Source organism: Magallana gigas, chromosome 4 (genome assembly GCF_963853765.1).
Source record: "Magallana gigas chromosome 4, xbMagGiga1.1, whole genome shotgun sequence".
NCBI classification, from domain to species: Eukaryota; Metazoa; Mollusca; class Bivalvia; order Ostreida; family Ostreidae; genus Magallana; species Magallana gigas.
In genome coordinates this window covers 11,997,601-12,069,689 of record NC_088856.1, presented here as the reverse complement: position 1 = coordinate 12,069,689, position 72,089 = coordinate 11,997,601, and the positions used below count along the sequence as shown (strand labels likewise).

The 72,089-nt window shown below is 32.5% G+C and overlaps 2 protein-coding genes and 1 long non-coding RNA gene across 3 annotated transcripts; all 3 read left to right on the top strand.

Annotated features, from left to right (window-relative positions):
- The first annotated feature begins 8,246 nt into the window (after nucleotides 1-8,246).
- Nucleotides 8,247-9,971, top strand: LOC117682484 (uncharacterized). Its single transcript, XR_010713616.1, has 2 exons — nucleotides 8,247-9,267; nucleotides 9,537-9,971. It is a non-coding gene; the product is annotated as an uncharacterized lncRNA (long non-coding RNA).
- A 9,311-nt stretch (nucleotides 9,972-19,282) lies between these two features.
- On the top strand, nucleotides 19,283-38,102 carry LOC105326330 (cytochrome P450 2B10). The gene is made up of 6 exons (XM_011426301.4): nucleotides 19,283-19,346; nucleotides 34,990-35,089; nucleotides 35,188-35,354; nucleotides 35,483-36,007; nucleotides 36,815-37,255; nucleotides 37,355-38,102. Exons 1-6 carry the CDS (start codon nucleotides 19,298-19,300, stop codon nucleotides 37,534-37,536), a joined length of 1,464 nt encoding a protein of 487 aa, XP_011424603.3. The 5' UTR covers nucleotides 19,283-19,297; the 3' UTR covers nucleotides 37,537-38,102.
- Nucleotides 38,103-42,233: 4,131 nt separating this feature from the next.
- On the top strand, nucleotides 42,234-51,719 carry LOC136274459 (deleted in malignant brain tumors 1 protein-like). Its single transcript, XM_066081312.1, has 5 exons — nucleotides 42,234-43,027; nucleotides 43,353-43,509; nucleotides 49,928-50,112; nucleotides 50,643-50,784; nucleotides 51,005-51,719. The coding sequence occupies exons 1-5, from the start codon at nucleotides 42,424-42,426 to the stop codon at nucleotides 51,180-51,182; spliced, it is 1,266 nt and encodes a 421-aa protein (XP_065937384.1). The 5' UTR covers nucleotides 42,234-42,423; the 3' UTR covers nucleotides 51,183-51,719.
- The last annotated feature ends 20,370 nt before the right edge of the window (nucleotides 51,720-72,089 follow it).

Here is a 72,089-nt window from a genome sequence, read left to right as displayed (position 1 = left end):
TAAACAAATTACATAATTATGTTAGAACAATGTATAAGCGTTGTTTGAAAGATGTAACTATTGATTTTTTTACATCTGTTTATTCTTAGGCTCAAACACTCATAAACGGGTGGTCAGTTTTCAAACCTTATCGCAGTCACCCGTTCGTTTGTATAGTTACGTGTTTAAACTTCGGAGGTTTTTCTTAATCCCAGACAGGCAACAGATTTGTATCAGTATATAGACATGCACAAAAAAAGGAAAAAGTACATCATCTTTAATAAAAATCAGTAAGAAGACAATCATTAAACAATGAATTTCAAATTATTTGAATCCATAAACATTATCCTGTAACTTGAAAAAAATACATGTATAATTTTTGGACGCCAATGTACATGTAGCCTCTATCCAATTAACTGCATGTTACCTGTACTAGTTCTTATTTAAATGCTAAAACATTTGTACGAGAGAGAGAGAGAGAGAGAGAGAGAGAGAGAGAGAGAGAGAGAGAGAGATATTTTCTTGTTTTTTATAGTGTTTAGGGAATCAGTATATCAGCAACGTATGTCGATAAACACATTTATATACATGCATGCGTGTATCAATATATGTGAATAAATACTAATCAGTCCTCCTTTTAAGGTCATGTAGAAGACTTACTTAAACGTTGGTGCATTGCTAAATATTGTGTGTGTCATTGAGATGGTGGCATTTCTTTGATGCCGACAAAGCGACCCAGCGTACTGCAGGGGTACCTCGGCGGCATGTCTTTGATGCCTGCGATGCGACGAGCGTTTGAATTTAGCGAACTGCTGATAGAAACAAGCAATCTATTTGTAATGGAAAAAAGCCGCTATTATTTTTATCTATAATAAATATAAAACGGAAAACATTAAAATCCATCATTTTCAAGATAAAATCGTTTAACAAAACAAAATTAAGAAAGAAAAAAACATCCGGCATGTCTTTGATGTCGGCAATGCGACGAGCGTCTAATGTAGAGAGCTGCTGACAGAAAAGAGCTCCATATTTGTACTGAAAAAAGCCGCTATTATTTTTTAATCTGACAAAAATAAAACGGAAAGCATTCAAATCCACCATTTTAAAGACGAAATCATTAATCAAAACACAAATAAGAGAGAAAAACATTCGGCACTCAGGGACTGAACCCGGGTCGCCTGGGCACAAGTCACCACTTTAACGACTGAGCTACGCGGACCCTCGCTTCAGGACTTTGGAGTCCAAAATCTCAAGAATGCATGGATCGATTTTAAAACAAATTTCATATTTAGAAGTTTCGAGAAGGTCTCTATCAAATGAAAAAAAAAATCAAATCCAAAAAATTGAAAAATTAAGGTTTTTCATTTCCGGTGACGACCGGAAATGACGACGGACGTTCGGATGTGCGAAGGGCACTGCGGCCGTTCACTCTCTACCTTCTCTGAAAATTTGAAAGTGCTATCTTGAATACTTTTTGAGAAAAATCGTGAACAAGCAATATCATAAAATCTTTAATATCTCGGTACCGGAAGTGACGACCAAAAAAACCTCGTTAATTTTCTTACAAATTTTGTCATGAATAAGATCCGAAAATTCAATGAAAATCGGATGAAGCATTTTTGAGAAAACGTGGGATAAAAAAAATAATAATAATAGAGGAAAAGAATCAAAGCAATAACAATAAGGTCTTCCGTTGGAAACGGAAGACCTAAATAACACATTTCTACCCATAAGGTCTTAATATTATTCATACAATAATACGTGAAAAAGGTTTTAAAGCTGCTTGGTCCGATTTTACATCGAATTTCTAAACATTCCTATGATGCATTTGGTTTATTTGGTATTTTTGTGTGCACATAAATAAATTATTTTTATTTACTTTGAATATTTCTAACTTTGAAAGGAATCAGATTCTGCTGGTGTAAAAAAGGCGAGAGCTTGAAACTTTCTAATATAATTTGTTTGTATGAAAATATATTTGACATTGAAATAGCCTAAAAATCGGACCATGCAGCATAAGATTAGCTCTTCTAAAAATTTAATATCGGGTATCCCCTATCCAAACCACTTACACCCAAGATTAAGCAAAACATATTCCAAGCCTAGTATTTTCAAAAAAAAATATTTTAAAGGATTTAAATGTATACATTGTACGACCATTAAACGCTGCATTCTCGTAGTGTTCTTAATACTCCAATGGTACCAAAGAATTTACCTAGCGTCTGTCTGGTATGTTGTCGTTTAGGATGTAGGTCATCTCTTGGGTGTCAACAGCAAAGTTTCCCTCTATACCTCGAGTATCAGTGCCATCCCAGAACTATAGTCCTTTATGCTATACTTCCGAAACTTAAAAAACACAAATGTTAATGTTAAATGTTAAATCATTATGGTAATTTACAAACATACACATTCAGACAATGAAATACTGACATCTTTCCTTATATACCGGTATCAGCACAACTACAATGCATTTTGCAATTGTAAGACTGTGTTTAAAGTTTCCACTTCGAGCTTTGCCTGTGATTTTTCTGTGAAAAATTGAGTTTACAGAATTAAAAAAGCTGGATTTTCCCGCTCCATTCTGGCCAACCAGGAGGTTGTTTGCTGTAGATACGCTGCTTCCTTCCGGCTGGTAATTCAAAATGTCCGCCTTTAATTGTTTCAGTTTCTTGGAATTAAGCAAGACAAAAAAAGTAATGCAAAACCCCACAATTTAACAGATTTATCAAAAAAAAATGAATTATTTAACACGTTAACTATCAACGTTATCAATCATTTGTTCGATATAGTCATGGTTTATGTGCGTGATATTCTTCTTACTGTACATTATATTTGTGAAAAAAATCATTATTTTGCATTCACAATATATCTTAACTATCCCTCAACATATGCTTAAAAGAATTGCACTCATTTATTGTTTGTTTGTCTTCCAGACAATACCGTTATATTTAATGGGTTTTTTTCTCAATTGTTTCCATTTTTAACAAGTAACAATGTGTTAACAATAAACTAATGTTTTACGTTTTTAAACATGATATTCAATTCGGTTTTTTTTTCTGAATAGTGCACCCTTTTCAACAAAAAACAATCCATTTACAATTAAGTAATACTTTACTTTTTTAAAACTAATAAAACTGAAAAACTGAAATTTAACTTTTTCCCTGAATTGTGCACCATTTTCAAGTAACAATGTTTTTAGAATTATATTAACTAATGTTTTACTTTTTTTAAACATGACCCAAAAGATAAGATGCAGTCGGCAGAGACAATAAACGTGTCATTGTCCCAATGATCAATCAATTATACCGATTTGTCGGCAATGCATATTTTCTTGATGTATATGAATTGGTTATCGGTTCTTGCTTTTAACATAGGAACTCAGATTACATTACAGGAAACGGAAGACATTCGAATGCCGCCGGTTACTAGTTTCTACGATTAATCACCATTGGCAGATAGCACGGCAACTATTTCGCGGTTAGATAGACTAAAATGTTTTTTTTTGGTAATTTTACGTAGAAAAAAATCTCTGAGGTAAATAAAAAAAAATTGTCCAAGCTAAAATCTATGAACAAAGCTGACCCAAATCTTTTATCAACAGCGGATATTTTTCAAAACAAGCTTTAAAATTCAATTGTATTTATGTGCAGCTCTTTCTTTAAAAAATCCCTTGACTTTTTGCATGTTGACTCAAATGTCGACTACAATAACACGAATCTTTATTAGTCTTTATTGTTTTACATGAATTGAATGTAATTCTATTGGATGTTCATCAAACTGATTTCATTCTTACTTTTTACTTGTAAGGGTGTCGTCAATAATGGCAATGCTGTTTTTGTAACTGAAAGGCTGAACAACCTTTTCCATATGGTGATAGATATATCTTGACTCCAACACAACACTGTGCACTCGGCCAAGAGATATCTAGATGTAATACTGTTAAAATGCACTTGGTTTATGTAGTTAACATATCAAACGAAGATACGTAACAATAAAGATGTGTTTAAATAAAACTTATCATATTTAACAAATTTTACGTGAGAGTTTATACTACATGCATTAGCAAATTGAGGAAATGTCCAACACAGAAACGAGGAGTTCAATATACGTCAATACTGAACCTCTGCATCAAACTCGGGAAACTATCTCCATGGTTTGTCCAAGTACACCGGATCAGACATTTTTGTTATTGTAGTTTCAGTCTAAAAAAAACAAACAGTATTTTATTTTCTACTTTCAACATCATGATATTATATATCATAAATTTTCTGTCTAAAAAACTTTACTGGCTATCATTTATTTTTCCTATGAACACTTTAAGGGACAATCCCTACAAATTTATATTTAAAAATTTATATGAAGAAAAAATTGTACTAAACCCTTTCCTACCGCAATGCAGAAGTTTACTATTGGTCTTGATTCATTTTTTCTTTAAATTCACGATTTTCTAAAAACTAGAATTCTTATGCGGAGAAGAATAGCAGTCTTTGATGCCTGTGTGGTGATTTACAAAGGAAGAATATATTCAGAGGTCTTTCTGATGAACAACTTTTTTGTTTGTGTTTTAAAACGTTTAATATCAAGCCGATAATGTATCTAATTTTTTCATTCTGAGCTATTGATTTTATTTCACCTGAAATCAGGGTTTCATTTACACGAAAGTAAATACTTAGCAATTACGGAAAATCATCTTTCATTTAGACGCGCACAAAACAAGTTATTAAATGTAGCTAAAATGCACGAGGGGGATGGGGGTAATTAGGCTGTGCAGGTGTAACCTAGTTCTTCAATAAGGCTGAATGATCATCAAATTAACCATTAGATCTGCAGATGATTTTAAGATATGCTTTGCTTAGCTTTAAACTATCATTATATTAAGTAAAGAAATATTCTTATCTTAATTTTTTAAATTTGGGCATATTAATGTAGAGCTCTTCTAATCAAGAAGATCGATACAGTCTAAACATGGCCACGACCATTCAGCCTTCTTAATTGATACAATTTTTTGTATCATAAATTTGTTGATATTGTAGTATTATGTGTACTTATAATGAAAGCAATGTCTACTTAATCAATAGGATGGTAATCCGTGATTGAAAGAAAAAAACTAAAACTGAGTCTCAACGAATTCTACTGATTCCACAGTGGTCAGCATTATTCAACGAACAATTGATATTGCATTTTCTTTTTTAAAAATTGATTTAAAACTGCTAATTTGAGGAATAAGGTGAAATCATTTTAAATGGCTTTTGCAATTGATTACCACAATAAGCTCATACATTGTCTAAAATTGTTTTAAAGCAATTTATATATAATGTACATTATCACAACTCGTAAAAGGCATTCTTTTCGTTGCATGTGCATCCGTAAAACCCCTAAAGAAGCTGCAGACCTCTTAAAAGGGGCATAGTCATTATTTTGGTTAATTCGTTTCTGTTTTCAACGTTTACAATGCTCCAGTTAGGCATGTTTAATAGTCAACCAAAATGGGTGTGTCTTCGTGTGATAAGCGGGATACAGAGCTGAATTTCTTTGTTATGTAGATGTTATAGGAAAGGAAGAATGAGCATATACATATACAATGAAAATGTATTGCTGGACCGAGAATCGAACCTTGGAAACTGCAACTCTAGTCAGGAGCCTTACAACTGCCCTACTCAGGCTGAAATCATCGGTCCATATAGCCTAAACTACAGCAATAACACAGCTCAGGTTATGTTTTTGTTTACATTTTAAATGTTGAAAAGAAAACTCCAGGTTTAGATTCAAAATGGATGAGATAATCAAACGCTAGGAACTATTTATTTACGTTCGAAACGAATAAGCAGATTCAAAAATAGAATAAAAAAAGAAATTGTACTGCTACATTAAATCAACGTAAACAGAAATCATGTCCTTTTTTACATATTACAAACAATCGCGAGCTTTGCATTCTGTTTATAACTCTTGCATTGATGACACTCAAATTTTGTTTAATAATAAAAAATACATTGCAAAAGTATTGTAAAATAAAGTTTAATCAAATGGTGACCATGCCCCTTAAACAGATCAAAACATTTTCTTGTAGAAGTCTCACTTGTGTAGACGATCATCTTGCATCGCCATGTTAATCAGTAGCAATGTAAATATCAATTTATTACGCACTTTTCCCAGCCATGTGTAGGAGTTACAGATTAATAATAATAAAATAAATAAATCCATAAAACAAAGTAATGGATTTATTGATAATTTAATTAAAAATCATGTAGTTACTATTTTATGAGTGAATTTAAATAATTATTTTTAAGTAGCTCATAAAATCTGTTATTAAGTTCATACCCTGGTCATGGTCAGTTAAATGGAACAAAAAGCTACATTGTGCATGTATCCTGAACATAACATAAATTGCGTTAGGGTAGAAATAACCGTTACTAAGGTTCTGGTCAAAGCTGTAATGTGTCTTGATGTTCAGTTGGTTTTAGTTTTGTGCATTGTGATTTTATCAATATATTAGATAGTTGAGTTTTCCATCCAATTTCTTGGGAATTTTTTTTTTTAATATTACTTTGTTCCATCAAAGAGAGTGGGGGTTCATTTCTAATTGCTGTTTAGCAGATTTATTGCATACTCTACCTCTTGATAAGTTAATATTTTAGATTCGAATAATTTTAATACTATATAAAGTTTGTCTCAATATCTTTATGCAGCACATTTGGATGACTTTAATGAAAACGCACATACCTGTGAAAGAAGTACAAATAAATTAGGTAAAAGGGAAACAATCCAAGACAACTTTATTGACATATTATCATTTCCCTCGGAAAAATTCACAGAAACGGAAAAAGAAAATATCACAGAAATTTAATCGGAAATATGAACATCATTCTCCATTCGAAAGTCACTTGGAATACCTCGCAACACTTTAATGTTACATCAGGGTTTGTTGCAATGTAAAATCCCCGTAGACGTCTCTAGTTTTAGCGATTATTGAAACCTAAGAAGCTAGATGGGCGTTTCAAAGCAGACATCTTTGAAATTTTTCATACTTTTGAATGAACGTTTTTTGATACATGAGGTATTTATAAATATCAAGTAATTAAGCAAAATGTGAATTGAGGATATCTTTGGACGGAGTATAGTTCAATATATCCGTGACAGCAAATTTTATAAGTTTGCCATATTAAAACAATTATAGCTCATGCACAGAAAGAATGAGTGATATTGATAGACAGAAGCTTTTTGATAGGTAGTAATAAGTGAACATACATATGCTCAATGTTTTTCCCTTTTTGTGAACATAAGTGCTGTAAAAACTTATAAATGTAAACTTTATGATAATTTGTATTTGATACGTAACTATGCTTTACCAAAGATACCATCAAGTACGAACAGTATATACATGTAAACTGTAAATTAAATTATGTACATAGAGCGCATTCTCGTAGAATGGCATTTTAACAATATTTTATTATTTGAAATGATATTGTAATGTCTTTATAGACGCTACTGATGAACGTAATGCACAATGTTGTTACACTTCTTCCAGATATAAATACACAGTAATTCATAAAAGGTGATCGATGTGAAGAGTTACTTCCCTTTAATGCAACGATGTTTTTATGCCGTATGTTATATTGTATGCGAATTGTTTGCCAGACATTTGATACTGTTGGGTTTTATTTGAAGCAACAGCTGATAAACTAAAACAACAGTATTTTTCAAAGTGGGCATTAAACAAAGTCTGTGGTACGTAATCTTCCCCTTTCTATGTTTGAAAGCTAAAAAAACAAGTTGTACCAATTTTCCTGCAAGCAATTAAATATTGTGTATTAAACCGACAAAAACCACGTGTGTCTGTTGAATTGTTAACACGTAGCAGACCGTCATGTTTTGCCACTCATTCATGGATTAGAGAAATATATACTACCTTATATTGAAAACATTATTTAACATGTGACAATATTTACGTCAACAAGATTCTCCAATAACTTATGGTGCGCAGTTAGTGAAATTTTACACTTATATCATTATAAATGTTTAAATTAATTGTTCCGCATAAATTAATGGTTTTATCAAAAATGTCCGATTCTCGTTAAAAATAATAATGGCACGCAATGATATAGAATTTCATTTTAATGTAATTTTTATACGTACTGGGTATAGATTTTGTGTATATATATATATATATATATATATATATATATATATATATATATATATATATATATATATATATATATATATATATATATATATATATATATCATGTCGTTTTTAGGAGGCCGACTTTAGTTTTTATTGCACATGTCTTGGTGCATTCTAGTGAAATACAGTGTATTTATACTTTGTATAATTTTTTCGGGGTCATTATAAGTTGAACATAATAAACAAAATACAGATAAAAATATCAATTTCTCTTGGGAAAGTTTTAGTTTTAACGATTTTTCTGTTGTATGGTAGGTGAGTGTTGCATTTGTGTTTTATGACGCTATGACAAAATGAATCTTTAGAGGAGTACGTTATAAGAAACAAAATAAAATAATAAGTAAAAATTCTTTGAAATTTGATACACATAATAATGCAATCCTCAGAGTTATTTTTTTTTATATTTGAATGAATCCGTTGTAGCCTATCTATCTCATTTGTAATACTCCAAACAAAAATATTATAATAGCAAAATTTAGTGCATATTGAGACGGCCACAACTTAAAACCAAAAGAAAAGATTTAGTGTTTCTTACAAGGTCTCAACGTAGAAAATGATATATTACTAATCACATATTACAATTTGAGAAAAGTAGCTATGCAGTGGTTTTTTAAATGATAAAAAAGCGGGAAATGGCAATTTCCTATAATTTTATTCCTAAGTAAATGTACCTTTATTTTGAGATGTCCCCTAAAAGATCAGATGGTTTGTTTTCTTGAAACTTGACAAATAAAATAGAATTGATGTAAACTACATATGGTTAAAAATAAAGAGTTTTGCTAAAATTGTAGTTTTTCCACCTTTACACCCCCCCCCTAAATCGCCTCCTTAAAACTTGAAATTATCTACCCTGTTCTTAAAATACGTCAATGGAGTTTTTTTTTTTAGATTTCATTCTCCAACACTAACTTGATTTAACGATGGATTCAAAGACAGCAGTCTCCTATGCAGCTATTTTCTGTGTAATCTTGATCAGTTACACAGTTGCTGAACAACAGAACTCAAGTAGAAACTACTTGAGTTTCCTCAGCAGCTATGCAAGCTACCAAGACATCTGCCGAAAAATAGGCTGGGAGCCCAAATGTAGCCCACATACAATAAACGGTAATGCATTTTATTCCTCCGATTACATTATTGTTCAAAAGCGCGAATGATTGTATAAAAAACAACTACTTCATAATGAAGTTTTAAAAATTAGAAAGTTCTTAAATTTTTGTATATTTAATACTTAAATTTTTGTATTAGTTTCATGTTTAAAAAATCTGAACTCAAAAGTATTTACCTGTATTAATGACAAGCATTAATTGCATGTCTGTTAAAATAGAATACATATATTTGTTGTTTCATCCATGCACTAAGCGTCTATTTTGCAGAATGTAAAGGGAAAACCATTGCCTTCCATGCAATTCTTCCTAGTGATGTGAAAAACACGCCCATTAACACTATCATCAAATTTCAAAAGGTTCAAGTAAACGAAGGAGGTGGATATAACCCGGCCACCGGTAAATTCACAGCGCCCGTAGATGGCGTCTACTCGTTTTCATGGACCTATCATACAAACAAAGGTTCTGTCGCCTATCTTGGAGGATATGTAGATGGGACGATTAGAACGTATATAGGCACGTATACACAGGCAAACACATGGCAAAGCCAAACGGGCAACCTTGTCATAAAACTAAAGAAAGGAAGTCAATTCTGGGTACAGACATACCTGCAAACAGTTCAGCATTTAAGCGGAAATTATACCTTTCTGTCTGGACACAAGATATCTGGTTGTTAAAAAGACATAAACTGGCTGCAATAATAAATTTAGTGTTGAGACTCTGATTTTGATCATGCGTTTCTTTAAACAATAAAATGCTTTCTTTGGTGATTCATTCGGGATATAAAGGTAGCGACATTGCAGGAAAAATACATACCCGCGTAAGCGGTTTATGTAAATTTTTCCTGCAATGATCGCTACCTTCATAACCCGCACGAATCATCAAAGAAAGCATTTTATTGTTTGTATTAACATCTTTCTTTAACTAATTAATAGCGAGCGCAGCTCGCCGGCGCGCAGCGCCGGCGCGAAGCGAGCTCTACCGGCAAGGCGTGTGTGAATAGAAAATTCGGACTTAGTTGCACATTCATTCAACGGATTGTTTTGGCGTCAGTAAATCGGACCAGTAATGCATCGTTTTAATCGTCCCAGTAGTTCCCTGTAATCATGGCAATTTTTATCACTTCACACTCTCACGAGAATCAGCAAGACAAATTTAGACAGTAAAAACAATAACGATGTAAGCGACATACAGTCAATGTTACCTCTAAAGTTCACCTCAGTACACTTTCAATCAAAAATAATCGTGTGACGTCACAAACGTTTACACATTGATCCGATATATTTTTTCGGAGTCAGTAAATTTTGACCCACAATTCATAGTACCAATGGTTTCCAACCTCACGTTCCAACCTCACGTTCTCCCGAGAATCAAAGTAAAACCTTTGAAAAGCTTATAAGATGTGTAATTTTAAGAACATCATGCTTTTTAAGTAAATAAAACAGTATACTTCGCATACTTTTATTTCTCAGGGGAGTTTTAAAGAGTAAGACGACACTTAACCAACGTCAGCTTTGACGTCACAATAAGCACTGATAAGGGGAAATTACTCTAATTGAAGTTATTGTAAATCTGCTGAAATGACCAAAATCCTCTTAAAATCTTGCAAAGGCTAAGATAAAGAACAGCTGACGAATAAGGACATTTCTTTAGATACAGGAAACAGTTGTAAATTGCACTAATTTGGATGAATGCTCACAAATATTTTATTCACTATAATTACGGTAATTTCCTGAAACGTAACGTTATACGTAGCAGCGCCTTTTTTTAAAGGGGGTGGGTGGGTGGATGGCAGCCTCATCCAAAAAATCTTTGCAAGCAAAAAGAAATATAAATCATGAAAATTCTAATCCTTCAGCTCTTTAGCAGTTCAATGGTTTCTTTATTTTCACTTCTATTTATTACATGCAGGGGGGGGGGGGGGGGGCAACACCATGTTCTTTTAACATGATAAGCAAATATTTTTAAGCGTAAATTAAAAATAAAATTAAACATTAATTATTTTTTTTTAAGTGGAGGGGCAAATCCATGGTAAGTCGATTTTCTATGTATAAATTGACAAAAATGAAAAAAATTTTAGCATGGGGGGAGCTCTATGATGAGTCAAGTTTTATATGTAAGTTTAAGAAAAAATGTCTACTGCAAAAAAAAAAGGGGGAAATCAATCAATCAATCATAATCACAATCACTTTAAAAGAGGAGATGCAGTGCAATGAATATTTATATATTAAAATCTTTATTATTTAACAACATTGTATCTGAGATTAAACTATTGTTCTACATATAAATAAATAAATTATAACAAATCTTATAAACTATGAATAATGAAAATTTACTGAAAAATAGGTATGTTTTATTTTTTGGCATTCAAATTTCACGTTGTTAATTTTATTTTATTAATTTATTATAATTCATTGTTTGATCAAATGCTGTGCTCGCCCTAACGGTCGCACCGTAAAACATATTAAACTGATTATGAAAAGTTAGTAAAATTCACTAAATTACTGTTGATGTACAAAAGTACGTTAGCTAAAAGAAACAGCGAAATCGTCTTCTGTGAGACTTTGAGTCTGGCATCGTCATGATTATTTCGTGCAGTCTGGATTTTATTAAGGTCGCTGTAGGTTCATAACAATCGATAAACAGGGCGTGTCAATTTCAGTCCTGTCACTTTCAGCCGCTGTTGATTTCGACCAATCGATAAATAGGGCGTGTAGATTATAGTCTGGCTGTTTCTATAGAGCTATGAATTAACTATAAGTTTCCGTAAGAAATAGAGGAAATTATGCTTGTCTGGGTGTTTCTATAGAGCTATGAATTAACTATAAGTTTCCGTAAGAAATAGAGGAAATTATGCTTGTTAGATGTAAATATTATACCTTAAAATGAAATGTGGTTCTTGTATAAATACACGTATAAAAGAAATCTGATACATTTAAAGAAGACCTAAACTGTTTGTTACAACAGTCTATATCTATGTTCAGAGCATGCTCAGAGCAGAACAGTATTTAAGAGGAATTGATCATGAGTATCATACTTATTTTAGATGACGTATGTATAAAACTTTCACGCTCCCGTTTTTGAATTGTAGATTGAATTACGCATCTTAAACGAGCGGTTATATTATACAAGTCAAACTTATTACATTAGGCTTACAAAACTGTCGGAAATTAAAAATGTATACAAATATTAAAACACATTGAACTGAAAAAAATATATAAAAATCCTGTTAACGTTTTATATCTAACGTTTACGATATCTGACGGGAGCTGAGAAGAACACCAGAACTCTAACTAAAATGTAATACCGGCAATACGTTTTCAGTTTATCTTCATGTTTGAAATGAGACATTGAATTTTTTTAATACGCGATGATACCGACAATATAGACCTCCTTTAATTACTTACGTCTTTTAAAGTTTTTTGACAAAATATTCACAGCTAAATTGTCTCTTAATTTTGAAAAACCGTTGTTCGCCTACCACTACAAACTATGCAGGATTTCTTTAGATGAAGTACAAATTGTATTATATACATATTTTTAAAAAACAGTCTGTAATAAAGCCGATCGAGATAAATATTTTTGTAAGAACATTTAGATTATTTTTAAGGAATATGTGTCCCTCAGGTATGCTTTTCGTTGACGAAATGCACAACCTAAAAGTATATAGTGTCGTTATTTTAGTCTTATTAAAAAAAACCTGTGAAAAAAGAATATTACATTACATTGATAACTGGCACTTATCCCTAGTTTGATTATTGTTTAAGAAAAAAGTAGGAATTTTTGTTGATGTTGCAGAATAACCTCCAAGGTCGAGAAATGTTGTTCTGAAATATAAAAGCCAAGGCGTTAGAGGAGGCTTTTATATTTCAAACAAAATTCCGAGACCGAGGAGGTTATCGTGCATTTTCGTGGGGCCAGAGTTTTCGGTCCACTTTGTTCCTCATAAAGCTCCGTTTTATGATTGACTGCAACTGCGAGTAGCTGATCCAATCGCAGTGCTTGTAAATACAAACTTTATAAGAAAACACATTTGTGATCTTTGGTAAAACATTCGGTGCTTTTTACAAGTTGAGACACAAGTTCTCGAGTACAGTGCCTCCCCAACGATGGTCTAACCAGATCGCTTTAAAAACCTATATATTTTACTGGGATTGAACATTGTCCTACAAACTTGTTAAGGCTCGCGTGATAGCATGGGAAGTAAACATGGCGAAATGTTGAAGTTGCCTATCCCGTTAGGAAATATGTTCCTGCGTATGGTTATTGCTTTTAAGGGTTCAATGAGCTGTGTTTTATTTAATATCTTTAGTCTGCAATATTCACGACAACGATACCTGGTTTTATGACATGAAAGCTTTCATTTAAATCGGCAGCTTTTTCATTCGGTAGTCAGCGTGTTAAAGTTGTATTAATGCCATGATGTGTATATAACCCGTTGTTTAATTCGATTAATGTAAATATGCAAGGGGCGCAACTCAAGTTGCTCGCTAGATAGCGCCACCACATCACCGAGTTTTAGTAATGAAATCTGCCAAAGGTTTATGGGGAGCAAAGTTGACCGAACCCCTTGCCTAGCAAAGATGGTTATCCTGCAACATTCACGATATCAAAATCTTTATTTCTATTCTACTAACAGCCCAGGGTATTTCAACAGATCGTTTCTCTTATATAAAGACGATCTAGGTCATTTTGATGGCTGTTCCGTGTAACTCCAACGGTTTTGTTAGTAATGTTTACATGTGGATCGATCAAAGGAATCACATGTAGACGACAGAATTTTTCTTTGGATTTTTAATGCTCTTCACTCTTTTATGAAATATCTTTGAATCATATTCCTAATATTTTAAGGGTAATTTGATACGATTATTACTCCTGCACGTTATATATTTTTGTAAAAACACGCAGTGAACGTGTGCTAGGGAGGTCCTAGGAACAGCAGCACTGATTTCCAAAAAATAAACATTTGAGGCAATACACATCGTTTTGACTGGACCTAACATGTGTAATTGACATGGTTTTAAAACATTTTACGGCTTGAAGTTGTACTTTCATGAACAGTGCGAAACAGATAGGTATTTCTGATATGATAATTTACTGATGACATTCATGGTACTTTGAAACTCGGTTATATCAAAGTTCTAGGGACCTACGGGATTACTTCTTTATAATCGTAATTCGTTATATAACGAATTCGTTATAATATCTAAAACGAATTAACTATATGCATGTTTTCTTTCACCAGACTATAATTTTTGCTAATTGAGGCTAAAAATAAAAATACAGTACTTTGATAATTTAAAGATTGGATTGTGAATTAAACAAATTATATGAAAATATATTCATTTAAACTATTTTGTTAAATGGTACTGCATTTTTTTTTAACTGAAAAGAAATTCGTTATAAAGGTGTTAAATTTTGTTATTATTCATATGTAGGAGGCGCAAAATCAGTTCGCTAGATCCGTAAATTCGTTATATCCGAATTCGTTATAATCGCATAAATTTGCAAATATGTGTTAAGAATTTTACCGGGGACTCAGAAGGTCAACATGTATTCATGAACATCTGTGTTCTTATTCAGCTACCTTCAATAAATTATTTCTGGCTTGACTATTAACAAGTTCCTTTCAATTCTACACAATACACATTTAGTTCCCCACCTTACGTCATCTAATCGCCTGCTGTGTATGGTTTCTTGCCTTGAAACAGGACGCTTATTGCTTATCGGCGATGCAATGTCTTTCCTCGTGGTATTTCCTGTGTTATGTACACACATACTATTATGCGTTTTATTATAAACCACTTCTAAAGGTGCAGTGGAAACCCGGATTTGCAAGCCAAATGAGGGAACGGCAGAATCTTGAAAAAGAGCATGTTTTTTATTACCACACATACATGTGTAACACTATGGACATCTAATGTTCTTGCATGTATTAATATGCATATGGTTGTTGTTTATAATTGCTATTGTGTATTAGAAAAAAGTAAAAGGCAATGTAACTACTAACATTTTGTTTTCAAGAGTTAAAAATATACAATGCATCATCAAAAATTAAAAATTTTCAGATACAAACATCATCATAAGCACTACTAGCCTTATACCTACATTTGAGAATAGACTTGTACCCTTTTCAATTTTTCTTCGAGATTTTTATTAATTAGAAAATTGGTCCCAAGATATTTGAGATTAAGTAAAATCAAGAAAGACAATTCCTAAACAGGATCTTTTAAACCAACATTTTGCAATATTTGACTATTTCTTTTAATTTTTCATTTTCATTCAATCTATTTGTTTGATCTTATTAAGCAACGAATATTGTTTTTATTTTCAGATTTTTGTGGGAGTTCATCAAGCAGTTTGTATTAAAAGAATTTTTAAATATTTTAGTTTCATATCAATTTGGATTCCAATAAAAATCATACAAACTTCAAACTTGATTTTTTTGTTTTTCATTTTCAAACTTTATAACATTTCACTTTCATAAAGAGTTTTTAAACAAAAATGTTTTTTGTGGGTTTTTCAGAAAATGCTATTCAAAACATGGGTAGATGGAAGTCGGATGCTGTCAAGCGTTACATTCGTATAGGTTCATTTTCTGTTAAAAATTATTGAAAATTCTTGATTTGGCTGTTTTATTATGTTATTAAATCCTAGTCATGCTAGAGTATCAGGTAGTTCAGATATATGTCTGCTACCACACCGTTTTTCACATTGAGTTTACTATTCAGGATATGTCTGTTACTACTATGAACCCAAAGTAAGTCAGATTATGTCTGCTGCCACCCTAAACCCAGAATAGTTCAGATTATGTCTGCTACCACCCTCAACCTACATTATGTTCAGATCATGTCTGCTACCGACCCCCCCCCCCTTCGTCTAATTTGGTTAGTTCAGATTATGTCTGCTTCCCCTTCCCCATGTTTTTTTATGTCTTTATCCACCCCACTATTTGGTAACCAATAACTACTGTACATACTAATATGATCATACTAGGATATGTGTTTTACCATTTATTTTTCTTTGTGTTGGTGGCCACCTGACATATTGTTTAATAAAACTAAAAGTTGTATTTAAAACCAAACATGTACTGGCAAATATATATGATTTTTTTTTTATATTTCGAAATGGTCTAATAAGTTACCAGTGGAACTTTTGTCCTTTGGGTGGCGGAATCCAATTGTCATTGGATTTTGTGGCAAAATGTTTTGTATATGCCACCTTAATTTTTACGATGTTTTGGTTTTTCATATGACAGGGAGATCCCCCTGCCATTGTTTGTTGACTAGTTTGGATATATGTTATCTTGGGATCTCCCATCTTCTAAATGTGTATTCATCAATGATAATTATGTCTTATTTAGTCTTTAGGGAGATCCCACTGCCTGTCTGAAATTAGGTGCTTAATAAGTCTCTTTATGTTTATCTGGGATCTCCCTAGTAGTTTGTTGTTTATCTTCGTCATTAATAAATGACAATATTCATCAAATCATGACTTGTAGTGTTTAAAGGAGTAAAAATTAACAAAGCTGCAGGACCAAGATGGAACTGGTTTCCACAAATTTTAGCATAAGATAAATGGAGGACATAAACAACATTATGTGTTTTAGAATTTTTTAGGATTTTTCAGTTAACCTAGCGTACACCATATTCTAATTTTATACATACAGTCTGTCAAATTATTATATCAAATACTTTGCTTTTAAATTTCCCATTGTTTATTTTGGTTCACACCCAATGTGACTTTGATTTGTTTAAATTTTCCAGGGGGAGGGTCGGAAACCCCCGTCGTTCATCGTTTAGTGTATCAGGGCATATATTCCCATTTTATTGTCTTGTATAACTGTAATTGTGTCAAACCATGCCCCCCTGACTGACTGTCAATCTCTTTTTCGCTCTCCCGAAAAGCCAAAAATATCGCAAAAGTCCTCATACTATTATACATGTACATGTAAGACCTGCGCCTCCTCTTAGAGGGTCATCAAGTATATTCCTACATTAAACACCCATTTAATGCATTCATATCATATACTTGGCATTTACACTATTCTTTTCATTTTTCCAAAAGAATAAGCTGGAAGATGAATTTAGAAAAGATAGAAATGCGAAAGATTTTAATATATAACGTTTAAATGCAATTAATATAAATCCTGTTAAAAACTAAGAAAGCATGATACGATTGTGTTTTTAGGACAGACTGTTTTTAAGACTATGAATATGCGGTCCCGCATTCGTTTCGTAACAACGTTTCTTATCACTATTTTTTTGGTTTAGTTTTATTTGATTTAAAGCTTGCCTGAGCTTAAGGCTTAAATGAAAGTGAGTTTTTCTGATCAAAGTTGTTTTCTCTGTTGTCGTCGTTGTCGTAAACTTTTGAAATTTTCATTTTTTTTCTCCAAAACCACTGGCTCCGTTTCAACCAAACTTACTACAAAACATTAATCTTTCAAAATTTCTTGTTGCTTTTTTAAAATTTTCTTTAAACAATCCATTTGGCCAGAAAAGCTTAATAGGACTTGGACACGATTCGAGATCAAAAACTTTACTTTTATTTTTTATGTATAAAATGGTTTACTGATGCAATTTAAATGATTGACCAAAATATGGAAAATCAAAGTCAAGTTACAAGCGAGATACAGAGGTAAGAATTGATTGTTATGTAAACAAAGCTCGATTCAACGAGAAATTTAATGCTGAGAATTACCATTTCTTAGACAAAATGGCATGTAAAAACAACTTAAACAAATTCAATATCTTCATAAATACTATTATCAACAACAGAAAAACAGATTTGATTGAAACTTACACCAATGCAACACATATGTAAACAATGACAATATAAGAGCTTTGTTTACAAAACAAATGTTGACAAAACTTGATGTTTGACTTTCAAATTTTGACATAGCGTTATAAACTTCTATATTTATCAGTATAAACATTGAAAATGGAAAAATAAAATTTGAAAATTTTAAGTCAAATCGTGTCCAAGTCCCTTTAAACTTGCGTAGAAAATCCCCAGGTAGTGTAGAATAAAGTTTTTTTCAAATCATGATGAGTGGGTAGAGTGGGTCCACAATGGGGTGTAGAAATACATACAGAAAAATCTTTCGAAATCTCTTCAAAAACCAATCGACAAGAAACGCTGAAACTTGTGTGTTTGTATTTAAATAGTGTAGATTCATTTTTGTTCGAATCATGATCCCCGGAGGGTAGGATGGAAAAACGATTGGGGAGAGGGTGGGGTCTAATTTTTAAATAGAAATATAATTATTCATATAGAGAAAAATCTTTAAAAATCATCTTCTTTTCATAACATAGATTGACAAGAAAAGTTGTAGCTTGTGTAAGTAAAAGCTTTCTTTTTCAAATTATTATTAAAAACGCAATGGCGGGGTAGAGGTTGAATTTTTATTTAGGAATATATTTAGAAAATCCTTTAAAATATTTTGGAAAACCATTTAGCCAGAAAAGCTAAAGCTCATGTTACAGCACAGTAAAGTTTGTTAAATCATGATTGGCGGGAGAAGGTTAAGCAGAATGGAGAGGAGGGGGCGGGTTACAAAATGAAAATAGAATAAAAATATTCTCACAAATACTGAAACAACAAAAGGGGCTTGAAATCTAAAATTAAATATGTGGAAAACAGCTGGAGATTGTCAAGATATGAAAAATTAGAATTTGGTATTTTTATATTGATTTCATCAGATTTATGGCTATTGTTGCTCATGTGAGCTATGTGGCCCATGAGCATCTTTTTAAAATATATTTAAGAATGCGTCTTTTGTGAAAGAAAAACAAACAAACAAAACAAAAACAAAAAAATCTTATAAAAACAAACAAACAATAAGCCATTAATAATGCTGTTTATTTCATTCAAAAAATGAATTATTCATTATTGAAATTTGTTCAGTTTAGCTCTGCTACTGATGAACATCCGACATATTTAATAAACAGTGATAGCAAACACTGTGTGTATACAGTAACCCACTGCCACCTGGCGGCCTGTAATTAAGACTTTAATACGCGTCACAGATGTTATTTACACTCCAGATTGAGGAAGTCAGTGAGACGGAAAATCGCAGTAAGATATCTTTTACTCATTTTGAAATTTTAAGTGCAATAAGTATCATAAACGGTCATTGTAACTGATCTAAGCATTTGATATGTGAATTTTATGCAGTTAAAGTCTACTGATTTTTAGTTTTACACAGCAAGTTCCGCTTAGAAAATGAAAAACAATTGAATACAAGCTGCGTATTAATAGATTTTGTGTCAAGGTAACTTAAAGAATTTAAATGTTTTATAAAACATATTTGGTATGTTTATATTTGTAAGTCGATAGCTGGGTTTTTATAATCTATGTTTCTTTCATATCACTGACCGTATTTTGTCGATGGTGTTAACAATGATCATTCAAGGTTAAATTCTATTTCTTGTTCCATTTTTTTAAAGATATAACTTTTAATGTTAATTATTTCAATGATTAAATTCTATAATTCATATATAACAGAATAATGTTGCAACATTTTATGCAGCTGTAGATAAAAATATCTTCAGCAAAAAAATTTCAATTGATTATTTAAATTTGTTCAGTGACAAAAACAAAGTGTTGGCTCTTATTGAACACGCATGCTTCATATGCTTTAGGCAACGTAAAACATGGTGCCATTTTTTCTGCTCCATACTATCTAGGTTCTACAAAACAACATATTGTATTTCCCAATTGTAACAAAATTACTGAATGACAGCATATTATAGGTTTTGTAACCATATGTATGCCCATCCCACCCAGTAACAGAAGCAACACTAATATATTTATATTTAAAGTAAATATTAAACTTATATATATAAAACGAGAAAATATTTCATATCTTTTTCAGTTTGGTGATAGAATAATTAATATAGCTTTTCATTGCGTTTTTAGATAATCATTACCTAAGGTTTTAATTTTCCCATGATCTCGATTTGCTTTAGGTTATTTTGACACAAATTTTAAATTTATTTACTGTCAATAAACATCGCTGGACATGGTCCAGAAAACATCATAACAACTAGTCGTTCAAATGGGTAGCGCTGTTTGTCGAAGCGAGAGAACAAGTAGCGCTGCATACAGTGCTTTGATCGTTGATGGAAAATACGTAGATAACTAGTACCTTTCATTCATTCATACTTTATTTCCTCTAAATAGAGATTGAGCATAACACATACATAAATTTTCTAACGAGTCACATCAAAGATATATTCATTTACACAAGTATTTTTTTTTTTTTTTGGGGGGGGGGGGGTAAACAAACAAATAGGAAATATCAAGACTATGTACAAAGTTTTCGTCTTGCTGTAGATATATCATGGAGTGAAATTTGAGTAACTGTTATCTATTCATAAATAGACCTCTTCCTTTGTACAAGACAATAATTCACTTCAGTTATAATTGCTTAATTATTTTATTGTTACACCTCACCTTTGATTTAATTGACTCACTCATATTGAAATTTTACTCTATGACATATGTTACTCGTGCTTAAGTGCTAATTTCTATTGTTTTCAATTCTTATTTATACTGTGTTATACAACATTGTCGGGAGAGAGGAATTAGGTTTCGGATTGTTCGGATTATCATAGTGTCATTTTGACCCTCAAATATATTTTTCTATTTTTGCTCCTTTCAAAATATATTTTATATTTTTAATTATATTGACCAGATTAGATATATTATTTGCAAATCGTGTCAACGCGGATTTAGGTAAAGAAAAGGCCGAAGGCCATTTGACAGTACTTTTCGTAAAAAGTTGTGAAATCAATTAGTGCCATTTTAAGTAATCAAAACTAAGTTATTTAGATTCATCTGTCGAAGGATTCCTGTATTCTTAATTACGTAATAGTCATTGTAATGCAAAGCCCTCGTGTCAATCCGTTTCTTTGATGTCGAGAATGAGTTAAATTTCCCTCACGGCTTTTTGGAACAATTAATGGCAAGAATAATTCAACACCGGGACAGGGGACGCTATAGGGTTTTTGTCCGATCACTTTTGCGACGGACATCAACCAATAAACATATAATTTTACATTGTCTCCTGTCCTGTATTTCAGGTTTAAAGAATTTAGTTATCACCATAACCCCAATCACACGGTGATAGATACACAAAAAATCCACAAGTTCTCACGTGTGGAATACAACAGAAGTTGATCTGTAGTACTCTGCTGCCGCGCTTCGTATTAGTCTGAAGTAAAGAATACGAAATGCTTTATTATCGGATTCATGAATGGTATGGCGCCCAGCGGTACAAGGAATATGTCGTTTACTGATAACCCACACAATTCCGCAGAGAGCCGCACATCGAAACAGTTTACGATCACGTCCCACCAGTTTTCGCGAATCGTCGCCGTGGACGAACAGTAACATGAAGAATGTTAAAAAACGTTGAAGAATGATTTATTACACAGAATACATGTATATAGATCTCCATTTAAACGAGTGGTCGTACAGAGTTTGCAGATAAACTTGCAGAGTTCGATTTCTCGGTAGTTTTCGGGTATCTTCCAAATAGAGGACGGATTTGAGTTTATATAAAGTTCTGTGAAAAGTGTGAAGTCACGGTCGTGAGACATACATGTTCGCCGCTGGGAAACATGTGATGCAGTCACTTTGTCACGTACAATTTTTCTCCAGGAAGGTTTTTCGGGAAAAACTCCATCGTCCAGAAATGTCCGCAATTAAATGATCAGTAAGATCATATGAATGTAGAATACTTATAATATCAGGGATAAGTCCCAACTGGTTTGTCGAGAGATCGTGAAATAAGAAAATAATCTTGTGAGGAAAATGTTCTTTGTTAACATTTTTGGGTTGAGGCGACATAGTCGGCCTAGGAATAGTAGCTTTCGAACGTCTAATTCTGCACATATGGGGAGTACATCGAAATACGATTCACACATATCTGATCTGCTTAATTTGTGTAAGTTTAGTGAGTTTTTGCAAATAAAATGTTGGAATGTATTCAGTTGGTTTCTGTCTCTAAACGACAAATTATTCCAGAGTTCGCACCCATAGAGTACTGATGGTAGCACAATTGTTTTGTACAGATGAGTCAGTGTTCTAGGATTAAGAAATGGTGAACCAAGGTCAGATAGTGCAAAAAATGACTTCCGTCCTTTGTTACAAGCCTCCTGTATTCGGTCAGAGAGTTTACATTTTTCATTTATAATTATACCTAGATGGTTGTAAGACCGGTTGAACGATACAATCGCTGGACCTAGATGCCAGGACATGTTGCATGTGTCTAGTTTAGCACTGCAACACGCACGATTTGGATGCGTTAAACAGTTTTTGAAGCGCAAGTGGAGTGACAGCAATTAAAGACAAGTCGTTGGCTAAGGAGGGGTAGCTGCTGGGTATGTTAAGTATACCTGTGTTTGGGCTACCATACTGTAACGCTTGAATAAGGTCGTCGATGTAAACAAGATAAAGAGAGGTAGACATGACACCACCCTGTCTAACGCCTTGATATGTCGGAAAACATCCTGAACGGGTCTGGTTCACTACTATTGAGCTCACAGTATCCTGGTGACACTGGTTAATTAGCGACCATAATTTTCCAGTTATGCCAAGTTTGTGTAGTTTGACCATGAGTCCAGGTCTCCAGACGGTATCGAAGGCTTTCCTGGTATCGAGGAAACATTCATATACGTTACTTCTTTGCTCTAAATTGTGAAGAATAGTTTCTTGAAGATTAAATGATGCTGTCAAGCAGCCTAATTCTTTCTGAAAACCTTGTTGCTGCGCATGTGGGAAATTTCCAACAAAACGGGATGTAATCATGAACAACAATGGCAGTAAATAGCTTTAAAAGACAACCAACGAGTGTTTTACCGCCGTGTATTATGTGTTCATTAGTGATCAAATCGTCTCCAGGTGCTTTTCTTAACTTTAACGTTTTTATAGCAGAAATAATGTCTATCCCACCCAGTAACAGAAGCAACACTTTAATGCCAGATAATTTGTTCTGTCTGTCTTGCTCTTACACCTTTGTTGGTATTATATATTTATATTTAAAGTAAATATTAAACTTATATAAAACGAGAAAATATTTCATATCTTTTTCAGTTTGGTGATAGAATAATTAATATAGCTTTTCATTGCGTTTTTACATAATTTAGATAATCATTACCTAAGGTTTTAATTTTCCCATTATCTCGATTTGCTTTGGGTTATGTTGACACAAATTTTAAATTTATTTACTGTCAATGAACATCGCTGGACATGGTCCAGAAAACATCATAACAACTAGTCGTTCAAATGGGTAGCGCTGTTTGTCGAAGCGAGAGAGTAAATAACTAGTACCTTGCGGGACAGTATATCGATTTGTATACGGTTACATGTGTACCGTAGTAAACTAGAATATAAGGTTGTACTAGTAATTGCAGTTGTCATTAATCAGGAAACTAAGTTGTTTTCAGTTAAGCACTTATGTACCTATAACAAATGTGTACAAGGATGAGTAAAGCCATTTATATAAAAAAAAACTACTAATTACAAAAGAAAACAATAAATGTTATAAAGATAACAATAAATTAATAGATACAGTCGATCTGGGTTAAATTTTATTCAAAAACACGCATACACGTTTTGACAACCTGTACATTTGAGATTCGAAATAAGAGATTCGAGACTCAATATTTAAATTAAATATTCAAAACATGGATCTGAAAACATGTATACTAACGACATCCACCCGTTCGAAACTATGAAACAAAATTCAATGAATCTTAATCAAAATAGAGGTAATCAAAAAAGCAAAATCAGACACTATGATTTTGAATTAAAAGATTTACAACCTTAACGACTAGAATCAAATACACAAAGAGCTTCATGGTAGTCATCTTTACAATTTTATTTTAAAAAGTTGTTTAAAGGTAATGGCCATGGTCTAGATAGGGTAGGGCAATACTACAAAAAGCCTTTTTTCCTTATCCTTGAGGAGGTTATCGGGATACTCATCAAAGTGTATTCATAGAAAATTGAACGTCGCAGATTTCCGATGCAAACAAGGGGAAATATACACTGAGTGTATATATAATGCATTTAATCATGCAACGATTCAGCATGTGACATAGGCATGAAGCAATACAAAGGGGTTATTGTACAACACAACATCCTTTGACTTTTACTTTGTATGTCCGGTAGGATTTATATAATATAAAGGTAATGCCTGTTATCCCAATCCCATCCGTTTATGTGATTGATGCATAATAAAATACTGCTTAAATACAGTATACATGTAGAGTTTTTACATCCTTATTTTCACCTGCACGGCGAAATATGGAGGGTAATCGTGTTCAAAAATCCAGATATGTAAACCTGTAAATCCGAATATGCAATCGTGTTGGTGTGTTAATCTGAGTATGAATGAGTGTAATTTTTATAGCATAACATTTAAAACTTAGGCATAAACACTTTAGTGTGGAACCCGCAGGCCTTCGTTGTACGGATGAATAATTGCAGCTGTAAAAAGCTGTTTGTTATTTACATGTAACCTGCCACTACAATACACATTTCCCATCCGGAAAAATAAATTATGAGCTTGGTGTACATTTAATTAAGAGAATGTATGAAAGCAGGGACGTATATACTGTTATATGTCTCTGAAGAAAGATGCTGCTCAGATATCTTCCTAGAACTAGAAAAAATTACATAAAATGACATGAACGTAGATATACACTCATTTTTATATATATGTGTACCTCATGTACCGTCATGTTGACGGTTTGAGTGAAAATAAATTGAATTGAATTGAAAACTGTGGGAGGAGTTATCGGTACAATAACTGTACCCTTTCGGCAGCCACTCGCCCGCCCACCATTTTCACTATTTCAATAACCGGAAAACCCGTTTAGAAATTCTCTCTCAAAATTCTTATAATTCAGAAGCAATGGAGCTCCATGGGACCTTAAGGCGGTCTCCGAACCCCAATGCCGCTGAAAATATATTCACCCTCTTAGAAAATTTCTTGATCTGTCTCACTTCTAGAAAAAAGTACTCATTAACTTATATTCCAGTTTAAATTACATGTCAAATCATTTTAGAAAAATAAGATATTAGGCATTTCTGTTTATCCCTTATTGTATAATACCATGAGAATTATATTACAGAAATTAGCGCATTCGTCACATCGGCTATGATTTTTACATACATGAACCTCTTTGGTCCAGTTTCAATCATGATAACTCAATAATTTTTCAAAAAATAATACCTGTATTTTCGATAGAACAAGTGTCGTTCATATAAAGCTTATTGCAAAAGTTTAGCTGAATATTATGGATTTTTTTCATCCATTCCGGCGATAACGGCATGCCTTTTCCCGCAGCAAGGCAGTTGCCATATAAGGTCATGTCAAAATTCAACAAAATTGTCGAGAGATCGTGAAAATAAGAAAATAATCTTGTGAGTAAAATGTTCTTTGTTAACATTTTTGGTTTGAGGCGACATATAGCCGGCCTAGGAATAGTAGCTTTCGAACGTCTAATTCTGCACATATGGGGGGTACATCGAAATACGATTCACACATATCTGATCTGCTTAATTTGTGTAAGTTTAGTGAGTTTTTGCAAATAAAATGTTGGAATGTATTCTGTTGGTTTCTGTCTCTAAACGACAAATTATTCCAGAGTTCGCACCCATAGAGTACTGATGGTAGCACAATTGTTTTGTACAGATGAGTCAGTGTTTTAGGATTTAGAAATGGTGAACCAAGGTCAGATAGTGCAAAATATGACTTCCGTCCTTTGTTACAAGCCTCCTGTATTCGGTCAGAGAGTTTACATTTTTCATTTATAATTATACCTAGATGGTTGTAAGACCGGTTGCACGATACAATCGCTGGACCTAGATGCCAGGACATGTTGCATGTGTCTAGTTTAGCTCCTTGTGCACGGAACTGCAATACGCACGATTTGGATGCGTTAAATGTAAATCGCCATTTGCAAGCGTATCTAAATGCGATGTCTAACAGTTTTTGAAGCGCAAGTGGAGTGACAGCAATTAAAGAATTAAAGACAAGTCGTTGGCTAAGGAGGGGCAGCTGCTGGGTATGTTAAGTATACCTGTGTTTGGGCTACCATACTGTAACGCTTGAATAAGGTCGTCGATGTAAACAAGATAAAGAGAGGTAGACACGACACCACCCTGTCTAACGCCTTGATATGTCGGAAAACATCCTGAACGGGTCTGGTTCACTACTGTTGAGCACACAGTATCCTGGTGACACTGGTTAATTAGCGACCATAATTTTCCAGTTATGCCAAGTTTGTGTAGTTTGACCATGAGTCCAGGTCTCCAGACGGTATCGAAGGCTTTGCTGGTATCACGAGGAAACATACATATACGTTACTTCTTTGCTCTAAATTGTGAAGAATAGTTTCTTGAAGATTAAATGATGCTGTCAAGCAGCCTAATTCTTTCTGAAAACCTTGTTGCTGCGCATGTGGGAAATTTATTTTTTGTAGAATATGGCTATGGATTCGATTGTAAACTACTTTCTCGAAGAGTTTAAAGACACATGGTAGTAATGCAACTGGCCTATAGCTGTTGCAAGAATCTTTCGGCTTACCTCTGCCTTTGTACAATGGCACTATGAGACCACGTTTCCAACAAAACGGGATGTAATCATGAACAACAATGGCAGTAAATAGCTTTAAAAGACAACCAACGAGTGTTTTACCGCCGTGTATTATGTGTTCATTAGTGATCAAATCGTCTCCAGGTGCTTTTCTTAACTTAAACGTTTTTATAGCAGAAATAATTTCTATCCCACCCAGTAACAGAAGCAACACTTTAATGCCTGATAATTTGTTCTGTCTGTCTTGCTCTTACACCTTTGTTGGTATTATATATTTATATTTAAAGTAAATATTAAACTTATATAAAACGAGAAAATATTTCATATCTTTTTCAGTTTGGTGATAGAATAATTAATATAGCTTTTCATTGCGTTTTTACATAATTTAGATAATCATTACCTAAGGTTTTAATTTTCCCATTATCTCGATTTGCTTTGGGTTATGTTGACACAAATTTTAAATTTATTTACTGTCAATGAACATCGCTGGACATGGTCCAGAAAACATCATAACAACTAGTCGTTCAAATGGGTAGCGCTGTTTGTCGAAGCGAGAGAGTAAATAACTAGTACCTTGCGGGACAGTATATCGATTTGTATACGGTTACATGTGTACCGTAGTAAACTAGAATATAAGGTTGTACTAGTAATTGCAGTTGTCATTAATCAGGAAACTAAGTTGTTTTCAGTTAAGCACTTATGTACCTATAATAAATGTGTACAAGGATGAGTAAAGCCATTTATATAAAAAAAAAACTACTAATTACAAAAGAAAATAATAAATGTTATAAAGATAACAATAAATTAATAGATACAGTCGATCTGGGTTAAATTTTATTAAAAAAACACGCATACACGTTTTGACAATCTGTACATTTGAGATTTGAAATAAGAGATTCGAGACTCAATATTTAAATTAAATATTCAAAACATGGATCTGAAAACATGTATACTAACGACATCCACCCGTTCGAAACTATGAAACAAAATTCAATGAATCTTAATCAAAATAGAGGTAATCAAAAAAGCAAAATCAGACACTATGATTTTGAATTAAAAGATTTACAACCTTAACGACTAGAATCAAATACACAAAGAACTTCATGGTAGTCATCTTTAAAATTTTATTTTAAAAAGTTGTTTAAAGGTAATGGCCATGGCCTAGATAGAGTAGGGCAATACTACAAAAAGCCTTTTTTCCTTATCCTTGAGGATGTTATCGGGATACTCATCAAAGTGTATTCATAGAAAATTGAATGTCGCAGATTTCCGATGCAAACAAGGGGAAATATACACCGAGTGTATATATAATGCATTTAATTAACGATTCAGCATGTGACATAGGCATGAAGTAATACAAAGGGGTTATTGTACAACACAACATCCTTTGACTTTTACTTTGTATGTCCGGTAGGATTTATATAATATAAAGGTAATGCCTGTTATCCCAATCCCATCCGTTTATGTGATTGATGCATAATAAAATACTGCTTAAATACAGTATACATGTAGAGTTTTTACATCCTTATTTTCACCTGCACGGCGAAATATGGAGGGTAATCGTGTTCAAAAATCCAAATATGTAAACTTGTAAATCCGAATATGCAATCGTGTTGGTGTGTTAATCTGAGTATGAATGAGTGTAATTTTTATAGCATAACATTTAAAACTTAGGCATAAACACTATAGTGTTGACCCCGCAGGCCTTCGTTGTACAGATGAATAATTGCAGCTGTAAAAAGCTGTTTGTTATTTACATGTAACCTGCCACTACAATACACATTTCCCATCCGGAAAAATAAATTATGAGCTTGGTGTACATTTTATCAAGAGAATGTATGAAAGCAGGGACGTATATACTGTTATATGTCTCTGAAGAAAGATGCTCAGATATCTCCTAGAATTAGAAAAAATTACATAAAATGACATGAACGTAGATATACACGCATTTTTATTAGAGAACATGCAACAGATTGTTAAAGTTTAGAGCTCGGCTGAATAAAGAAAATATCTCCAAAAGCATCCTTATCGCTACCGCAAAGCTGGGAAAGACCCCCCCCCCCCTCCGAAAATTGACACGGGGTCGGCCAGCTGATCATTTAAATAACTGAGTTGCAAAATTATCATTAAAAAAAAAACTATTTAAAGACATTGGTTTTGAGATTTTGATTAATAAGAGATATTATAAGTGACCACCCCCCCCTTTTTTTTTTTAAAAAAAATATCCAAAGATAATGTTAACTGTCGTGAAATTAAAATGTGTATATATTATTTTTAAAAGTGTTTCTTTTTTGCATTGTCGGCAATATATATGGAAAGAAGCTTATCATGCACGTGAAAATTGGCAATGTTTTTTTTTTTTTATTTCAAGCATTTTTTAGTTGTCCTTTGTTGTTTTATTTTGTGGTTGTTGTAGGAAAAGAGAGTGGGGACTGGGTTTTCTTTGGTGGGTTAATGATCAACAAAGTGTTTTGAACAAATGCTATGCCAGTATTCTTGGGGACCGGGATTAAAATCAGCACGCCTGACTGAGTTTATCCAAGCTTTTCTCTCTTTTGGATAATTTACAGCTGACGGCAGTGGAAAAAACTCAACTGCATTACAGTTTTTGTCTATCATATCTGGGTATTTGTGAAGTCTACCTTTCTTCCGCGAGTCATTTTTACAGCCTACTGCAACACAGTGATAGTGAACCATCGTAAAACGACAGTATCATCGAGTTATATACGTCTTCTGCTTGCCCTTAGAAACTAGTAAACAAAATATGCCCAAAATCTCGCATGTTTTAGGTAACGCGAGATTTCAATTTGACGAAGTAAACGTTAAAACCGTGACGGAACTGACATTTGCGATCTTGCGTATTAATACGGGATATGAGTATGACGTCCTGAATGTCGGTTCAATACAGACTCATTTAGTGAAGTTGGTTGATAAAAAATTTCCAGAGAGCTTTTATAATACTGCTTTACAGCCACCTGTGAACATGTACTGTTTACCATAAAGCAGCTACTTAATTTTGTAAATTATCGTCAATACCAGGCTTGGGGCGAATTACATTGTAAAGTAATGCATTACATTACCATTACTTCACGAATTTGGGCATTAAATTACCATTACCATTACTTGATTTTATTGAAGTAATGCATTACATTACCATTACATGAGTAAAGTAATGCATTACCATTACTTTTTTTTAAAGTAAAGCTAATAAAGAGGTTTTCCAAATGTTTCAAATATACAACACTCTTTAACATATCTACAGCTTCATGCTCAGTATCAGGTTCAAATTCAATGAATAAACAAGAGTCATTCTTTATTTGCTCAATATATAATCATATTGTGGCAATATGAACAACATATTACATAAGTAAAATGATATTTATAGACATTTGGCATGATACAATATCAGATATGAAATAGAGACAAAGGATAACATGCGTAACAAAAACAATTAATGAAATAATATTGCGGTTTTTAAAAGCTAAATATAGATATATTCCCAGATTACACAAATCTTTATAATTTTTGACACTTAATTTTATGATCGAAGTTTCAGAGGGTTCTTCTTTTAACTGCATCCTGTTAGTTTGAAAATCTTCCCAGCTATACTAAATAAATGTTTTACAGGAGCAGTCGAAGCTTGGACTGAAAAGGACTGTTTGACGATCTTTATCTTAGGATATATTAAGTGCAATAATAGAAAAAATACATGAATCTTGTATTTTCTATCAGTCCAAACTAATGTACAGTGTAATTAATATACAAGAGAGAGAGAGAGAGAGAGAGAGAGAGAGAAAGAGAGAAAATAAGTAAGATTATTTTCAAATGGGTTATAATATTGGAAGTGATATTGATTTTCATCATGGATGGACAGTGCATTCATCATGCTTTCACAGGTGCATGTCTGTCTCCTATTCTATTGTGACATAGCGAAGGGAAGGGGATAGGGGTGTTTAGCACTTCTTATAACAATAGATTGTTTTGATACTTAGATTATCCTGGGGGCATAGTGTGTTGTTGACACATTTCTTATTGAAGTGCAAACTAATTGGAGTAAATTGTTTAAATGATTAAAAAACGTATCTTAATAACAACACTCTTAAAAATGTTATGAAATTGTGCTGTTATCTTTAGTAATATAACTATTAATATAAACAATTCAAAAATGAATTTTAAAAAACTTTTTTTAATAAAACATGTACAATTAAAACATTTTTTTCTAAATTAGAATTATTTCTTTCTTCTTTGAAAATAAATTTAATCAAATTCAATTTCAACTATTCATTTATTCATCACATTTTTTAAAGTGAACATGCATAAATATGCATAGTAATGCAAAGTAATGCCATGTAATGCCAGCATTACACTAGATTTTGGAAAGTAATGCATTACATTAGCATTACTTGTAATGCTAATTTTGAGGCATTACAGATTACTAGCATTACTTTGAAAACATGTAATGCATTGCAATGCATTACCATTACATTTAGCATTACCCCAAGCCTGGTCAATACAGTATATACTGTAAAATATTTTATAATTAAAACTCTACCAGTTCATATACAATCAAATTCATTTGACCCACCCCGTTCCTTAATTTCAGAAATCCAATTTCCGAAGAAAAAGCATAATAACAAAAACATAAACATACTAGTTTACCCTTACTATTTCCTCAAAGCCCTTCAATTTTTAACAAAACTTTGTGCTTTAATTAATAATTTTAAATCTTCTTTTTATAACAATTTTAGATTGTTTTATCATTTATCTTACATTTGAACAACAAAATTATTTTGATATTTAAAAAAAGTGTAAATACATGTATAGTTACATATATTTTTCCGCTATTCTTAGTCGTTTAATTCTCATTGTTTCTGAAAAATAACAAAAATAACAAGAAAAAAGCTGTCAATGTGACAGCAAACCGGGTTTTCTTTCGTGTGAACGGTATCCATACTCCATTTGTCAATCCTGAATTGATAAATACTACCTTTTCAGAAAAATGGGGTACTCTATATGCAATTATATTTTTGCCAAAAAATGACTAATATAAGTTCAACAGCTGGTAATAATCTTCAAAAATTATCAGAATTCAAAATCTTAACAATTTGCATATCTCTGGTCCGTCCCACTGTTTATAATTGATGTGCAAAAGAACAACTTCCTATCTTGAAAACTGTAGGAGGAGTTATCCGTACAATAGGTGTACCCTATACGCAATATTTTGCCAAAAAATGACAAATTTCAGCAGAAATAAAAAATCCTACCTATTGCATACCTCTGATAAAGGCTATTTGCATACCTCTGATAAATTTATCTTTAAAAGAACAACTACATATCTTGAAAACTGTGGGAGAAGTTATCGGTACAATGACTGTACCCTTTTGGCAGCCACTCGCCCGCCCACCATTTTCACTATTTCAATAACCGGAAAACCCCGATTAAAAATTCTCTCTCAAAATTCTTATAAATCAAAAGCAATGGAGCTCCATGGGACCTTAAGGTGGTCTCCAAACCCCATGCCGCTGAAAATATATTCACCCTCTTAGAAAATTTCTTGATCTGTCTCACTTCTAGAAAAAAGTACTCATTAACTTATATTCCAGTTTAAATTACATGTCAAATCATTTTAGAAAAATAAGATATTAGGCATTTCTGTTTATCCCTTATTGTATAATACCATGAGAATTATATAACAGAAATTAGCGCATTCGTCACATCGGCAATGATTTTTACATACATGAACCTCTTTGGTCCAGTTTCAATCATGATACCTCAATAATTTTTCTAAAAATAATACCTGTATTTTCGATAGAACAAGTGTCGTTCATATAAAGCTTATTGCAAAAGTTAAGCTGAACATTATGGGGTTTTTTTCATCCATTCCGGCGATTAAGGCATGCCTTTTCCCGCAGCAAGGCAGTTGCCATATAAGGTCATGTCAAAATTCAACAAATTTGTAGACTTTACATTTGTCAACTTGTATCATGTTAGATGTGCTATTGCCGAGTCTGGAGATACAAATGCAGAGACCGTATTGAAAGTGTGCAAAGTTGAAGGTTTAAGTAACTAATAAAAACAACAAAGCTGCAAAATATGCATCATACGAAGGAACTGAGTCAAATCTTACATGTGTTTATGTCCGAGTTTTATAGGTTACACGATCAGAATAACACACTTTTATTCTCAGATTCGCACACCAACATGATTGCATATTCGGATTTACAAATTTACATGATTGGTGGATATCAGCCAATCAGAGAGCTAGTAATGATTATTTATCAATCATATTATAATAGCCGCTGCAGTCAAGAGATGATGAATTGTTATAATAATTGTAATTGCACCCCAATTATTTCAATTATTCTTTATGGGGTTTTTTTCCTGCAATTTTGGCATAACGAGCGATAATGAGAAGTATCGTTGCATCACACCTTATTAAAAGCTACTTGGTCCGATTTTTTGTTATCAAATTTTGTGCACGCTTTTAATCGATGCTATGCTAAGTACAGAGTCATGCATAAAGTATTCGTGTATATGTATAATAATAGACATTGCAGTAGTTTTTCCGGTCAATTAAACCATATTTCAAGGATGTTCAAAATATATTTTTACAAAACAAACGACATAAAAAGGGTATCGCGTTATTTCGCCTTATATTAAAATTCGCACCTGACGTCGAGGCGGGGGTGATTGTATTTTGACATCGTTTTTGATAGAGATCAAAAATGAGTAATGAGCTGGCAAATCAAAAAATGGACCTGTGTACATTTTGTTCACTATTATTTCTGAAGTTTACGATCGATGCATAACATGCGTGTTGAATAAATTCAAACATCCGGGGAACGAAACCAAACGGTTTCTTTTCCTAAATATTCCTATGATGCATTTTTTTGTCTGCTTATTAAGATATTATTTTTATTTATTACTTTGAATATTAATTTTGTAACTTTGCAACGAGACCGATTATGCTGGTGTAAATAGGCGAAAGTTGATAACTTTCTAAGATAATTAGCTTGTATGGAAAATTATTATGGTCCGTTATTTGATATAGATTTAAATATTGTAACTGCGTTTTTTCGGGATTGTTTTTTTTAATAAAATTAATATTCAATCGCAACTTCTCGGGCCTTTCCGGCAAGCTCGGAAAAACTTGCCGGAAAGGCCTGAGAAGTTGCGATTGAATTAATGTTATGCTTATTTTTATGAAATAAAAGTAAATTTACATTAAGAAATATGTTTTATGCCTTTTAAAAAATATTGCATTTTTTTTTTTTTACTCGTAAATGTAAAGTTGTCATAGACTGTCCTGTTAGGCGCTTTTTTATCGAGATTATTATATATTCGGAAAATTTCGGAGTTTTTCATTGTATCCGGATCGGTAAACGGGACATACTAAAGATCTGAAGTACCAAAGACCTGAATGACATAAAAATTTATATAACTGATATATTTGAATTTCTATGTGCTACGTCAAATAAAATGACTTTGTGTGTGTATGTATCATATTTTCATGTGAAATGTGGTAGAAAAATATCATGAAACCAGAGCAAAGTTTGTTGCAAAGCAACGAGTGGGTCTTCCGTTAATGTTGAAAGTAAAGCTGGAGGTTCATCTAAAAAGCAGATTTCTTAAACAAATAAACATAAGTTACTAAAACAAAAAAACAAAACATCAAATTATTCTTGGTACGTGTTAACAAAATCCGAATGATTCTGTAAAATTTTTGTAAAATACCAATTTCAGAAATATAGCAGGTTTTATCAATAAATTATACAGATAAGACTAATGTTTGGTGCCATAAGATAGCACTTTTCGACATGAAAGGAGAAATATGTCTAATTTGTATGTAGGTACTATTAAAGCTTCCTGAGACCGAGTTTCTTATATTTCTTAAAAAGTTTAAAAATTATGTGTAAATAGAAATAAGAAAAAAAAATCAATATCACGTTATTCAATCTTATTTTATGATTAAACAGTGCATGTATGTAAAAGATAGTCTATTCCATAGAACTGGCTCATAAAAATGAAGACCATATAGCTTTTAAAAATCGTACGAGATATCCTTGCAAAGACAAATATTTGAACAGTTAATTAATTGATTTATTTCAGCAATGTCTGAAAACAACGAAGCCATAACCCTTCCTCCGAGTGAACCAGGAAAGTTTTTAGTGGGAAATGTCGATTTTGAACCAACAATTCCTGTTTTACTGTAAGTGGAGATATAATTGAAATGGAATAGACAATAGATATATTGAATCGCTTGTAAAGATTCTGTGTGACTTCAAGTATCCTTTTTGTCAATTCCAGAGAGCTTCGACGTAAACATGGCGACCTTGTCACCCTGAACATATTTGGACAAAAAGTTATTGTAGTCTGCGGCCATCAAACGCTCACGGAAGTGCTCGAGAGAAAAGCTGATTTTACAGTTGAACATCCAGTAGTTTTCGGATATACAGAGTATTTTGAAAGCTCGGGTACGCAATTTGTTCTGATATTAATGTTGTATAATTGGTAAGTTTTTGCGTTTCCAGTAGTTTATGGAATCAAATCTAATAACAAAGATTTTTTTAAAATGATTACTTACTTTCTAAACACATCTTAGGTCTCCTCGGTGCGTTTGGGCAAGTGTGGAAAAAGCAAAGGAAGTTCGTCATTAATACCTTCAGAAAAATTGACTCCGGAAGCGCTTCCCAGGAGTTACGTGTTGCGGATGTTGTCGTAGATTTTCTGAAAGATGTGGATCTTGCAAATGGGTGTCCAATCGACATCATTAAACTGATAAAGACTAACCACTATAACATAGTCTCTTCTTTACTCTTTGGAGAAAAATTCAAACCCGGGGATGAAACACTAAGTCGCCTTGTTGAGTTGGTAGATGAAGCAACATATATAGTACCAGACCAAGCCATCCTCTCAATGTTTGAGTGGCTGAAGTATTTGCCTGGTGACAGATTCAAAGTAAAACGCCAACGCCATCTTGTCGATGAAATTCTGAAAATAGTACAACAGTTTGTAGATGAACACAAGGGAAATGCACATGAAAAAGACTCGATCGACTTCATCTACAGTTTTATGCAGGAGCAGGAAAGAATGCGGGAAGCTAGAGAGAACATGGAAGGATTCAATGGTATGGGCTCCTGGAAGTTACTTTTAAATTATATCATCCATCGAAGTACTAAAGCCAATTAATGATTTTAAAATTGAATATTTCTTAGACGATTTCACTATTTTTCCATTCAGGATCTCACCTTTTTGTTGGAAGAATAAGAAATGGAATGGTTCAACAGCTTTACTAGCTGGGCTCTAAACTAAATATGTATTCCAAAATGATAAATTTTTACTAAAATATGAAAAATATTAGGGGACGGCAATTCTAAGTTTCTTAATGATATACATCAGATACCGATGAAGTTTTCCGGTCAATTTTTCCTTTGGTACGTCGATCAATAGAAAATTTTTTAAATCAATTTCTTAAATCTATTTATCAAAGCATTGTGAAACATTAAAAATTGTGTTATCAAATTCATTTAAATATATACAGTTGAACTTTGATATCCTAAACACTGAAATCTCAAATACATGTACAATGGATATGTCGAAGTGATTTTTAAGTCTCAACTACTTATTTGTAAAGCATTTTACTCTCGATATCTCGAATAATCGGATATCTCAAAGTTTGACAACAGTCCCATCCAGTTCGAGATAACGAAGTTTGACTGCATATATATATTGTTGAGGTCAAATTAAGTTTCACCATTCTCTTACACTCATTAGGACAAACACTTAATATTTACATATTTAAAGGTGTACTTGTTTAACTATATTTAATCGGGTTCTGGTGCAATTGAAAAATAGTGCAAAAGTTTGTAAAGTATGGATTTCGTTAAATATTTCAAATATTTAATACTCTATCATCTTGTCGTATTTTTATCAGATCGGGACATGCTTTTAATGGGATATGGTCTTCTTTTCGGTGGAGTTTCTGCTGTCCAAGCCCTCTCGTGGTCTTTCCTTTACCTGGTAAACCATCCAGATGTCGTCTGCAACATGCAAACGGAAATCGACAATACCATTGGAAAAAACCGCTCTCCGACCTGGAAAGATAAACCATCACTACCGTACTGCCAGGCAGTCTTATACGAGATCCTTCGGATATCCTCAGCCATCCCTGTTGCACCAACACACGTTCTAACAGAGAATATACAGGTCAACGGATACACTCTTCCCAAAGGCGCTTGGGTTCTTCTTGGATTGTGCACAGTGAATTGGGATTCTTCCATTTTTCCAGAACCAGAGAAATTCAACCCTGGTCGCTTTATCAATGATTCCGGACAGCTTTTTGGATTTGAAAAAGTTTACGCATCCTATTCTTTAGGTAACAACGTGTTTAAGATAGTGAAAGAAAGCTTTAAGTCGCCACGCAATTTGTCCTAGATGGTTGGTTGATTTTCAATTTCTGCTTCTTGTTTTGCAGGACCTAGATCATGTGCTGCCCAAGCTCTTGCAGAGATAGAGATGTTCTTGTTTATAACCAGCGTAGTCCAGAGGTATAACATAGCTAACGAACCGGGGAAACCAATGCCATCCCTGGAAGGGACGTATAAAGGAGCGCACATACCTAACCCCTACAACGTGTGTCTCAAACAGAGATTGTAAAGATAAATGACACATAAAGACCAATAACAGATGTTAAGAAATCGTTATTAATAGTCGTAAACCGTTGATAGTGATTTTTCAAAATTATTAAACGTTGAACGGATTCGCAACGAGGGTAAATTGTATAACTTTACAGGATAGACGTTAAGAGAAGTTGTGCTGATTAAGTTCAACAAATCAAAGCTACCTTTTTAGGCAGCGTCCACGAGCGTCGGTCTAACTGTTATGGAAGACATTTCTTTTTATGTTCTCTCTTATTTTCCATTTAACTACATGTACCAAGTTAATTATATATATATTATTTTTTGTTGTTGCTTTGATTCACATTGAAGATAACTTTTTTTCAACACGACTCATGCACAACCATTTTTTGTAAACATGATAACCAGTGGTATTCTACATATAATGTATATATCCTATACAGATGATCAAGGGTATATGCAACGGCAATTGTTATAGTAACTTACAATGTTTATAATGTAATATACAAATAAGATAACACTCTTTTATGACATAATGAACATTTATAACTTTTTATTGACTTAAAATAATAAAAACCTACGTTATTTGGCTGTTTTCCATCTAAGACAAAGTGTACTTAATAATGCATTTTCGCATGGTATTATTCATATTATATGTTTTTTCATATCTTTTTTTTCAAAAGGTGTTTCTACTTCAAACGTTACATGTTTGGGTGAATGAAATATGTATGACTGCGGTGAAACATGAATGGTGCTTACGGCCTTACATTCGGAGGGCGGGGGGTAAAGATGAGCGTTACAATAAAAATCTCAAAGTAATATGACGGTAATCGGAGAAAAACGAACAAAGGTGGATAATTATGCCAATGCCAAGGTAGCGTTTTTGCACCCGTCTTAGTTTAATGTATCGAAAAATTCAAATATGCCGTATGATAGACAAATTGATTAAAGAGTCTATAACCATATTTGCTATTTATTTATCTTTAAAAATAAACTCCTATAGAAAAAAATTTCAACTAGGAAAAACCAATATCCTATAGGATTTCAAATTTCCTACCGGAAAAAAAATCTTCCTATAGGAATCTAACTTTCGCTAGGATTTGAACATACTTCTGTAAGAATTTAGAATCCGATTGGTAAAAAAACCCTTGGCGGATTTCATTACGAAAACTCGGTGACGTGGTGGCGCTATCAAGCGAGCAACTTGAGTTGCGCCCCTTGCATATTTACATTTTAATCGAATTAAACAACGGGTTAAATATATACACATTGCGGCATTAAAAGGATATGGTCACGATTTTGGTCAACAATTATTTTTTAGATTTTAATATTTACAATGCCTCAAAAAGGCATTTTAAAAAGGGCAACCGAAATTTGAGTGTCATTTGTTGAGTTATAAGCGAGCTATAATTACAGAGCTTGAAATTCCTCGCTATGTAAACAAAGCGCTTGTTCACATTTTGAACGTTGAAGTAAAAATTTCAGTTTTAAACTTAAAACGAATGTGTTAAACGTTAGGAACTGGTAATCTATGCTTAAAATAAATAAAAACCTGAAAAAAAATTTTTTACTGGTACGTTGAACCTGTGTAAACAAAAACAGGGCACGAGCCTTGTTAACATGGCAAAGAATTGTGAGCCCTGTATCTTGCTTATAAATCTACGAATGACTCTCAAATTTAATTTGATCATTAGAATAAATGCGAATTAAGTTATAACCTAGTGAAAGCACGGAATGTTTTATTCATAGTGTTTTGTAAGGACCTGAACCGGGAGTGAAAAAGTCGCCGATTTATATTGATGAAAGCTTTCATGCCATAAAACCAAGAATCGTTGTCGTGAATATTGCAGACCAAAGAAATTAAATAAAACACAGCCCATTGAACGCTTTAAAGCAATAACCATAAGCAAGAACGTATATACTAACGGGATAGGCAATTTTTACATTCGCCATCTTTACTTCCCATGCTATCACACGAGCCTTGACAAGTTTGTAGAACTATGTTCATTTCCAGTAAAACATACAGCTTTTTAGCTCACCTGACCTGAAAGCTCAAGTGAGCTTTTCTAATCAAAATTTGTCCGTTTTCTGTCGTCGTTGGCGTTGGCGGCGTTGGCGGCGTTGTCGTTGTAAACTTTTCACATTTTCATCTTCTTCTCCAGAACGACCGGGCAGATTTCTACCAAACTTGGCACAAAGCAATACTGGGTGAAGGGGATTCAAGTTTGTTCAAATGAAGTGAGAAAATTTAGAATTATTGAAAATTTGTTTGTATTTTTCAAAAATATTCTTTTCAAAAACTATTAGGCCAGAAAAGCTGTAACTTATATGGAAGCATCCTCAGGTGGTGTAGATTTAAGTTTTGTTCAAATCATGGTCACCGGGGGTAGGGTGGGGACACAATGGGGGGATCAAGTTTTACATAGGAATATATAGAAAAATTCTTTAAAAAAATCTTCTTCTTAAAAACTATTTGGCCAGAAAAACTCAAATTTGGCGTGGAGGCATCCTCAGGTAGTGTAGATTTAAGTTTTGTTCAAATAATGGTCATCGTGGGTAGGGCGGGCCCACAATGGGGGAATAAATTTTTAAAGGGATATATAGAGGAAATATATATGTATATATATAATAAATGTATATAGAGAAAATCTTTAAAAATATTCTGGGAAAGTTTTCAGTCCAAAAAACTTGTGTGAAAGCACAGGTTGTGCATATTAAAGTTTGATGAGACCATGACTCTCTAGTGAAAATTGGGGCCACAAAATTGGGGGGTATATAGAAATAGTTTTTACCCAGAAAAAAATAAGTGGATATAATTTGGCAGATTTAATTTTTTTAGCAAGATCTACTGTACTTTGTTGTAAAGATATTTTGATACTGTAATGCTAATTTCATCAGAATTAAGGCTATTGTTGCTCAGGTGATCGGTGTGGCCCCTGGGCCTCTTGTTAAAGCGATCTGGTTAGACCATCGCTGGGGAGTCACTGTACTCATGAACTTGTGTCTTAACTTGTTAAAAGCACCGAATGTTTTACCAAAGATTACACCTATGGTTTCTTTTAAAGTTTACATTTACCAGCACTACGATTGGATCTGCTACTCGCAGCTGCAGCCAATCATAAAAGGGAGCTTGTCACCGAGTTTTGCAATGAAATCCGCCAAGGGTTTATGTAGAGCGAAGTGGACCGAAAACCCTTGGCTGGCGAAGATGTGGTTTCGCTGGATGTGGTCATAATGAGAATGCACCGAGGATGCGGTGTTTTTGTATAACATATATGATTATTATATTATTATACTTTCATGATAAATACTGAAATCTGATTGGTTTAGACCCAGTTGATAATCCGTTCTATTACCCTCAGCGTTAGCAACACACTTAGCAATGGGTAACACAACGAATTGTTACATGCGCGTAAATTATGTGCGTATGGCTCGCCGTGGAATTCACGTCATTTTTATATAAAAGCAGTAAAAAAATCTCTAAAGTTAAGACATTCAGTATAATAAAATAAATAGTGCCTGTTTGGGAGGATAACAGTTGAAATTGACACCCCTCGAAAACCATTGTCAACCTCTGCTTCGCGTCGGTTGACAATGGTTCCCTCGGGGTGTCAATTTCAACTGTTACCCTCCTAAACAGGCATTATTTATATAAAAATGAATAGAATAATAGGTTTTGTACTGCCCTCATTACCAAGTTAATTCTTGACCACTTCCGAAAGTTAAATTTGCATACTTTTATAAAGCTTTCAGATCTTTTACAAATGACATGAAGAGAAAACGTAATCGGTAAGGTATCCTGTCTACCAATACCTCTTCTCATCATAATTGGTTACTTACGATTTATCTTATCGCATGACAGTCTAATATAGGTGTGTGTATAAAATAAACAATGTAATATGTAAATTCCTGATATTGATTTAATGTAAATATGTGGGGGGAAAACCCCGTAAATGTCATCTCGACGTGCACGTACTAAATGCATGTTTGTTTGTTAACCATTTTTGTGAAGGTTTAACGCATTAGCTTTTGATTGTTTTCAGAATATAAAGCAGTGCATACACAGGTTAACATTTTCAGTTGGGGACATCAAAAGTTTACTTATATCAGACTGATAAATGAATTATGTTGAACATTACAAGCTGAACAAGATTTTAGTTATAAAAAAGTGTTTTCATCCTGTTACGTTGTGATATAAAATTTCATTGAAATCTTTTAACATTTTACACTTGTTTTACAAAAGAATGACTTAATAAACATTGTGAGAATTTTAATATATTTTTTTAATATTTTCTTTTGCTGTGTTAATTTTGCCTGGTTCGTTATCAACTTATGAGCATAGTTTTTGGATGCGTTAGCATCCTGCATGTTATTTACATTTCCTTGAGATGGATTTGCTTAATTTGGTCAACATTATTATGCTAGAGATACAATAAATCATTTCAACGCAAACGAATTTAAAAACGTTGAAAACTGATTTTTTATGCTCAAGATTCATGATTGTGTATATTGTGCTGCGCATACGCAATTCTGCAAACATTTACTTTATTCAAATGACCAGTAAAATAAATCATCGTTTTATTAATATATGAACTTAAACTTCCGCATTTTGTGTATGATAAGAAGATATTATCTGTTTTCCGAAATAAATAGGTCAATGTATATAAATGAACTTATTTGACTATTGCAATCCGACGATGCTTGGTTATAAATGGTATTACTGGAACGGCTAAAGGCGGAGATACAAAACACCGCTGTGTTCTCGGGTCGAGTTACGTTGTACGGTGAATATGCATTAAAACCATTTCCAACACTGGTACACTTTGTCAAAACCAGGCACAGTTTGACGGATCAAGACGCAATCAAGGTGGTATACTGAAGATTTTGAAATAATTCCACAGAGAAAATGACAAACACTTACTTCGTTTTTGTCTTTTTAACTCTACATTTGATTTTGGTCGATGCTCTTCTCTTGGATAACATCAACAACCAACAAAAAACAACCCCATCTAGCTCTTACCATCAGGATTCCTTGGTTTTCCTTATGCAAGAAGTGATTCAAATCAAAAATATTCTACAAGAAAAAACAAAGGAATTGGACAAACTTCGATCAACAGTGGCCAATCAATCGTCAATGTTCTTCAATTTAACGAAAGAACTAGAATTGCTGATGAACGGAAGGAACACCTCTGATGAAATACGAAAATTGAGTAATGAAGTAGCAGTGTTAAAATTCACGGTTGATAATGAACTCGCTAACCATTTCCAAACTTTGACCAGCACTAACTTGACAGAAGTCTTGTCTAAACTTCATAACCTTGAAAATAGCGTTCGTCTTATCACGATCGCCATGAACCAAAAAGTTTCATCATCGGAGATGGCCGCCTTAGAGCAGCGTCTTTCAGCTTCATCGGTGACATATATCACAAACCAAGAAAGTACTCTACAATCTTTTATGAAAAACATAACAGAACGTGTCACTGCACTGGAACAAGATAAGGTTATACCAGGTAAATCAACAGTTTAGGAATGCTTACGTTTAACCATAAAACAATGCTCAAATTTCGGCAAACTTTTTCAACACAATTAATAAGAATGAAATTTCAGATTGTGAGAACAATCTGCGACATGTGAATAACCTTATTTTCAGGTATATGAAAAAATTATCATGAGTCATTGAAGGTCATTTATTTTTCCAGACCTTCTAAACAAGCGAAAGCTTTTGAAATTTGTTTGACAATCTTATTCTATTTACAAGAAAAAAAGATGATAATGAAAGATAAAAAGTAAAGTAATTATGAATTATGCTTGACTGAAACTAATATAGATTAACAGATAAAATCAGATTGGTGAACGGGTCCACACATTGGATGGGAAGAGTAGAGGTGTCTTATCAAGGAGCTTGGGCCACAGTATTGGGCAGAATGTACGGTACTGTCAACTTTAACGACAAGGCAGCCAAAGTTGTGTGTCGAATGTTAGGATACCCAACGTATGTATTTATGCATTTTAACAGGTCGGGTACACTACCTTATATGGATAGCATTATTTAACACGTGACAGTATTTTCGTCAAACAGATTCTCCAATCCAGTGAATGAGTTGCAATGCATGACGGTCTACAACGTGTTTACGATTCAACAGACGCACGTGGTTTTTGTCTGTTTTATTCACAATATCTAATTGCTTGCCGGAATGTTTGTACATCTTGATTTTTACTTTAGAAGGTAAAAAAGGAAAGATTACGTACCATTAACTTTGTTCCATGCTCACATTGAAAAATACTGTTGTTTTAGGTGATCAATTGTTGCTTCAAAAATGATCAGTATCAAACGACTGACAAACATACGCATACAAGTACAAACAGGTTTTGATATGAAAAAAACTGCACAGTTGTGTATTGGTGACTTTATCATTGTGCACTAGAAATAAATACAGGTAACTGTACATTTTTAACACACGTGAATAGCCACGGTAGTAGAAATGCACAAATACACAAACGCAGAAGCGCAAGCTGTGCAGCATTTAGTATTAAGCATTCTGATGAATGTCCCTGAAGAAAATATCAACGCGCATTCTAATAATGTTGTCTTAAATATGGGATATCACGTGAAAACACGGTACTCGCTGCTTCTAATTCTATAGGACGTACCTCTCTTTTGAACATTGAAAATGGGGTATTTAAATAGGTTGATATAAGTCCTCATATGCAATATTTTATAAATGTGAGCATAGAAATTAAAGTTCAGACATAATTGTCCATATTAATTTCATAAATTCTGAAAAATCATTCAAAATGAGTTTCCAAAGGACAATTCAAAATTGTATATATTTTCAATACGCTTTGTATACACTGAAACTTGTAGTAGCCCATAATGCCTTGCAACTCATTCACCTGATTGGTTTGTCGATAAAAGTAAACAGATGGCTAATTTAGTATGCAAATTTATGCCGACGTCACAAAATATAGTGGTCTCGACCTGTTTAAGGGTTTATTCCCACTTAGCCAACATTCTGAACTTCTCAATTCCCACATGACCAACATTTTGATTTTCACACCTGAGTGATCAGGAGGCTTTAGTCTGTTTTCACATGTTAATGTATTTGTTATCGATTACCTGAGAACTTCTATATAAATTTAGGATTAGGTACGATATCATGGGAATCGACACGCCTCTAAGCTGGTTATTTGTTGTGCCTTGATACGGTAAGGTTACGATAAATATATTTTAGGGGAAACGATCGGTCACAATCTCATTGTCCATTTAATTACGATAAAATGCGTTCTTATCAGAATGACCAGAAAGATTTCTCGATAGGGTCCAAATCTTATCCGAACATCACGAGTCCCCGACAATGGACGCTTATGGACGTGTGGATACTTTGTATGCGTTTATGATATGTTCATTACTAACCGATATGCGGGTAACACGATCTGCTACAATCGCATTTCCCGTTTAGATACGATAAAATAGGCTCCGAGAAAATTAGATAAAAGGTTAGATAGAAGATCAAGATAGAATGCTTGATTGAAACAACAAGATTCCCCATATAGGACAATTGTATACGTGCATGTACTTTCGTATATATGCGGTACGATACGTTTATCACGAACCTTTGAGCTCCGATTCGATGTGGCATGGTACCGGTAATATAACGATTTTTTTACGATGAAGATGAAAGATGATTACGATTTGACATACGATTCAACCCCGACGATTTATTTGTACAACCCAACTGACCATATTAAAACATTGCAGCTAAACAACGCGTGACGTGTTGTTTATAACCTGAAAATTAATCCAGATCAACACAATTAGTGGCCATGATTAAATTCGACGTGCTGCGTTTAGCAAGGATGCAGTGCGAACTGATACAATTCTAACGAATAATTACAATTGAAATTTAATGGTGTTACCGTAGAATATTTCTTGATAGTCAACACCAACTTTTCTACGATTAACACGATTGCAACAAGATACCCCACAATCTGGTGAGATTAAATGCGATAAGTACGATTACTTTACGATAAAGACCGCGATTTCAATCGAACTGCGATCAATCGTGATAGTGATAATGTAGCATAGACAAAACAATGGTACTCTACCAGTAGGAATGTCCAAGTTGTGTAGTAGACAATGCCCTCACTTCTCTTCCTTGCGAACCGAATTTGATCCCCGTGATTGGCAGTACTTGTATGTGAAAAGGTATGGTGGTCATCTGCTTGGACACGTGGGCTCTTTCCGGTCACTAAGGAGTCCTCCAACATTAATGACCCCTCGAAGTAACATACATACCACCAAAATTATCAAAATAGGTTGATAAACATGAAAGCTTGCAATGAATCCACTCATGGAATTCACGTCAGAAATGATTGTACCTTGCAGCATCATATAGAGGACAGGCTCAAACTTGGTAACATGAGAACAGGTTCTAATGGTACATATTCAGAGTTGTATGGTGCACTTTAGTCAATATCTACGCAAGCAAACCAGACTGAATTCTATCCGACAGAAAGAAAACAAATATTTGTGAGAACATTCGGCGTTTTTCACATCGTGCGTATCAAACAGCTCCTAGAGACGTTCCCAAAAATAGCTAACAAGAAGACAATACCATAGCCTATCCACACACTTGTCAAGGAGTCTCATATATGCATTTAATTAGATTTCATTCTAGAGTAAAAAATAATAAAATGTAATGACTACCACCTCCCTGCTTAAAAGCTTAAAAAGGACCACGAAATCTAGAATTTTAGACCATTATAAAGTGTATGACCTGATACTGAGGAGGTGCCAAACTCTGATAGAAAATAATTTAACTGTATTTGTTAACTTTCAAAAGAGGTTTTATGTATATATGATTTCAAAGATAAACATAAACAAGGTAGGTAGTATTCATTTTAAAAACCTTTCATCCTCCATCCCCAGTGGCAGACAGAAACCCTCTATGGGCATTTAAACAAAAACTCAAGCTTTAAAAGCTATAAGTGTTACTCACTTCTGTTTGAGCTCCAAAATCTTCATTTTACATGTACTGCTTATCGGTGATTTTGGTAAGCCAATTATTACTTGATAAGTCTTTTTGTTTATTTAAAAAAAAAATTAAAAACTGGTTTTGTTTCAAATGATGAAAATACTTGCATAACTCTTTTGATCTTACAATTTTTTAATTGCGTTATATTCAATGATTAATTACATGTCCTAAATATGAAAAATAACTCCCGTTATTGAGAAGCAGGGGAAGATCACTCCAATAACTGTTACGACCCTCTTCCCTGAACTATTTCCTAATGCTTTTTTATTATTCTTACTTCGATACACAACTTCATTCTTTCTCTTTTGTAATATGTGAATTAACTCATTTCTTTCATTGAACTTTCTGAGATAATAAAACAAATAAATACTCCTTCAAGCCATAACCCTTGTTTTATATTTAGGTGACATGAAATATTATGAAAGATGACGTATTGATTGTTTTTCTTAATATGCAGTCAGTTTTAATTCGTTGCTAGTAAACGTTAATTAAACATTTTGTATACATAAACCCTAAATGACAATTTTGGACATACCTTGCAATAAGAACTCCACCCTATATCGGTGTTTTGGCCCGCTCTAGATTCAAATATCTATATTGAGAGACTTTAAAATTTGATAGATGGCTTCATATTCTTTCTTAATTTGCAGTCAGTTTCAGTCAGAATAAGCAGAAGTAAAGAAAATGATTTTTTGACTGGTTGGAAGGTATAAGAATTAACAGCATTTTATCATAGCCTTAAACGATACCTACATGGTGTTTGGTTTTGCACTGTGTTGCTATTAATCGTAACAGTCAGTAATGCATTCTGGTTAATATGCCTCTTAAATACAGAAATTAAAACAAAAATTGTCAAATACCGCTATTACATGTAGTTATAAAAGTTTAAAACAACATATGAAGATAAGAAGACGATGTTCTTAATGAGGAAGTCCCAACAATTATTTGTTGTATATTTATTTCAAATTTGTATATACACATTGATGAAATCCTTTTATGTTTTGTTACTAATATAGAAACCGGTATCCACTGTTGGACTTTCAATGACTGAAAAGTAAAATTAAGAAAAACATCCTAATTTCATATAAAATCAAAATTAGGTGGTTCTTAAAAGCGATTTTAATTCTCTGAAATCAATACAAATGTATATGTAAACAAAAATTAATAAAATCGTTTTTTGCTTTTGATTATATAAAATTGTTATTACTGTTTCTTATAGAAATTTTTCATTAATTTCATTTTTCATTTCATTACTATATTGTTGGAATTGTCGCCCCTGCTGTCGTCCCTCTCTCTCTCTCAAGAGAGAGAGAGGGTAAACTAGTCACAATGTTGACAAAGCTAGAAGTTAAAGTTCAGAGAGAAAATTGAGATATGTTGTTAGCGTTGTTAATGTATATTATGTCATTGAATGATTGCACAAAACTTGTCCCATCCTGTGATTGTTTTTCATTAAACACCGAATATAACATATTTGAGTTTGAAGAAGACTTGTATTTGGTCTAGAATGCTTATAAATACCATCATCCTCAGTTGTTTTATAAAAGGTCAAACCTGTTTTATAAAAGGTCAAACCTGTTAAGTGGATCCGTACAATTAAAATTAAGGGTCTATCTTTGCACTTTTGTTACAAAATAAAATCTATAACGGTATTTTGTAACTGGTTTAAAGCAGCGATGTAGCATTTATGTCAACATGCTATGACATAAAGCGAAAAAAGAGATTAAAATAAAGAAAAAGCATACAATAAGACACCTATAACTAATAAATTATCATGGAATTCTTTTACATGGGTACAAGGTTTAATATATAAGTAATAGAACTTATATAATGTCCCTAGCATATTTGTTCTTCTGTTGTTTTAGGGTAAGTAATTTTACTCCTTGTTTCTTAAGTGCAGTTTCTGTAAGAGCTTTAAATTGACAATCTACAAACCACCCTGCAGGTGTTTAGGGTAGACTCCTTTAGGCATTTGACCGTTTGGATTTATTAGGTAAACAATTATTTGAAAAATGTACCCTTTTTACACATCTTTTCAATGTGCTTTGCGTTTTAAATCATTTTTATCAGTTTTTTTCTTTTAAAATACAATACCAACGCTATCTGTAAGCATAATAATTGCTATTTTTTACCTACTTCAAGTAAAAATTTGCTAATAGTAATAATTTAATTCTTCGATTCTTCTTTTTACATATTTATTCTTTGCGGATCAGACTTTATTTCTAAAGTAGAAAAATGTCCAACTTTAAGACATTTTATTTCCAATATTAATTAAAGTCCAAAGGTATATTTTTGATATATTGTAAACATGAATGTTCTTTTATAAATAAAAACAGATCTAATGAATTTAAATATCTTCTTTTTTACTTTTAAGATTTAGAATATGTTTATTTTTACATTTTTACAAAAAGTTGAAAACATGCTAGACTCATAACCTATCTGCAATTACCAGAGAGAATATTTAGGAATTCTCACAAAATTACGAACACTAGTGTATTTTATAACTTATAACTTTAAATGACTTCTTGAATTATTATTTAAACTAAACTCAGAATTTTTATTAAAAATTGGTTAATTATGCACAGTTGATCAGAGAATCTTACTTCCATCACTTTTTGCATGGTTTTCTCGTAGACATTCTCATAAAATGAAGGACTCTTTCGTTGAAATCAAACATGATGAAAGTAAGAAGCAAAACTCGGACTTTTTGAAGGAAAATGAGAAATCGGTACTGCAACTTGATTTGACTGTCTCCAGTAAAACCTAGGGAATTAATTTAGTAATCAGGACGTTGTAAATTTGCTCAGGATTGAGAAACCTGATTTCAATTATTAAATTAATAGAAAACCAGTACCGTGGTCTGTGGTGACAGTTTGCTCAGTCTGTAGTATACAAGATGAAGTCTCTGGTATAATCATTGTAATATTAACGAATCATTTCAAGAAAATATATAATCAGGTCAATTCTCAGAAAAAGTTTATTAGGAAAATTAAACATCCCTTAAAAAGAACCCTTTTACTAGTATTTATTATTGTTAGCGAAACACGTTACATAAGTATAATTTTTTTTTACAATTTTCTTGGTAAAAAGTTGCTAAAACTTTCTTATTCTTTGAAAATTACAAAAAATATTCAAAATTTAGAAAAAATTTTGGAAAATTATTTTTCTTATTTTTTGTAAAGACAACTCTTTTAAACGGTTTCAAGTGCAAAGAGTTCGTTTAATTGACATATATACCTATATTCTTCCGAGTCTGATTTTTGTCAGACTCATAATAATATTAAAAGACGTATTTGATGTAATCTGGCTCAATCGAAATTGTTAAATTTACCTCGGTTATGGATGGATTACCTTAACTTGAAAGTTTATTTTCAGAGAAAATGCAGCAGCAATACACGAATCTTCCCCTATATATTTTGGAAAAGGCAGTGGACGTATTGACATGAGTTTGTACGGTGTGCGTTGCAGCGGGAATGAAAATACACTCTACGATTGTCCTCATTACACTAACGATTCTCATCCGATACATGAGCACAAATATGACATAGGAGTCGCTTGCAGTGAGTGAATAAGTAGAGAGAGAGAGAGAGAGAGAGAGAGAGAGTCGGTCATATGTTTAGTAATTATGTAGGTTAAGTACTTACTGGGTGTCGCAAGTTTATTGTTCCCCGAAACAGCAACTATTCACGAGGCGAAGTGGAGAGAATAGTCAGTAAATATAGGTACATGTATTTCAATAAACCGACGAACATTTTATCTGTTGGCGATACTGACTTTTTTAATGGTAAACAAATTAGAGTTATCGGACTTAGAATTTAAATTGGATTACACCAGAGATGTCTCAATATGAAAAACGATGAAATCGAATGCTCACCAGCAGCATTCGATTTTTCTCTGTTTAAGTTTCAGAATACTTCTGATGTAGTCCAAGTCGCTAAGTCGTGGTGAATAGTTTCGAAGTCTATTCACTATGGGCAGATAGCACAGTAATTATATCAGGGTAAGATAGAATAGCAGGTTTATATATTCGTTTAATTTTTACATGAAAAATATACTAAATTATACATAAACCAATAAAACCTTTTTATAGTGGACATACGTTTGGTTGGTGGATCATCACCGATGAATGGAAGAGTCGAGGTGAACTTTGGAGAGGGATGGGGAACTGTGTGTGACGATAATTGGAATGATAACGATGCTCGGGTAGTGTGCAGAATGCTGGGATATCAAGGGTATTTACATATGCGTCTGTTGTCATTAAACAGTACCTGTTTATGTTTATGACATTTTTTGTTTCTCTTATACTGTAGTACAATTTAACAAAAATGGTATTTAATAGGTGGTTTTAGATTTGTTTTACAAAATAAGACTTAGTGAAAGCAAATAAAGTTTACATTTAATATTTTATATTAAAGATATCTATTAGGTAAAACTTAACCCATCTCTTCAAAGGTCTGCGCAGGGACTTCAGGGGACACCAACAACCGGAGGACAGGGGATTATTTGGTTGCAACACGTTCAGTGCACGGGAAGTGAAACCTCACTTGCTCAGTGCCGGAGAAGATTTCACGATATTGGTTATGCTGGATGTACTCATCAAGAGGATGCTCGAGTTATTTGCCACAATTGACTTTAAAGTTACCAAAGAACTCCTTTAAATGCTAGCCAAACGGTCAAATTATATAGATCAATAAATGAAATTTAATGTATTAAAAATTATATTGTCAAACGGATTGTATAAAAGTACATATGAACCGCATCAGCATTTTTATTATATGTGTATATATGATAAATTTATCGATACTGATGTAAATGACCATACAATATTAATCGTTTACTGCCCTCATTACCCATTTACATTATATAGTTAATCCTTGGTCTGTCATCTTCTGAATGTGAAATTTACGTTTGTTATGCTCGCGCTTCTGTTTACCAATTTTTCTTCTCATTATATTTCTTTCGCTCTATTAAATTGCATTGGTTGATTTGAGTGATATTTACGCATAACACAGACGACCCATTCATCAAATCTGGGGCATATTAAATACATTAAGAATTCCTTCAGTATTTCTCGAAGAACATGAACTGAATCTTCTCGCGACTTCAAACCAAATCACGACCTGATATCATACTGACGCTGATTAATATTTCATTGATGTTATATATTTTGACGGTTAAAATGAATTCAATTGAATAATTTCTAAGTGTACCAAAACTAAATTTATTAATCAGATAAAAAAAGAAAATATTGTGTTATTAGAATTTAAAACGATGTACTCTATTTCTGTCAGCATAATTTGGCTGTTCCAATGGCTCTTCCGTTAATTTCGCATTGCTCGTTAAATTAGTCAGAGCTTTTAAAAAACAAATCATATTTACGGGAAAGAAATAAATGTTTAAAAAAGTAAATACAAGCATTAAATCATTATTTTTTGAAAGATGTTGTCTCATAACTGCAACGGTGTGTGCAAACAATTTATCATAACACGCTAGTGCGCGTTATTTAATTTGTATGAACACACCGTTGCAGTTATGAGACCACATTTTTCAAAAAATAATAATTTAATGCCTAAATAATTGATTTTTCACATTTCATAATATTTCATGACTTTGTGGCATAGTGTCTGTATAAAAATAATATTTTTATACAGACACTATGCCACAAAGTCATGAAATAAACCAAATATATTTTAAATATATTTGGTTATATGAATACTCTGCTATTGAGTAAATGTGAATACGTAATTAAAAAAACTTAATGTGATCTCAACTTGCAAATGATACATGCACGATTTGATGTTTACCAGTTTTTGTACAGAGTAACACACTGACATGTTAATGATAAACGAAGAAATAACGAAGCGCATACGCACATTTATGGTTGGGGAGACAAATTTTGGAATAACTTTCATTAGACTGGTGAATTAAATTTTGAGCTTTACAATCTATACAAGCATTTAGTAAAAATAAAATATTTTGTATTCTTCGTTTATTGAAAATGTTTAATTTTGGGAATTTTAGAAAACAAGTCTATTTTTTTTTAACTTTTGTAAATTTTTTTTTACATTCGCAGATCCAATTACTTTCCTGCGTAACATCTGTAATATTTCTTTTGTACATATGTTCTTTCACAATTTGTTTAAAACAATGCGTTTTATATACAATTTTTACCTTTTTATGCAGTCATTAAAGCACGAAGTGTTTCTTTTGAAAAATAAAATAAAGCTATTTGGATAAATTGATATTTGCTTCGTGCGACAAAACATCAACATATCAATGCTTTCGAAAAGAGTAAGAGCAAACGTAATATAATTTAAACTAATGATTTTATTTTCGTTAACATTTAATGGATGCCGATGAAGCATAGTTGCTAATCATTTGCTTTCCACCGCTGCAACCCGAGTTCGAAACCCGTGATAGACAGTGGTTGTATATGAAAATATATGGTGTTAACCCGTTTGAACTTTTGCCTCTAGTTGAATAATGCATTTTTTTTTTGGCTTTCAAAAGTAAGAAAATGATGACATCACCTTTACATATTGTTACAAGTGCTTCGTAATATAAAGGTTAGTTAAAAGTTAAAAGATTTTAGTTTTAAAAAAAGGTTGCATCGTGTGACATCGTAATATATAGTTTAGTGAAAGCATTTTACACCTTGAAGTTGTTTTACAAAAGAATTGCTTAGAAAACAAAGTGAGTATTTAAAAAGATTTATTCTTACCTAGCTGTGTTGAGTAAAACTAAATTCGTCTGATTCGTGTTAAAACTAGCTTGGACTATAGTTTTGAGATGCGTTTAAATTTACCAACAAAAATGTGCATTCTATATGAATCAAATATATATTTCATTACGATGGCGTTGCTTTAATGATCAACATTTTTGTGTTAGAGATAGTTACACAATTGAAACCGATGATTTGTATTCGACTCCATGATTGTGCATATAATGATGCGTATACTGTACCTAATTCTGCAAACATTTACTTTGTCCAAATGACCAGTTATATGAACCAAAACTTTCGCATTAGTAAATATAATCTGTTTTCCGGAATAAATAGGCCAAGCAAATGTTTGGACTTTTTTGCAATCCGATAATGCTTGGTAATTAATGGAATCTCCAAACAACGAAGGAGCAGACAACTTTGCGTTACATTGTACGTCCATGGTATGTATCATAATGATTAATGTAGATTAAACCCCAAAATCGGTACACCTTGTCAAAACCAGTACAGTTTGTCGAAAGACGACGGAGTTAAAGTGGAACATAGAAAAATTGAAAATTGTTCCATTGAGATAATGACGAATCCAAACACTTTCTTTGTTGTTTTAACTTGTTATTCGATTTTGGTCGATGGTAATCTCTTGGATAACATTGGATAACATTAACAATTAACAGAAAACAACGCCAACCAGCTCTGCGCATCAAGATACGTTAGTTTTCCTTATACAAGAAGTAACTTAAATTAAAAAAAAAAATTTACAAGAAAACAAAATGCGATCGACAGTCGACAATCAAACATCCATTTTTTAGAATTGACGAAAATATTAAATCTTTGACGAATGGCAAAAATAAGTTGAACTCTGCTGAAATGCGGAAACTGGGTAAAATGAATGTAGTAGCAGTGTTAAATAAAATTGAAAATGAACTTTCTAAACTCCATCTCCAAACACTGACCAGCAACAACCGGACACAAGTGTAGTCTGAACTTCATAATCTTGATAATAGCACCCATCACACTCGCTATGAATCACGAAAAAGCTCTTAAATCTCTTATGAAAAACGTAACAAAGCGTCTGACAGCTTTGGAACAAGATACGAGTACGCCAGGAAAAACAACAATTTGGCAGTTAAAGCATGCTCAAACATTTAAAGCTGACCAAGTTCATAAATTATCGTGATAATTTACCTTTTCCCCCGACTACCGCCATAATAGTTTTCGATTTCTATTGTTCCGCTCGCTGCTACACACCCCCTATCTATCCATCTACTAGTATCTATCTATCTATCTATCTATCTATCTATCTATCTGTCTATATATATATATATAAAAGACCGAGAGTTCCATTGATGGGGCATGGTCACGATTTTGGTACAAACTGTCTTTTCTATTTTAATGCTTCAGTGAAGCCTTTTTAACAGGCAACCAAAATTTGAGAGTCATTTGTTGAGATAGGTAAAGTTAGCTACTAGTAACTGGCTACTAGTAACTGGCTACGAGAAGTAAGAAAAGCTAGCTACTAGTAACTGGTTACGAGATTAAATAAAAGTTAGCTACTAGTAACTGGCTACGAGAAGTAAGAAAAGCTAGCTACTAGTAACTGGCTACGAGATTAAAGAAACTTGGCTTCTAGATACTTCTTACTGTCCATGGGAGAACACATACCAAGGATTTCTATTTTTGTTCTTAAGATGTACATTGCACTATATCACTGTCAATTGTCAATATATCTCAAGTAGCTGTATATATAGACTGAAGATATACGCCTGACTTGCTAATATCAACATTCTGCCGAGTCATCCACATAATATTACCACACAAATACTCAGATATCTCTCTTTATGTAGTCAGCTACTTGGGCGTTTTGTTACAAATATCTTTATTTTTTGGTTGTTTTTTCAATATATCTCAAGTAGCTGTATATATAGATTGAAGATATATGCCAGACATGCCAATATCAACATTTTGTCAAGTCATCCACATAATATTACGACACAATTACTCAGATATCTCTCTTTATGTAGTCAGCTACTTGTGCATTTTGTCACAAATATCTTTATCTTTTTGCTGTTTTGTCTATATATCTAAAGTAGCTGTATATATAGATTGAAGATATATGCTAGTATTGCTAATATCAACATTCTTTCAAGTCATCCACATAATATGATCACTCAATTACTCAGATATCTCTCTTTATGTAGTCAGCTACTTGTGCATTTCGTTATAAATATCTTCATTTTTGGCAGTTTTGTCAATATATCTCAAGTAGCTAACTATATAGATGTAATATATATGCCAGACATGCTAATATCAACATTCTGTCAAGTCATCCACATAATATTACGACACAGTTACTCAGATATCTCTCTTTATGTAGTCAGATACTTGTGCATTTCGTTACAAATATCTTCATTTTTTTGCGGTTTTATCAATATATCTCAAGTAGCTGAATATATAGATTGAAGAAATATGTCAGACATGCTAATATCAACATTCTGTCAAGTCATCCACATAATATGATCACACATTTACTCAGATATCTCTCTTTTTGTAGTCAGCTACTTGTGCATTTCGTTACAAATATCTTCATTTTTTGCGGTTTTATCAATATATCTCAAGTAGCTGAATATATAGATTGAAGATATATGTCAGACATGCTAATATCAACATTCTGTCAAGTCATCCACATAATATTACGACACAATTACTCAGATATCTCTCTTTATGTAGTCAGCTACTTGTGCATTTCGTTACAAATATCTTCATTTTTTTCCGGTTTTATCAATATATCTCAAGTAGCTGAATATATAGATTAAAGATATATGCCAGACATGCTAATATCAACATTCTGTCAAGTCATCCACATAATATTACGACACAATTACTCAGATATCTCTCTTTATGTAGTCAGCTGCTTGTGCATTTCGTTACAAATATCTTCATTTTTTTGCGGTTTTATCAATATATCTCAAGTAGCTGAATAAATAGATTGAAGATATATGTCAGACATGCTAATATCAACATTCTGTCAAGTCATCCACATAATATGATCACTCAATTACTCAGATATCTCTCTTTATGTAGTCAGCTACTTGTGCATTTCGTTATAAATATCTTCATTTTTGGCAGTTTTGTCAATATATCTCAAGTAGCTAAATATATAGATGAAAGATATATGCCAGACATGCTAATATTAACAATCTGTCAAGTCATCCACATAATATTACGACACAATTACTCAGATATCTCTCTTTATGTAGTCAGCTACTTGTGCATTTCGTTACAAATATCTTCATTTTTTTGCGGTTTTATCAATATATCTCAAATAGCTGAATATATAGATTGAAGATATATGCTAGTATTGCTAATATCAACATTCTGTCAAGTCATCCACATAATATTACGACACAATTACTCAGATATCACTCTTTATGTAGTCAGCTACTTGTGCATTTCGTTACAAATATCTTCATTTTTTTGCGGTTTTATCAATATATCTCAAGTAGCTGAATATATAGATTAAAGATATATGCCAGACATGCTAATATCAACATTCTGTCAAGTCATCCACATAATATTACGACACAATTACTCAGATATCTCTCTTTATGTAGTCAGCGACTTGTGCATTTCGTTACAAATATCTTCATTTTTTTGCGGTTTTATCAATATATCTCAAGTAGCTGAATAAATAGATTGAAGATATATGTCAGACATGCTAATATCAACATTTTGTCAAGTCATCCACATAATATGATCACTCAATTACTCAGATATCTCTCTTTATGTAGTCAGCTACTTGTGCATTTCGTTATAAATATCTTCATTTTTGGCAGTTTTGTCAATATATCTCAAGTAGCTAAATATATAGATGAAAGATATATGCCAGACATGCTAATATTAACAATCTGTCAAGTCATCCACATAATATTACGACACAATTACTCAGATATCTCTCTTTATGTAGTCAGCTACTTGTGCATTTCGTTACAAATATCTTCATTTTTTTGCGGTTTTATCAATATATCTCAAATAGCTGAATATATAGATTGAAGATATATGTCAGACATGCTAATATCAAGATTCTGTCAAGTCATCCACATAATATGATCACACAATTACTCAGATATATCTCTCTATGTAGTCAGCTACTTGTGCATTTCGTTACAAATATCTTCATTTTTTGCGGTTTTATCAATATATCTCAAGTAGCTGAATATATATATTGAAGATATATGTCAGACATGCTAATATCAATATTCTGTCAAGTCATCCACATAATATTACGACACAATTACTCAGATATCTCTCTTTATGTAGTCAGCTACTTGTGCATTTCGTTACAAATATCTTCATTTTTTTGCGGTTTTATCAATATATCTCAAGTAGCTGAATATATAGATTAAAGATATATGCCAGACATGCTAATATCAACATTCTGTCAAGTCATCCACATAATATTACGACACAATTACTCAGATATCTCTCTTTATGTAGTCAGCTACTTGTGCATTTCGTTACAAATATCTTCATTTTTTTGCGGTTTTGTCAATATATCTCAAGTAGCTAAATATAAAGATTTAAGATATATGCCAGACATGCTAATTTTAACATTCTGTCAAGTCATCCACAAAATATTACGACACAATTACTCAGATATATCTCTTTATGTAGTCAGCTACTTGTGCATTTCGTTTCAAATATCTTCATTTTTTTGCGGTTTTATCAATATATCTCAAGTAGCTGAATATATAGATTAAAGATATATGCCAGACATGCTAATATCAACATTCTGTCAAGTCATCCACATAATATTACGACACAATTACTCAGATATCTCTCTTTATGTAGTCAGCTACTTGTGCATTTCGTTACAAATATCTTCATTTTTTTGCGGTTTTATCAATATATCTCAAGTAGCTGAATATATAGATTGAAGATATATGCTAGTATTGCTAATATCAACATTCTGTCAAGTCATCCACTTAATATTACGACACAATTACTCAGATATCTCTCTTTATGTAGTCAGCTACTTTTGCATTTCGTTACAAATATCTTCATTTTTTTGCGGTTCTATCAATATATCTCAAGTAGCTGAATATATAGATTAAAGATATATGCCAGACATGCTGATATCAACATTCTGTCAAGTCATCCACATAATATTACGACACAATTACTCAGATATCTCTCTTTATGTAGTCAGCTACTTGTGCATTTCGTTACAAATATCTTCATTTTTTGCAGTTTTATCAATATATCTCAAGTAGCTGAATATATAGATTAAAGATATATGCCAGACATGCTAATATCAACATTCTGTCAAGTCATCCACATAATATGATCACACAATTACTCAGATATCTCTCGTTTTGTAGTCAGCTACTTGTGCATTTCGTTACAAATATCTTCTTTTTTTGCGGTTTTATCAATATATCTCAAGTAGCTAAATAAATAGATTCAAGATATATGTCAGGCATGCTAATATCAACATTCTGTCAAGTCATCCACATAATATTACGACACAATTACTCAGATATCTCTCTTTTTGTAGTCAGCTACTTGTGCATTTCGTTACAAATATCTTCATTTTTTTGCGGTTTTATCAATTTATCTCAAGTAGCTGAATATATAGATTGAAGATATATGCCAGACATGCTAATATCAACATTCTGTCAAGTCATCCACATAATATTACGACCTAATTACTCAGATATCTCTCTTTTTGTAGTCAGCTACTTGTGCATTTCGTTACAAATATCTTCATTTTTTTGCGGTTTTATCAATATATCTCAAGTAGCTGAATATATAAATGTAAGATATATGCCAGACATGCTAATATCAAAATTCTGTCAAGTCATCCACATAATATTACGACACAATTACTCAGATATCGCTCTTTATGTGGTCAGCTACTTGCGCATTTTGTGACAAATATCCTCATATTTTGGCGGTTTTGTCAATATATCTCAAGTAGCTGTATATTTAAACTGAAGATATATTCCAGACATGCTATTATCAACATTCCTTCAAGTCATCTACATAATATCATGACACAATTACTCAGATATCTCTCTTTATGTAGTCAGCTACTTGTGCGATATTTGTTACAAATATCGTTATTTTTTTACGTTTTTCTCAATATATTGCAAGTAGCTGTATATTTAGATTGAAGATATGTGCCAGATATGCTATTATCAACATTCCTTCAAGTCATCCACATAATTTTACGACATAATTACTCAGATATCGCTCTTTATGTGGTCAGCTACTTGTGCATTTTGTTACAAATATCTTTATATTTTGACGGTTTTGTCAATATATTGCAGGTAGCTGTATATTTAAACTGAAGATATATGCCAGAAATGCTATTATAAACATTCCTTCAAGTCATCCACATAATATGATCACACAGTTACTCAGATATCGCTCTTTATGTGGTCATCTACTTGTGCATTTTGTTACAAATATCCTCATATTTTGACGGTTTTGTCAATATATTGCAAGTAGCTGTATATTTAAACTGAAGATATATGCCAGACATGCTAATATTAACAATCTGTCAAGTCATCCACATAATATTACGACACAATTACTCAGATATCTCTCTTTATGTAGTCAGCTACTTGTGCATTTCGTTATAAATATCTTCATTTTTGGCAGTTTTGTCAATATATCTCAAGTAGCTAAATATATAGATGAAAGATATATGCCAGACATGCTAATATTAACAATCTGTCAAGTCATCCACATAATATTACGACACAATTACTCAGATATCTCTCTTTATGTAGTCAGCTACTTGTGCATTTCGTTACAAATATCTTCATTTTTTTGCGGTTTTATCAATATATCTCAAATAGCTGAATATATAGATTGAAGATATATGTCAGACATGCTAATATCAACATTCTGTCAAGTCATCCACATAATATGATCACTCAATTACTCAGATATCTCTCTTTATGTAGTGAGCTACTTGTGCATTTCGTTACAAATATCTTCATTTTTTGCGGTTTTATCAATATATCTCAAGTAGCTGAATATATATATTGAAGATATATGTCAGACATGCTAATATCAATATTCTGTCAAGTCATCCACATAATATTACGACACAATTACTCAGATATCTCTCTTTATGTAGTCAGCTACTTGTGCATTTCGTTACAAATATCTTCATTTTTTTGCGGTTTTATCAATATATCTCAAGTAGCTGAATATATAGATTAAAGATATATGCCAGACATGCTAATATCAACATTCTGTCAAGTCATCCACATAATATTACGACACAATTACTCAGATATCTCTCTTTATGTAGTCAGCTACTTGTGCATTTCGTTACAAATATCTTCATTTTTTTGCGGTTTTGTCAATATATCTCAAGTAGCTAAATATAAAGATTTAAGATATATGCCAGACATGCTAATTTTAACATTCTGTCAAGTCATCCACAAAATATTACGACACAATTACTCAGATATATCTCTTTATGTAGTCAGCTACTTGTGCATTTCGTTTCAAATATCTTCATTTTTTTGCGGTTTTATCAATATATCTCAAGTAGCTGAATATATAGATTAAAGATATATGCCAGACATGCTAATATCAACATTCTGTCAAGTCATCCACATAATATTACGACACAATTACTCAGATATCTCTCTTTATGTAGTCAGCTACTTGTGCATTTCGTTACAAATATCTTCATTTTTTTGCGGTTTTATCAATATATCTCAAGTAGCTGAATATATAGATTGAAGATATATGCTAGTATTGCTAATATCAACATTCTGTCAAGTCATCCACTTAATATTACGACACAATTACTCAGATATCTCTCTTTATGTAGTCAGCTACTTTTGCATTTCGTTACAAATATCTTCATTTTTTTGCGGTTCTATCAATATATCTCAAGTAGCTGAATATATAGATTAAAGATATATGCCAGACATGCTGATATCAACATTCTGTCAAGTCATCCACATAATATTACGACACAATTACTCAGATATCTCTCTTTATGTAGTCAGCTACTTGTGCATTTCGTTACAAATATCTTCATTTTTTGCAGTTTTATCAATATATCTCAAGTAGCTGAATATATAGATTAAAGATATATGCCAGACATGCTAATATCAACATTCTGTCAAGTCATCCACATAATATGATCACACAATTACTCAGATATCTCTCGTTTTGTAGTCAGCTACTTGTGCATTTCGTTACAAATATCTTCTTTTTTTTGCGGTTTTATCAATATATCTCAAGTAGCTAAATAAATAGATTCAAGATATATGTCAGGCATGCTAATATCAACATTCTGTCAAGTCATCCACATAATATTACGACACAATTACTCAGATATCTCTCTTTTTGTAGTCAGCTACTTGTGCATTTCGTTACAAATATCTTCATTTTTTTGCGGTTTTATCAATTTATCTCAAGTAGCTGAATATATAGATTGAAGATATATGCCAGACATGCTAATATCAACATTCTGTCAAGTCATCCACATAATATTACGACCTAATTACTCAGATATCTCTCTTTTTGTAGTCAGCTACTTGTGCATTTCGTTACAAATATCTTCATTTTTTTGCGGTTTTATCAATATATCTCAAGTAGCTGAATATATAAATGTAAGATATATGCCAGACATGCTAATATCAAAATTCTGTCAAGTCATCCACATAATATTACGACACAATTACTCAGATATCGCTCTTTATGTGGTCAGCTACTTGCGCATTTTGTGACAAATATCCTCATATTTTGGCGGTTTTGTCAATATATCTCAAGTAGCTGTATATTTAAACTGAAGATATATTCCAGACATGCTATTATCAACATTCCTTCAAGTCATCTACATAATATCATGACACAATTACTCAGATATCTCTCTTTATGTAGTCAGCTACTTGTGCGATATTTGTTACAAATATCGTTATTTTTTTACGTTTTTCTCAATATATTGCAAGTAGCTGTATATTTAGATTGAAGATATGTGCCAGATATGCTATTATCAACATTCCTTCAAGTCATCCACATAATTTTACGACATAATTACTCAGATATCGCTCTTTATGTGGTCAGCTACTTGTGCATTTTGTTACAAATATCTTTATATTTTGACGGTTTTGTCAATATATTGCAGGTAGCTGTATATTTAAACTGAAGATATATGCCAGAAATGCTATTATAAACATTCCTTCAAGTCATCCACATAATATGATCACACAGTTACTCAGATATCGCTCTTTATGTGGTCATCTACTTGTGCATTTTGTTACAAATATCCTCATATTTTGACGGTTTTGTCAATATATTGCAAGTAGCTGTATATTTAAACTGAAGATATATGCCAGACATTGTATTATCAACATTGCTTCAAGTCATCCACATAATATTACGACATAATTACTCAGATATCGCTCTTTATGTGGTCAGCTACTTGCTACTTCAGCTACTTCAGCGATATCTGAGTAATTATATCGTAATATTATGTGGATGACTTGAAGGAATGTTGATAATAGCATATCTGGCACATATCTTCAATCTAAATATACAGCTACTTGCAATATATTGAGAAAACCGTAAAATAATAACGATATTTGTAACAAAATGCGCAAGTAGCTGACCACATAAAGAGCGATATCTGAGAATTTGTGTCGTAATATTATGTGGATGACTTGACAGAATGTTGATATCAGCATGTCTGGCATATATCTTTAGTCTATATGTACAGCTACTTGAGATATATAGAAAAAACAGACAAAAAAATAAAGATATTTATAACGAAATGCACAAGTAGCTGACTACATACAGAGAGATATCTGAGTAATTGTGTCGTAATATTATGTGGATGACTTGACAGAATGTTGATATTAGCATGTCTGGCATATATCTTCAGTCTATATATACAGCTACTTGAGATATATTTACAAAACAAACAAAAAATAAAGATATTTGTAACGAAATGCACAAGTAGCTTACTATATAAAGAGAGATATCTGAGTAATTGTGTGATCATATTATGTGGATGACTTGACAGAATGCTGATATTAGCATGTCTGACATATATCTTCAATCTATATATTCAGCTACTTGAGATATATTGATAAAACCGCAAAAAAATGAAGATATTTGTAACGAAATGCACAAGTGGCTGACTACATAAAGAGAGATATCTGAGTAATTGTGTCGTAATATTATGTGGATGACTTGACAGAATGTTGATATTAGCATGTCTGGCATATATCTTACATCTATATATTTAGCTACTTGAGATATATTGACAAAACTGCCAAAAATGAAGATATTTATAACGAAATGCACAAGTAGCTGACTACATAAAGAGAGATATCTGAGTAATTGAGTGATCATATTATGTGGATGACTTGACAGAATGTTGATATTAGCATGTCTGACATATATCTTCAATCTATTTATTCAGCTACTTGAAATATATTGATAAAACCGCAAAAAAATGAAGATATTTGTAACGAAATGCACAAGTAGCTGACTACATTAAGAGAGATATCTGAGTAATTGTGTCGTAATATTATGTGGATGACTTGACAGAATGTTGATATTAGCATGTCTGGCATATATCTTTAATCTATATATTCAGCTACTTCAGATATATTGATAAAACCGCAAAAAAATGAAGATATTTGTAACGAAATGCACAAGTAGCTGACTACATAAAGAGAGATATCTGAGTAATTGTGTCGTAATATTATGTGGATGACTTGACAGAATATTGATATTAGCATGTCTGACATATATCTTCAATCTATATATTCAGCTACTTGAGATATATTGATAAAACCGCAAAAAATGAAGATATTTGTAACGAAATGCACATGTAGCTGACTACAAAAAGAGAGATATCTGAGTAATTGTGTGATCATATTATGTGGATGACTTGACAGAATGTTGATATTAGCATGTCTGACATATATCTTCAATCTATATATTCAGCTATTTGAGATATATTGATAAAACCGCAAAAAAATGAAGATATTTGTAACGAAATGCACAAGTAGCTGACTACATAAAGAGAGATATCTGAGTAATTGTGTCGTAATATTATGTGGATGACTTGACAGATTGTTAATATTAGCATGTCTGGCATATATCTTTCATCTATATATTTAGCTACTTGAGATATATTGACAAAACTGCCAAAAATGAAGATATTTATAACGAAATGCACAAGTAGCTCACTACATAAAGAGAGATATCTGAGTAATTGAGTGATCATATTATGTGGATGACTTGAAAGAATGTTGATATTAGCAATACTAGCATATATCTTCAATCTATATATACAGCTACTTTAGATATATAGACAAAACAGCAAAAAGATAAAGATATTTGTAACAAAATGCACAAGTAGCTGACTACATAAAGAGAGATATCTGAGTAATTGTGTCGTAATATTATGTGGATGACTTGACAGAATGTTGATATTAGCATGTCTGGCATATATCTTCAATCTATATATACAGCTACTTGAGATATATTGAAAAACAGCCAAAAAATGAAGATATTTGTAACGAAACGCACAAGTAGCTGACTACATAAAGAGAGATATATGAGTAATTGTGTCGTAATATTATGTGGATGACTTGACAGATTGTTAATATTAGCATGTCTGGCATATATCTTTCATCTATATATTTAGCTACTTGAGATAGATTGACAAAACTGCCAAAAATGAAGATATTTATAACGAAATGCACAAGTAGCTGACTACATAAAGAGAGATATCTGAGTAATTGAGTGATCATATTATGTGGATGACTTGAAAGAATGTTGATATTAGCAATACTAGCATATATCTTCAATCTATATATACAGCTACTTTAGATATATAGACAAAACAGCAAAAAGATAAAGATATTTGTAACAAAATGCACAAGTAGCTGACTACATAAAGAGAGATATCTGAGTAATTGTGTCGTAATATTATGTGGATGACTTGACAGAATGTTGATATTAGCATGTCTGGCATATATCTTCAATCTATATATACAGCTACTTGAGATATATTGAAAAACAGCCAAAAAATAAAGATATTTGTAACGAAACGCACAAGTAGCTGACTACATAAAGAGAGATATCTGAGTATTTGTGTGGTAATATTATGTGGATGACTCGGTAGAATGTTGATATTAGCAAGTCAGGCATATATATTTAGTCTATATATACAGCTACTTGAGATATATTGACAATTGACAGTGATATAGTGCAATGTACATCTTAAGAACAAAAATAGAAATCCTTGGTATGTGTTCTCCCATGGACAGTAAGAAGTATCTAGAAGCCAAGTTTCCTTAATCTCGTAGCCAGTTACTAGTAGCTAGCTTTTCTTACTTCTCGTAGCCAGTTACTAGTAGCCAGTTACTAGTAGCTAACTTTTATTTAATCTCGTAACCAGTTACTAGTAGCTAGCTTTTCTTACTTCTCGTAGCCAGTTACTAGTAGCCAGTTACTAGTAGCTAACTTTACCTATCTATTTGTTGAGTTATATGCGAGTTACTGAGCTTACAATTCTTTGCTATGTAGACAAAGGTTTTTTTACATTTTGAATTTTGAAGTGAAAATTCCAGTTTTAGACCTGAAATGAGTACGTTGAACATTGAGAACTGTCTATTTCTATTTATATCTATTTATTCTAGAGGATGAACAAGATTTTTTACAGGCATATTGGACCTATGTAAACAAAACCAGGGCACGAGCCAAACATGACAAAGATTTGTTAGCCCTGTATTTTGCTTATAACTCTACGACCGACTCTCAAATTTCATTTTATCATTAGAAATGGAATACTAAATCATTGGTAATGAGAAAAATAGAAAGATTGAATTTGACCAAAATCGTGACCATGCCCCTTTAATGGTTCACCGCATGCAGGAATTTTATTCATCCGAACATGTCGCACTGGTCTGGAAAAATTTATAGATTTGAAAACTGCATTTTGAAGAAATTATAGATAACCACTTCACTGGTAAGATACATCCGATGAAAAACGAAACAAATCAGAACGAAATACACCAACTGTATATTAAAATTCAACTCGACCATTGTATAACATTTCCCGTGTCATACTGTTTTGTCATCGCATACACACAAACCACAAACTGTAGAAGATCGTGCAGTGACAGCATAAATTAAAGAAAACAGGATTTTTTATTGTAGAAACTGATGAAAACGTTACCACGTTTTTAGTAAGTCGGGCGTTACATTATGATGTAGACGTTATGCACTCTGTATGAACGAAACTCGTGTTCGGTGTGCACCCGAAGTAAGGAGGCACTATCTGTGCAAGATAATACGGATACATTGGAAATTCTCTCAAAGAACTTTTGTTACCCTGTTTCATTTTTTATTGGGTATAGCGTCTTTATTTTCTGTTTTCAAACATATTACTAAAAAATGTAGTTTATGCATTGAGAGGTCCGTTCAATTTGAATGCCTCGATCGGAAAGCAATCGACCGTTACCGTATCATCTGATGAGCAATCGAAACTAGCATGGCGACCAAATACTGTTATGAACTCATGTCAGCTTTTAACAATATAAGCAAATTCGCAAAATTTGACACGCTTCAAATGAAAAATGAATCATTTGAAGGAATGAAACGAAACATTGAGTATTTTATTTACAACTCTGCGAAAAGTTGACGTTTGTCAAAAAAAAATGAACGACGCTGCGCCTCTTTATCAAATATTTTTCATAAAGTCATAACTTAAAAAAATTACGAAAGCCCACCAAACTCATTTTCGTATGTAAAAGAAATATTTTTATCGCGAATAAACGCGAAACTTTCGCTATATAACATTGTGTATAATGCTGGGATGCCATGGGTCTGTCATATGTAATCAATTAACATTTTTATTTTGAAAAAAAAGTATTGAATTAATTTTTTGCTTGTATTTTTTTCTATAAAAGTAAAATGAAATAAAAATGATTGCTTTCTTGATTGACTCATGAATGAGACTGAGTAGATATTAATATAGTTTACGAAACTTATTGCATTCATTACGTCTAACTTGAGATAGCCCATTGTGGAAAACAGAAACAATCTTTTACAGGTCCGTTTTAAGGAGCTGTCTGCCAATTACAAAAATTTAAAAAAAAATACAAAAGTCATGCGTTATTGCAATATCCAAAAAGCCCTTTAGTTACAAAAATAGTGAAATTTATGGCCCTTTGGTCAGGGATTCACGCCCTATGCATGGCGGGGCTAATATGGCCATACAGTGAACTTCATCTATATTAAGCCTTAATATCTTTCTCTGTACTCCCATATAAATTTAAGAAAAACTAAATACTTGGTTATGATCTTCATAACTTTTTATCTAAATTATAAAATTTATTGCCCCTAGCTAGGACAGGGGTTCAATCCTATGGCCGAACTAAAAGGTGCATGTTGTAATCAAAGTACTGAAGTACTGACGGGAGTTGATTTTATCGATTATTATTTACCTTAAAATCATCGATATGTTAATTTGCTTGGCAAGTAGTTTATAATCTGTTTTTGAATTACGCACTTTTTATAAGAAATTCGAAAAAAAAAACTCTAATGAATCATGTTGTGTAATATGTGAAAATAGAACTGATTTCATCTAATTATGTATCGGTATTCGAAATATTTCACAATCAGATGCTCGGCTATCTCCCAAGTAAGAGATACCAGGTCACGTGATAGCTTTATAATGCGACCTCTAAATATAGACTGCCTCTCTGCTTGTCGGAGATGTACGGAGACAGCCGATGGTTGAACGAGACTATATTGAACTCTGGCGTAGGAATACAAACGACTGCAAAAAACTTCTAAATTGTTCGTACTATTTAAAATCTGACTATTTCCAAGATATTTATAAATAAGTTTCCTTTTTAAAAATGTTTCAGCGTACATTACATCGAATTTATCGATTATTTTGATTTGTACTTAGGTCCAAACACTGTTTCAGTTTCGGTTTGCCAGAGCAACTGCATAGGAAAGTTGATTAAAATCAACTCCCAAAAATATATTAAATCCTTAATAATCTTTTCTACTCAAACATATTTTAAGACAAACTAAACGCATGATCATGACGGTCATGAATCCCTTGGTAAGCGGTTCATGCCCTTTTGTAGGGCTTGTATGGCCAAATTGTGAAAATGTATAAAATTATATTATATTCTATATACTTTTACAGTCGTTTCAAAAATGAATTAATTACACCGTTACTAAGTCCACAAATTGTAAAATTTTCTGCCCATGGAGCAGGGACTTAGGCTCTCTATCTCTATTTTTTTAAAGGGGGGGGGGTTGTATATATTAGTATTGCTCAGCGTCAGCAACAGAATAGCAACGGGTAACACAACGAATTGTTACATGCTTCGCGTCGGTTGACAATGGTTTTCTCGGGAAAGTTAACTTCAACTGTTACCCTCTCAAACAGACACTATGTTTATAATTAATTCTTGAACAGTAGTTATTATAGTTATAATATAGATTTACATGTTGACACGGGAACCTGTATGGATATTGCATAATCTTTCCTCTCCTAGGGAATGAGTCCCCGAGTGTTAAAAGGATATGCCGGTTGTTATCGGTCGCCAGAAAACGATCCGTTATATCATATAATCACAGGCTCTTGACATATTTCTTTCTGAAGTAATAGTTTTCAAGTTTATTCTAGGCAAACCAAAATATTAAAGGGGTTTTGCTATGGCTTATTATTTTTTTTACTAAAATTCAAATTATCTCTAAATTTGATGAAGCTGTTTGGTCTGATCTAATATTACAGAATTTACATGCGCTTTTAAACGATTGTTTTTCATTGGTATGTGTATAATGATAACTTCAAAGTAGCTTACCCAGTAAGTTAAGCTATACATCAATAAAAAAGTTTTTTTTTTTAATTGTTTTTAAAACAAACTTTATATTCAATTTCGCGTTTGTTGTCCCTATTACTAATAGTATTAGTTAAAACGCGTCATATGCAAACACTTATCAGTCCTACATACATATCTAAGAATTGTTTAAAATTCAAAATCCAAAACGAGGTCAAGGTGCACGGCCAAATTTTATTCATGCCAACAATCAACCATACAATATTGAGTTTATGTTCCTATAAATAATTTGAAAAAAAATAAAGTTGCATGTCGACATAAAAAAGTTGCATGTCAGCATATTCATCTTACATGTTATTATAAATAAGTTGTGTTTCGATATAAATAAGTAGCATCTAGCATCTTGGATGTCACATGTGGGTGATATTTGAAATTTTTTGGGACTTATAATAATTCTCATTCGATTGCAATTTTCTTGCATGTCAAGGTAGTTATGTTGCATGTTGACATAAATATCCTGCATGTCAACATATTTATCTTGCATGTTGACATATTTGATAGAAAAATAACTTGCACACAAGGGGGAGAGATATGCCACCACAGTATTTAGTAAAACAGATATTGTTTTTTTTAAATATATTTTTAAACGACATAAACACTATTGCTTAATTTTTAGAGAAAATTCGAATTATTATGCATTTTATCTGCTTTATGTATTTGCTTTATGTAAGTTCAACAGAGGCACTTTTAATATCATTCTGTTAAACAGAACGCGTAATTTATGGTTGGCCGAAGAAATAGAATAAAAGGTCTAATATAAATTATAACTCGCAAATATCCCATTTTCACACAATACCACTGCGTGCAATATAGATGTATCAGTCAAAGAAATTCACAATGTACAAAATACTGTTTAATAGGATAGCAGTGATTACGACCCATCTCTTTCTTGATAATTAGCCATTTTTAGAAGTTAGCACTGTGTTATAAAGATTCCTTATTCTGTGCGTCCAACTAGTAATGACACATTCTATTATTAAAATATTTCGTAAAAGAATGGGTATTAAGCATGATTTTTTTTTTCATTGCAACTTCTCAAATTTTCACCTCATAACTAAACTCCACTGCTTACATACTCAGAAGACAAGATTTAGATCCTTGTATGATATAATGTGCATGTACCTTGAGAATACTTTTACTCCTAAACAGTTTTTAAACTATACATGTAGCTACTGATAAAGTTATATGACAATGTACAATTTTCAACTTTCATTTAATTATTACACTTACTACTTAAAAAAACATGTTAGATGTTTTCCTTGTTAAAAAAGGAAATCCCAAAATATAATAAGGATATTTCACTATTTTTGTAGTAAAATTGAATAGTTCAAATTTAAGTAGCGCTTTTAGTACTCTATGAACTTTTATAATTAACGAAAAAGCAGTATCAAGTACATCAATTATATATTAATTAACTATCTATCTTGAAATGAAAAAAACAAAAACAAAAACAAGAAAAAAAAACCAAAAAAAAAACGTGTATTCAAGTTTCCGGAAAAGTCTTATCATTTTTGGCACAGAGCAGCTACATGTTCTTCTCAAAATCATGTTACATCCGGCCGACTCGATATGATGATGGATACATTATGCAAAAATTACCCACAACCTATAAGGATACTTGAAAGGCGACAAAAATTATATCACACAAAAATCCGTACATCCGCAAGTTACCGGGATTGCGTTTAAAAATAGGCTGACTCATTAAAGCCACAGGGAAGCCTTAGGTCATGAAAGTCGGTAGCTTTTCATATAAAGGGTTTTTTTTTTTTGGTTTTTTTTTTTTTTACAAATTTTTAATAATAGACAATCAATAAACCAGTTAGGCGATATTTTATGATAAACAACGTTTAAGTTATAATCTTTTTTATATTTCATGGTTTATATTTTTGTTCTAAAACGAACAGTAAACCGTTAAAAGATACAATGTAACCAAATTTTAAGCCAAAACAGGGGTTATTTTGATTTTTTTTTTTACTGTCCTTCCGGTTCCTATACACCGCTTTAACGTTATACTGCGAATTCCCACTGTTTCACTAGAAAAAGGATAACTCTTAATAAGGCCTTTCTGCTGCCTACAATCGCCTCAAAATTCCACACATTATTTTCCCAATTATAACTAAATGAATAAAAAAGAGATATCTTGGACTTTAATGCTTGGTAATTTAAGTCCAATATGAATTGTAATTTATAAATTACTTTCAGCATTTTTAAAAAGCATGCATGCTTTGGTCATATTTTGAAATCTTACAAACAGCGGTTTTGGTATACATTAATCCATATCAAAACCTAACTCATTCCTCCTAAACAATAATATTCGGTTACCTCAAACGCGAGAAAAAAATCTAGAAATTACATGTGTATTTTTTATCAGGGAAGAGAAGTCATTCATAAAGAAAAATCAAAACATACAGTTAAATCAAAAATGTATTTTCGTTATAAATGTTCACTAAACATAAAACTTGTTGCAAGTGCTCTCGTTACTTTAATTATTATGGGTTTAGAACGAAGGGTTATCCAAACAATCATTTATTATAGCCAGCTGACTCGATATTGAACACCGTCTGATAACTATACAACAAAATCTTTGACAACTACTTCAACGTTAATGGCAAAAAAAAAACACCTACTAGATCACAGAATCTGACGGACTTCCACAAGTTAGTGGGATAGTATAACATATCAGATGACACATTACAGTTACTGTGGAATCATTAGATTTCGCGGTGGGCCAGTTTTCGTAAAATTCGTGGGTACCTCTTATCTGCAAATTAACATCCTCCACGAATGAAAAAATTAAGGCAATATAGTCATATTTCCTTTTGTAGGTATACAAGAAAACATTAAATTACGTCCCCACAAACCTGTAAAATTTAAGCAATCCACGGAAATTGGCCCCCAC

Bases quoted from the DNA above. Each gene is read 5' to 3' on its own strand.
- LOC136274459 (XM_066081312.1), top strand. From the start codon at position 42,424: ATGACAAACACTTACTTCGTTTTTGTCTTTTTAACTCTACATTTGATT. The intron at 50,113-50,642 runs GTGAGTGAATAA...ACCTTTTTATAG, and splicing joins TGACATAGGAGTCGCTTGCA to TGGACATACGTTTGGTTGGT. The intron at 50,785-51,004 runs GTATTTACATAT...ATCTCTTCAAAG, and splicing joins AGAATGCTGGGATATCAAGG to GTCTGCGCAGGGACTTCAGG.
- LOC105326330 (XM_011426301.4), top strand. From the start codon at position 19,298: ATGTTATTTACACTCCAGATTGAGGAAGTCAGTGAGACGGAAAATCGC. The intron at 35,355-35,482 runs GTACGCAATTTG...AACACATCTTAG, and splicing joins AGAGTATTTTGAAAGCTCGG to GTCTCCTCGGTGCGTTTGGG. The intron at 36,008-36,814 runs GTATGGGCTCCT...TATTTTTATCAG, and splicing joins GAACATGGAAGGATTCAATG to ATCGGGACATGCTTTTAATG.